The sequence below is a fragment of the Myotis myotis genome, unplaced genomic scaffold, assembly GCF_014108235.1.
Source record: "Myotis myotis isolate mMyoMyo1 unplaced genomic scaffold, mMyoMyo1.p scaffold_m19_p_22, whole genome shotgun sequence".
In the NCBI taxonomy this organism is placed as follows: Eukaryota; Metazoa; Chordata; class Mammalia; order Chiroptera; family Vespertilionidae; genus Myotis; species Myotis myotis.
The window spans coordinates 6924002-6995524 of NW_023416327.1; the positions used below are offsets into that span (position 1 = coordinate 6924002).

The following is a 71523-nucleotide window of genomic DNA, read 5'->3' on the forward strand; positions in this document are numbered from 1 at the left end:
ATCATTTTTCTCAGGAAGTCTGTTTTGGGAAGTATAGTTATTTTTCATAAAATGTCTGATATTTATGATCTTAGGCATACATAATGCATTTTTTGTTATTTAAAATGGATAAAATAAATGTTCAAACTCTATTTAATTTCTAACACAGCAAGTGGTGACAGACAACACGCACAGACACAAAAGCGCTGGGACCTCAGTGACTGGAACCTTGTGGGGGTTTGCAAACCGCGGCCACACCGCCTGGGAGCGCGGCTGGCACAGTCCTCCTTGCCCCCCGCCTGTGGCGCTTCTGCCTGGGGCCCAGCCCCCAGAGCCCCGGGCGGCCTGGCCCCGAACCGCCTCTCTCTCTCTCTAATCCTCGCCGGAGAATATGTTTTTATTGATTCCTTCCTTTTTTAAAGAGAGAGAGGAAGAAGCATGGATGTGAGAGAGAACCACTGATCGGTCGCCTCCCGAGCGCGCACAGGGGCTGGGCGGGATGGAGCCACAGCCTCGGCGAGTGCCTGCCCGGGGGGAGCCGCGAGCTTTGCGGTGCATGGGACGCGCGGCAGCCGCCCCAGCCCTGGCGCAGGGAGATCCTGAATGATGGTCGCATTTTAGATTTCCTTCCGTCGCAGTGGCCAAGGCAGCAGCCCCCGGGCAGCCCCCGCTCCCCTTTGGGACCCGAGCAGCCCGTGCTCCGGGGCTGGGCGTCACCCCGGGCGGCCGGCTTCCTGGTTACCGAGCGCGGCGCGTCCGTGCTGGTCCCGACTCCCCAGGAGCCGCCCGGACGGCTCCCCCTGGGGGCGCTCAGTGCCGCCCGAGGAGGCCCGGCCGCACCGAACGCGTAGCGCGCACAGGACGGGGCGGGCCGAACGGCGGCGGGGACCCCGGGCCAGGCGCCCAGGCGGCCTCGGACCCGCCCCTGCACGAGGCCGCACCTCCCCGCGCGCTGAGGTGCCCGCCCCGCCCGCAGCGCTGTTGGCGGGGAGCAGCCGGGCCTGGAGGTGCCCGCCGTCCCGCCCGGAGCCAGCCCCGCGCTCCCCAGCCCCAGGCTCCGGTCCGCCCCCGGGGCGCCCAGGTAGGTGTGCGGGAACCAGGTGGCCGGACCTTTGGGACCTGAGGCCAGAGGTCGGACCCCGGCGGCTTCCCACCGGCTGGGCGACCCGAATCTGCCGGCCTCCCGCCGGCCCCTCCCAGATGACCCTCACTGGCCTCCCAGATGGTCCTCCAGGTGGATCTCACCGGCCCCTCCCAGTGGATCTCACCTGCTCCCAGGTGGCCCTCCCAGGTGGATCTCATAGGCCCCTCCCAGGTGGCCCTCCCAGGTGGATCTCACCTGCTCCCAGGTGGCCCTCCCAGGTGGATCTCATAGGCCCCTCCCAGGTGGCCCTCCCAGGTGGCCCTCCCAGGTGGATCTCACCTGCTCCCAGGTGGGCCGGGCTGGGATGTGGGCTCAGGCCTTGCGGACCCGAGGCCCCAGACGCAGGGGAGGCCACGTGCCACGCACAGGGGACCCGGACCCTCAGGGCTGAGGCGGCTGGGGGGGAGCCTCCCAGGGAGCCTCCCAGAGATCCCACCTCACTGCCCAGGGAAGGGGGAATCGCCTCCTCCCCAGGAAGCGATGGCGCTCCCTGGAGGGGGGACCCGCTCCGCCCCCACCGCGCCCCGCCTCCCCTCTGCGACCGCCCGCGGCTCTTCCACCCAATCCTGAAGGTCGGCCCAAGGATAGGAAAGGGCAGGGAAGGTACACGCGGGGCCAGGTGGAGGGCACCCCAGGAGGAAGGGAAGGCCAGCGGCTGACCTGGGATCTCCGAGGTCGCAGAGCCGGCCCTGCCCCACCCCTTCTCTTCCCGCAGCCTGCTATGGGGGCGGCGTCCCTGCTGCTGTGCGTGTCCGTGGCCCTCCCGCTGCTTCTGGGCGCAGGTATGTTGGCGTTGCCTGGCCCTCAGCCACCTCACCCTGTGTCCCTGCGGCCAGCCCGCCTGGTGTGTGGACCTGGGGGAGGCGGGGGGCTCTGAGCCTGCAGCTCACCTTCCCCGGGGCCCAGGCAGGGGTCTGCGGAGTGGGAGCTTCCCTTCCAAAGCCTGGTGCTCGGCCCCAAAAGGGCATGAGCTTTGAGGTGACTTAGGAGAGGAGGAGGGTAGGCAAAGTGCGAGTCAAGGCTTGCATTCAAGGGCAAATGGATGGAGTGCTGTCTGGGTCCTATGACAGCTCTGTTCTATGGCCCAAGGTAAAAGCAAACCAGGCAATTTGGTAAAAAGGAACTTTAAAGCGAGCGGATTTTTAAACAAAATAGCTGGTGACAGAAAACAGGACAAGGAGGGCCGAGAGCAGGAAGGTTTCCTCTGAGGGGAGGGGAAAGAATGAAGGCCTTCCGATGGAAGGGAGAGAGGGGCTCATTCCAGAGGCTGACAACCGGGAGGAAGCAGGAGATTCAGTCCTATGGACACACTGGGAGGGCTCTGAATTCTGCTTTCACATCAACACACTATTTTTGGGAAATTCCCACACTGAGAAAGCTCTCAGTGAAATTGGCTAGGAATTGACACATTCGTTAAACTATTAGTAAAGAGTTCCCTTTCATGATTACGTTTCCCTTCCTCTCCCTAGATGAATGCCACGTCATCCGTGTGCTAACCGAGGCATCTTCAGCAAAGCAGCCCTTTGCCTTTAGTTGCACATCCCCTCTGCTCACTTCCGGGAAAGCACGTGTAGCCTGGTACAGACACCCTCGCAAAGGCCCAGTCCCCACCGACTCGCAGGCGAGGATCCACCAGGAGCAGAGCTGGCTCGTGTTCCTGCCCGTGGCCTGGCGGGACTCGGGGACCTACCAGTGTGTGATAAAGTAAGTTCCCCCCTTGAAGAGCACCAGCACACTCTCCCCATCTCTCTCACTGACATGTTACAATCATATGTCTATAATTCTTTTAGGAAAATTCTTAATAAATTCGTAAGAACTTAAAAACTCAATGAGAAGAATAAAATATGGTTTTATAGTTGTTATAAAACAATTTCCAATGAAAACGTTTTAAAGCAGAGAAGATTTGTAAATCAGTTGTTAGAATATGAAATACAGCTTTTCCCATGGAAGTGATGCCACATCCAGACCAACTTCCAAAACTGGTGTCTCCCACTATTGTCGCTGCCCTCATTCTCCGCATGCCCAGCATTCCTGTGATGGGCTGCATGTCCGGAGGGGAGCCAGCCTCCTTTGCCCACCACCTTTTTGTAAGGCATCTGCTATGGAAATGTACCAGTGACAAAGCACCACGTATGCTCAGGCCCAGTGTACCCTGTGCTAGAAAGTAACACTGTGTAGTTGAATGACAGCTCTGTGTAGATGGGGACAGCTGAGCTGGTGGGGACTGCGTTCAGCTGGAGCGTGCCTCACCAAAGGCGACAATCTATTCAGCTCAAGTCCATTTTCCATTTTTTCAAGGAAACCTGAAAATTAGTGTGTGTGTGTGTGTGTGTGTGTGTGTGTGTGTAACTTTTCAATAGCTTTGTGTGTGTTGCCTAAATAAAACACACCTTTGGACCACATTTTGCCCAAGGGCCCCGTTTTGTGACCTTCCTTTACTGACACACATGTGCATGACCTAACGCAGTGGTCGGCAAACTGCAGCTCACAAGCCACATGCGGCTCTTTGGCCCCTTGAGTGTAGCTCTTCCACAAAATACTGACTTCTGCGCATGGGCCACGAGGTTTCAATCACACTGTACATGTGCTCCCGCATGTGGTATTTTGTGGAAGAGTCACACTCAAGGGGCCAAAGAGCCACATGTGGCTCGCGAGCTGCAGTTTGCCAACCACTGACCTAACGAATGCTTTGGCCTCCCCGAGGCATGGTTCTCTTGTCTGCAGAATGGGAAGCATGGCAGCCTGCTAGGGCCGAAGTGAAATGAGCTGAGATCATGGGACGTAGGCGCCTCCAAAGGGAAGCTGCATTCCCTCTCATTCTGTTTCTGTGGTATTTGCTGGTCCCTTTCTGTGCCCGGCTCTGATTCATGCCAGATTCCTCATTTTCATATGTCAGATCGACCTACAGGACAAAATCACTCAGTGGTACAGAAACAGGAGTGGCCGGTGCCCGTGTACATGGCCTTTTTCCAGTTTCACTCACCAGGCCCATCATGCTGGGGCGGGTGCTCTCCCATGACATACGAACTAGAGGTGGAGATTGTATGTCACACAAATTCACTGTGAAATCCAGACTGGATTTAAAATATTTGAACCTGGGAGCTGGGAAATGCAGAAAATCATCTTTCACAGAAAGGAAACAGATACTGTCTGTAATAGAAGAAAATAAACAAGAATTTTCATAAAATTTTAACATATACATAGACATGATACATACTCAGTAAACTGTATATTTGAAATGCTTTCAAATTCACATAAAATTTGCAAGACTAGTATAAAGAACTCTCATCTATCCTTTAACTAGATTCCCCTTATTTAACACTTTGCCACATTTACCTTATTATTCTCTCTCCATATATTTGTACATCACACATGATAAGTTTTCTAAATCATTTTTCCTAAATCATGTGAGTTGTAGGCATTATGACCCCTGACCCTTTACTATTTCAATGTGTATTCCCTATCGACAAAAATATGCTCTTACTAATCACATACAGATCACACCTTTAGGAAATTGTACTGTTGTACGATGTTCTACTCAGTCCATGTTCTCCTTTTACCCATCCTCTCAGTGGCGAGCAGTTCAAGTCTTTTCTTCCCAGTAGGGGCCAGGCAAGATCATGCCCTGCCGCTGGCTGCCGTGTGCTTTTGCTCTTTCCCCTGGACAGGTCCTTGGGCTGTTCTTCACGACACTGACATTTTGAAGGAGCACAGGAAATTTTATATTAAATCCCTAATTTGGGTTATTTCTCCCCGAGCCCCCCAGATCGGAACGCTATGACAGGGTCTGTCCTCCTAGGCCACGCTCAGCGGCACCCGGTGTCTGTCGGCCCCCGGCCATGTCCCTGTTGGTCCCTGGGTAGGGTGCGTCCAGTGTTTCCATGTGTCAGCACTTTCCCTGGGTGCTGCGAGCCTGTGAGCTGTGCTTGTCTTGCTGGAGGCAGCGTGTTCGCACTGTGCCTCACAGAGGATTTGCACGTATTTGAAGATGACTGGCATCGTTTGGTCCTGTGATTGTTTCATGAGGGTCACTCTGTTGTTTTCTTACAGTGATACAGACATGTGTCGCCAAGTACATGTAAACCTAACTGTGTTTGAAAACTATGGGTGCGGCATGTCCAGAAACAGTCAAATGAATTTCCCAGATGGGCACGAACAAATACTGCATGTTGGGAAAGACGACAGCCTGACATGTCACCTGAATTTCCCGAAGAGTTGTGTCTTGGATTCAGTAAAATGGTATAAGGTAAAAAAAAAGGATTTTCCCATTAATACTGTCTCTTCTTTTCTTTAAAACCCACTTGTTTTTTCAATTTAAGTTGTATTTTTAAGGCAAAATTAGAAAAGAGATTGTGTATCTCAGACAGATTTGATAGCTGATTGCTATTGACAATCTTATCTGCTAATTATTTATGTTTAAATTTATGGTTATTACTAGAGGCCCGGTGCACGAAATTCATGCACTCCAGGTGGTCCCTCAGCCTGGCCTGCACCCTCTCACAGTCTGGGGAGTGGGCCTAAGCTAGTAGTCGGACATCCTTAGCGCTGCCACAGGGCTTCCGGCTGAGCAGCACTCCCCCTGTAGGAGCACACTGACCACGAGGGGGTCAGTTCCTGTGTTGAGCTTCTGCCCCCTGGTGGTCAGTGCACATCATAATGACAAGTTGTTCTGCCATTCAGTTGATTTGCATATTAGCTTCTTATTATATAGGATAGCTTTTTAATATTTTATTCTTTGTATCTTCCACCTCCTCCCTACCATCCTTACTTTTCAGACCATCCTTGGCTATTTCTCTTTTCAAACAGATTAATTAATTCGTATGTTTGAATGGGCCCTCACGTGCACATGAGGCAATAATCACACAGCATAACCCCCGGAAGTCTCCTTCCCACTCCTGACCCATGTGTATCCTGGGCCCATGGCCCCTCCCCCAACAAGCAGCTACTCTTATTAGTCCTGTTAAGTGTCATGTTTATTTTGGGGTTAAGTTCTAGTTTGCTTGAAGTCATATTATGAATGGATGTTAAATTTTATCTGCCTTTCCTAATTATTAGATATTTTTTTCTTTTTACTCTGTTACTGTACTGAATAACAGGAATTGATTTGTGAATGTTATACCCATGTTGCTTTACTGGAATAATCTAAATTGATGTGTAACCCTTTTTATATGTTGCCAGATTTGGCTTGCCTGATTTGTCAAAAAAAATTTTCATCTAAATCATAAAGAGGTCGGTTTGTAATTTTTGTTGCCTGCTTTGTCCCTGTCAAATTTTGGTATAAAGGATATGCTGACCTTAGAAAATAAGTTGGGAAGTAATCTTTACTTTCTTCTGGAATGTTTAAGATTGATTTTATTTCTTCTGCTATGTGCTTTTAGTGTTTATAGTAAAGTTATGTAAGACTGGGACTTCCTTTGAAGGAAAGTTTTTAAATCATAGAATTCAGAGTCCTTAATTATAGGGCCACTCAGATGCCCTACTGCTTCTTTATAGCAAACCTAGCACATTGTGCTTGCTTAGAAATTTTCATTTTACCTTTACAATTTTTAAGTTATTGAGCTAAAATTGTTCAAAATATACTGTTATTACCTTTTTAATGTTTGTAGGATTTGAGGTGATGTCTCTTTTTCATATCTGGTGTCATATTTCTCTCTCTCTCTCTCTCTTGTTTTGTTGACTCCTGCCAGGGATTTATCAACTTGAATAATTTTTTCAAAGCGCTAACTTTGTTAACTCTGTTTCATTAATTTATGCTCTCATTTACACTCCCCCCTCCCCCCGTTTTCTTGGGTTTTTTTAACTTGCTGTTATGTTAATAACTTTATGAGATGGATTTTTGGGTCATCCTATATAATAAAGAGCTAATATGCTAATTAGAACGAACAGCAAAACGACCATCCATTAAGTAAGCTTAATCGCACTGTGGCAGAGAATCTACTCCATATGTTGTAAGTAGTTTGAAATTTGGTGAGACTGCCTTCAAGTTCCACGTTTGCCAATGCCTCAGGCTTAGTCCACAGAATGAGAGAGCTGCAGTCTGGGTCTGTTAGTTCTGTGATTCACGTCCACAATGCGCTTCCCCCTCTTCTTTCAGTTGCTTAGAAAGAGATGCAGAAGTAGCCCTCGGTGGGTGTGGGTTTTGGAGTGTGGCTCACCCACTTCTGAAGCCCAGTCCGCCTTCTCAGGAACCAGTGTCCACTTCCCCTCGTGGCTCCCCAGGTGCTGCTCCTCAGGCCTTGGCCTCCACCGCAGCCTCACAGCCCCTCCTGGCACCAGTGGGACCCGTCGGGGCTTCCCAGGAGGACTCTGGCCTGACCTGCCCCTGCTGAGCTCATGGCCGTGGAGGCAGTGACATTTGCAGAGGCATCACTCTGCCGCGCCCCCAGTGCCAAGATGCAGGTGCATTGCACCTCATTTTCTCCCTTAGGAAGTGAGTTTGGACCACATGATTTCAGAAGGCTTTCCAATCCCATGGCCACTCGCCTGAGAGCACAGCCTGTTCCCTTCCATCCCAGCGTGATCGGATTAGAGGAATGGGCAGTTGTTAGCAATTTAAGCAGCGTTATAATACTTATCACTATTAAAATGCATGCCAATCTCTGTAAGACCCTGAGACGAACCCAGAGCCCCATGATTGGTCCTACGGATCTTTTTAACAAGCAGGTGCTTGGCCTCTTTCTCTGCTGCGAAGCAGGTTATGCATGAGGGAGACTCAGGCAAGTTTCATTTTGAAATAACCACTCAGCCCGAGAAGACGGGAGGGAGCTAGGAGGCAGGTAGTATAAGGAGGGGCCATTCTCCAGTGTCAACCTGTGCAGACCCAGTACCTCAGTCATGGCTCTGTTTTTGCCACTAACTGACTCACCCCTTGGGCCTCAGTGTTTTCATCTGTAGAATGAGAGGGTTGGAATAAATTATGAAAATATTTAGAGCTTATCATCTGCCTGGTGCCATGCCAGGCACTGGGGATGTAATGATGAGAGAACCCTCGCTTCCAATAGCCATAATTTACCAGAAGGGCAGACAAGCAAGCGAAACAGTTTTCCTTAGAGCACAAGGTGAACTCAAAGGAGGCAACATAAGATCAGCCACAGGCCTTTCTGAGGGAGGTGACTGCTGAGCTGTGTTTACAGAATGATTGACAGCTAACCTGGGGGGAAGGGAAGGGAGGATGGGAATTCAAGGGAACAGTATGTGAAAAGGTACCAGTGAGAATGGTTTGGGGCATTGATTAGAGTTTAGGGTATATGTTAGTGTGGTATTAGGAGTAGGAGACCTTGCATGCTAGCTGACACACAGCCCTTCCCACTCACAGTACTTTAACAGCTAACCACACCACCAGGATAGTGACATGATCAACTTTGTATGTGAGTGAAGTTTTTGTGTGGGCACTATAGTGAATAAATTGGAAGGACTTAATGATGGTGGTGTGTTGATTATTTAGGCTATTTTAGAATTTAATAAAAAATGGGGATCATTTTAAAAAGTGCATGAAGTGGAACTGGTAGAATGGAGGAAAGGAGGGGTAAGCAGAGGTCACTCATTTGTGAAGGCCTCTGTTCTCTCTGTTACCTGGGAGATGCCATGTGGGAGATTTGAACAGGCAGCATGGTGAGTAGGTGAGTGTGGTAGTGAAGACCATGCATTTGGAGTGGTGCCAAGACCCATGCTTACCTCCCACAGTGCTCAGCTGGCGCGGGCGGGGACCACAGGGCTGACCTGGTGCGGGTTTGCAGGGTGGATACGCTGGCAGGCAAAGGGCTACAGAGTTCAGTGGCTGAAAGGGGTGATTAAAGTCGTAGCCACAGGAGTCCAGGTTGGTTTAGATTTAGAAAGAAAACAATGCCCTAAGGAAACTAGAAATTAGGAGTAAATAAAGGGTTAAGAGGACTGATTCAAATTAAGATAAGAAATTGGATTAGGTGCATAGAAAGTTCAGGCAGGAAATATGGCAGACATGGTGGCAAACACTCACCATCCACAGTGAGCCTCCTGCCACAGAGACCAGGAAGCTGGAAGGAAGGCAGGGCAACCAGCACACCTGCGCTGCCAGGGTGCCTGCAGCTCCAGTCCTGGACGGACTCAGCGTGTCCCCTGCTTCCGGGAGGCTGGTGTGAGGGCAGCACAGCAGGGCGGGAGCCTCGTGCATGTGTCTCTGGAGTTACTTGTTGGGCTGGCTCTACCCGATGTGACAGGATTTCACAAGGACAGCGGCGGAGTAGCCACTCCTGGCCTCTGACTTGCAGGTGGTTTAGTTCCAAATCCGGGCCCCACCGTCATGACTGTGGTGGAGGTAGCAGCTGTTGTATGAGCTGGTCCCACAGTGCGGCGCTGGACCAGACCTCACTCCCTGAGCACTTCTTAACATTTTGTAAGCACCTAATACCCTGTGTTGAATCCTTTTCTGCCCAAAATAGCCAGAATGCTTTTGTTTCTTGCAACTAAATCAAGACTGAGAGCTAGGACCTCATAGAGTTTTAAAGATTAAATGAAATAATCTCTCCACTAAGCATTTAGTTCACTGTGGGCACATAGCGATTACTGTACCAAACATTATTAGATATTATTACTTAGTGAAAATAAAGGGATGAAGAGGTGGCATAGTAAAAAATTATAATCAGAATGATATATATGTTTTTAAGAGTTTAGAGACATAGTAGTTATGGACAAAGTTTAAGTTGTGGCTGGGAGAATTGAGGCCTGGGAGGGATAAAGATTGTCCTTGAATTCGAAGGGGTTGAGGGGAGAAAGTTTGGACACTAAACGCCCATTCTTATAGATAGATAGAGAAGTGCCTACACGTGAAAAAGCTGTATGTCTCCATGTTTTTCGGTTCCAAATTACTCCTCAATACAACAAGGTCCTCCTCACCATCGTGCGGAATCTGTACTGTGAGGTTACTCCTGGCTTTCCCGCTGCCAAACCTAACATTCATTTTCAGCCCTAAGCTTGATTTCCTAGTAGCATTCATAACTACTGGACATTCTTTCCAGCTAAGAACTCTCTCTTCTATTCTACCTGAGACTCACTTCTTTTATCTCTGCTCCCCCAAACCCCCCATTCTTTCCTTAGCAACCATCACTGGGTTCTCATCCTCTATATTGGGGCCTTAGATTTTGGGGTTTCAATTTCAGCCACGGTCATCTTCTATTCTTGCCTTGATTACATTCAGATGGGGATGGCTCATGGAACCATTCATGCACAGAGGGCTCCCAACTCTCTCTCCCACTTTGATCTTTCTCTCAACCTCCAGATACTTTGTCCAATGGCCTAACATGTATTCCTCTTAGACATTTCCATCCATAACTCAACCATTGCCACCATATCTAGAGCCACTTTGGTCTCACCCCCAAATCTGATCATTCTTTTGTATTTTCTTTACATTCTCTCTCCTATCTAACAACACCTTTGCATAACCAAAATGGGGTCATGAAAATCCTGTTCTCTCTCCATATTCCAAATTTGTCACTGAATTCTGTGGATTGGAATTGTTTAACATCATTGTTTTTGTGTTCTCTTCTTGCTGTTCTTACTGTACTGCCTTAGTTCATGCTCTGTTTAGCCTTAGTTTATGGAAATAACTTTCTAAAATTTCCCCAGTTTCTTGATCATTCATCTTTAATCCTTTCCCACACAGCCAGATAGATTACTCTCAAACACAAGTGTAATAACCCTATTCCCTTGCTTAGGCGGCTTCCAAAGCACATCCCTTTCCATGGTTTCCGATGACATCCCTTGCCTGTCCCTCTGGTTTCATCTTCACATTCTCCCACAGCCACAACCTCTCAGTCAGAGCTCTGGGCTATTTTATGCCTCAGAACCATTGTACACGCTGGGCCAGGAGTGTTCTTTTTGGTGCTTGAAACATGAAACACATTAAAATATTGGCCATTATGAATTTTTAAATTTTAAATCTTATTAGTGAGCTATCACCCAAGAATCTCTATATATAAAAGCCTAAGCAACCGAACAACCCAATGACCAGTTGCTATGACAGGCACTGACCACCAGGGGACAGGTGCTAAACACAGGAGCTGCCTCCTGGGGGTCAGTGCGCTCCCACAGCGGGAGCACCGCTCAACTAACCCCCCTGTCCTGGCCACCCACCAGCCCAGCAGCAGCCACTCACTCCCTCAGTAGTAGTGCAGGTCTAATCTGCAGAGAATGGGCCAGGCACCAACAGACCAGTGTTGCCGGCACAATCCCATCAGCACTGCCTCCTGGAAGTTGACCTCAGGCACTGCGGTCACTTCCCCTCCCTAGACACTCTGCAAGGAAGAAACAATATAAAAGTGGCCACCAGGTGGCTTCCGATAACTGGCGCGAATGTCAGCAGGATGGATCCAGATCCTGGGCCAGAAACGCAGTCCCACTGCCCACCTGGAAGGCAGATCGCGTCCCGCCCCCCTCCCACCTGCCTTGGGACAAGTGTCAGACTCAGGGCTTACTACTGGCAAGCGCAGCTATGGTGACGTGAGCCTCTCCTGATCAGGACTGACTGGGCGAGAGCCGGCGGCAGGCGCAGCAAGGCCGGGATGAGCGGGAGTGGCAGGCAGCATTAGACTTCCGGTTTCGGCCCAATTCCTGCAGGCCATGCGGAGGGACCCTACCTGTGCACAAATTTGTGCACCGGGCCTCTAGTTGTTAAATAAAAATCAAAGCCTTATGAGAATTTAGACTCTAAAATAATGCTTCAGTGGATTATATTAGAGGCCATCCTAGTTACCGTAAAAGGATAGAATGGCTCGTAAGCTAGCAAGGCTGAACTTTCATATGGTTAAATATTTGTACCTGAAAGAAAGAATGAGTCCATTGCCAAGGGGACTTCTCAGCAATGGAAACATGGAAAGTGAAGCCCAGAGACTGTGCCTACCTAAGCCCATGTAGGGAAGAGGTTTCCACAGTCCAGAGATTCAAGCTTTTTTTGGCTTCTTCTCCAAAGAAGGTGACATCACACTATCAGAGTCTGATGCTTTCCCCTATCTGACTCTTACTCACTCCCGTCCCATGGGTAAGCCATTGTCCAGTTACAGCTTAGTTCCCCATGGAGATGTTTATAGAGCAATTATGGAGACTTCTAGGAAGCTGTAGTTTACATAGTAAGTAAGCGAATGCTTGTCCCGGCATTATTGCATTTTACCTTCTGAGACAGATTCGTTAACACTGCTCCGAAGGCAGAGAATGAGGTCTAAAACGTGGGCAATACGATCTTTATCTATAAGTTGAGGGTTTGAATGTCTGTCTTCTCTGTTATCACGAGTGTGCGCTCTCTGAGGCAGGGACTGCATCTTCCTCCTGCCTGGCCTCTCAGTGCGAGCAAGGAGCAGGAACTTAAATGCTGAATGACTAAAATGGGCTCCATTGTCCAAGATGTCACTTTGTAGAGTGAAGCTTCCTGAAGAAAGGGGAAAGATATGAGTGTTCAGAAGTGGGTCTGAGAGATGGGAGAAGTAGCAATTAGCATACAATGTGAGCTTCTGGGAGGACAGATGGGTGTGAGACTTGGCCGCTGGGTGGCTGCTGAGGATGATAGGTAGAAAGGTGTCCTGAGACTAACCAGCCTCCAGTGGGTTTGGGCTGAGGCTGTTTTGTGGATGCCGTGGAAGCAGGGGGGTGAGGGGTGTGAGAAGTGGCATGGCGTCTGCTGTTCATAAACCTCGTCAGCACACATTGACTATGGTCCAGATAGAATGCTGGGAATGAGTTATTTTTGACCTCTGAAAAGGCCAACCCTTGAGAAGTGCAGGAACAATAGGGCCTGTGACACAGTGAAGCAGGCCTTGGCCAAGGGGCGTGGTGGCCCATGGGGAGAGAAGGCCCTGCGGTGGAGGACTCTGCCTGTTCATCCTCCCACTGAACACATTTATGGCCCGGCCTGTCTTCCTCCACGGAGTCTTCCTCCAGCTGCATAGTCTCTGTCCATCGACTCCCATTAGACTGAATGTTCGTAACACTCATTTCAGCCTGTTAAACGTTCTCTGCCAACTCTTCCTGGAGAGCATTATACAGACTTCAGTTAGGTTATACACTACCTAATGTCTAGGGTTTATACACTACCTAATGTCTGTCTAGGGTTATACACTACCTAATGTCTGTCTAGGGTTTATACACTACCTAATGTCTAGGGGCCACAGAGTTTCTTGTATCTCCTCACGGTTTATGGAATGCTGCCAACTGGGAATGTAACTGATCCCAAAATGCTCTTTGAGTTGAATTTTCTTTTCTTTTTTATCTTTAGAACTGTAAAGAGATTAAAGGAGAGCGGTTCACTTATTGGGGAATAAAGCTGTTAGTGAACAATGTTTCGGAGGAAGACAGAGGAAGCTATGCCTGCGAAGCCAGCCTGACACATGCAGGGAGGCAGTTCACTGTGTCCCGGAGAATTGCCGTGAATGTCAGTAAGTATGCTCACGGTCACTGCCTGAGCCTGCAGCTCTGTGGGAGATGGCGCTCTGACTTTGAGACGAGTGACTGATACTCCTGAAGGTGTTGTATCGTAAATCAGCGAACTAGATACAAGACGCCTTAACAAGTCAATTAATTAGGAGTTTTTTTATTGCATGCGGGTTCAGAGCAGAATATCTCTGTCAAATTCTGAACAAACGAAGGAGTATTCCCTTTTTATGTCCTTCTAGGTTTTTGTGTAAGTTATTATTGCCAACGGCCTGTAACCTTGAGTATATATCATATCTAACAAACACCTGTCATATCTATACAGACAACTTGTAACCTTGAGGACATATCATATCTAACAAACACCTGGCATGAGAATATTATCAGTATCAGCATATCAGCCCCTTACGTTAGATGGCTAGCTTGCAAGGTCAGACAGTTAAGTTTATCTTTTCTATTATTCAAGCTAAAAAACAAAGCTATATTTTATAGAATAAGAGACTGTCTAAAAATAACATAGCTGACTTAAAGAGCAAGGGACTATCTAAAAATAGCAGAGACTTTCAAACAGCAGTTTCAAACAGCAGTTTTTCCAAACGAGGGATTATTATGCCTCAAAGGTTAGCAGGTTCTCACATGTCACTATTAGAATCAGAGGGTAGAAAGAATGAGGCATGAGCAATTTAATTTCCTCATCTGAGAAAACAGAATACTCAAAACCCTTGGTCCACTGTAATTGAAACACACACACATCCTATATGTAAGTAGCTATTGGGATGCCTGGCCAAGAATAGAGATTTAGTAAGTGGTGGATATTGTGAAAATTACTCTGTTTCCCTGAGCCCTCACTGGTGTGACTCTTTCGGTGGCCATGCCAGCTTTGGTCTCTGAAATTGGTTCCAGGATGCCTCATGCCCATGGGGTCTTAGTTCTCAGCCCAGAGAGCTGGATTTCTTAAGCATATGCCCTGAAAATTTTAAAGCTGAATCTTAGGGGTAGAAGAAACCTGAATTAGCAATGTCGCTTGAGCCATTAAGTTTGCAAAGGTTTGGGAGGAGAAGGCCTCCTGCCCTTGCAAAGTGGTTCGTGGAGGCCACAGGCCGAACCCAGGCCGCAGGGCTGGGCAGCGGGTTCTCTCTGACACACTCAGCAGGTGCTTCTGCTCGCTGCCGTGGCTTCTTTCCCAGTAGAGAGTTGTTTTCTATATTTACGCCTCTAAATGGGAAGAACTGAAGGCTAAATACATCTTTATTTTAACATTAAATTTATTGGGTAACATTGATTAATAACATTATGTAAACTGTAGGCGAACAATTCCATATAGCACATGTCTGTATGCATGTCTTTGCCTTGCCCCTTCATGTCTGTCACTGATTTCTGTCAGCCTTCATGTCCTGGGAATGCTTAGAGATTTCTTGATGGTGTGGCTGTCTGAGGAGGTGTGTCCAACTTGAGTGGCTTCCTGCTTCCCACCTGGAGCCCCTGAACTGTGAAAATTAATTGCATTAGTTGTTACGATTTTTATGCTTTGGGTTTTATGCTAAGTGATAGAATCTGAAAGTAGGCACTTTGTGTTGGTCACAGTTGAATCGCTAACAGTGAACCCAGTGCCTGGCCTCGTTAGGCACGGAGCTATGTGTGGACTGAATGACTGACTACTCCTGTACTTTCGTTTTACCTGTAGCAGAGGGAACTCTTTGAAAGGCAAAATTTCAAAGGCATCTGAAGAATAAGTCAGAGGTCACTGAGTCCAAGGGTCTAATTTTATGCATTTGAAGTAAACATTTATTTTGATCTATTGTATACCCCAAATTGTTAAAATTTGATAAACAAAAATTTTTAAAAACACTACACTTTGTTTTTTCCTGTTGAGAAGCTCTCAGCCTAGTGGTAGTGGAGCTAGAGAGCATTTCACATTATGTGGTGAGGACAGTTATAGACAGTGTCTGAGGGAGCAGGAAAAGATTCAGAAGTTTCCCCATGGTGGCAAGTAAATGGCCTAAAGGCTTCAGAAAGGAAATGTCATCTGAACTGAATTGTGAAAGATGAGTAGGGTTTATGGAAATAAAGAAGAGCAAGGAGGGGCAGAGAGAGTATAAGGCAAAGCATAGAAGTGTCTTCCATTGTCGATTATGTTGGATGTAATATGTAAGTACAAGGTGAGGAAGCCATAGAGTCACATGGGCAAGGTCAAGGGGACCGGTCACATGCAGGTGTATCATGTTGCTTCTGAAGAGCCCTGGGTTGGGTGCAAGTACAGAGCGACAAGGCTGTGTTTGTGATGGTGAAAGTTTTGAGATGGGTTGGGCAGGAGTTGAAGAGGGTCTGAGGCCTGGACCATTTAGAATGTTTCTTCAATGTCCAGAAGAGTGTTGATTATCTAAACTTGGATGGAAGCGGTAGAGCTTCTTCTCAGGCAGTCATTCAGCGACTCTTCACTCAGTGCCTAACAAGGCCAGGTCCTGTGCTAAGCAGAGAGAACATGATGGTGAGGAAAGCAGCCAGGTCCACTGCTCTGCCAGGGCTTTGAAGCCTGAGCAGGGAGGGAGGGAGAAATTTACCAGATAGTGTACTAATGATAATAACTAAGGAGATTAATGCAATGAAGGAAATGAAGATAGAGCAAACAGACAAGGGCCGATTGAAAAGTCAGGGAAAGCTTCCTGATACTGGTGATGCGATGGGCAGGAGTATTCACTGAGTAGTGGAATGGGTGAGCTCTGTTGAGACTGAGGGCACAGCCCAAGTGAGGGCCCTATAACAAGACAGACAATGGCGTTTCTGAAGGGTGGAAAGCAGACAGGTTGGCTGGAGCTATGGTGAGTGATGGAAATCATGGTGGGTTATAAAGTTGGAGAAATAGTCATGAGCCAAGATTCGGTGGGAATATGCAATCTAAAGCGGGAAGTATGGATCTATCCTACGAAAATGGCAGAGAGGTTGAGAGCAGGCTAGCTGATGTGACTTACATTGCTGAAAGCTCACTGTGGCTGCTGTGCACCGGATGATCCCTACGGAAACAGGAGTGGCGGTTAGTAGGCCTGTGAAGAAATGCAAGTGAGATGTCAAGTATGTACAGGCAACATGATGGCCCTGAAGATGGAGGGATGTGATGTGATGGATTAGAGGCATTTTAGGAGGTAAAATCCACAGGTCTTAGTGTAGGATTGAATGTGAAGTGAGGGATGTGGCATGATCAAGGAAGCTAGGCTTTGGGCATACACAAGTGATTGGATGATGATATTATTCAATAAAATAAGGTAACGTTAGAGGAAAACTGGGGTTAGGAATGTGATCATGAGTTTGGTCATGGATAAAGTGAGTACATGGGCAAAGTGAGTACACGGAGAATGTGAGTACATGGTGGTTTTGAGTTGCTCAGGTGGAGACACTGAGGAGGCTGTAGCCTATGTGGGTCTGGATCTTAGAGAAAGAACTCGAGATAGTACAGCTCCTTACAAGGTCATTGGCCTTGAGGTGGTAATTGAAGAGCTGGATATAAACTAGAGTGCCTAGGGAAAGAGTAGAGAGTAGAAAATAGAGGGTTTAGGAGTAAGTAATCACAGACTGAGAAATGTTAAGAGGTAAAATTAGTTTGACTTGGTGATTGGTCATTTGAAGAAGGTGAAGCAAAAGCTGTTGCCTAGAATGACTTTTAGATTTTAGATGTGCATGGTCATGTGGAAGGCGGCAATTATCTAGCTGGTGATGATTTCTGTTTGGGATGTACTGAATCTGAATAGTTTGTAGAAGGTGCCAATATTATTGCCATCATAAAGGATGTATGTTTTTGAATTTTCCTAGTTTCCTTTTTTATAACTTCCACATCCCACCAAATGGATAGGAAGAATATGGGACTAAGAGAGTGACTGTTAAATTTTGGTGGACAAATGAGGAAGAGAAGAAGTACAGAAAGATGAAAGGGTGAGGGGGTCCATGTCATATGAGGTAGGCAATTATAAAGTGGTATGTAGGGATGAAAGAGCTAAAGAAAAACAGGAGGGAAAGGACAGGAAAGACATGAAAAAGCAGGGTTGGGGGATGGAGGAATGGGACTAAAGACAAGACATTAGGGTCATTGTTTCTATCTAGGACCTAGGCCAGAGCTTTAATAATAGCCAATGCTTTAGAAGTATATTTAGATTATCAGAGACTTTTATTACATAACTAGGGGCCCAGTGCATGAATTCGTGAACCTTGAAAGGAACTGTGGGCTGTGAGGCTGCGGTGGGCACAGGAGTGGGTCTCAGCCCATCCTCTGTGCCCCTGCCTGGCCTCTCCCACCGTGGCCTCTGGTCCCATCTGCTGGCAGCCCTGCTCCCAGTGCTGCTGCCACTCCCATGCACTGATGGCACGGGCCCTGCCCAGCAGCGGGTGCGAGCGGGGCTGGCACCGTCAGGAAGAGAAGAAGTACAGAAAGATGAAAGATGGGTGTGAGTGGTGGCTGCTGCTCAGATCACCCCTCAGGAGCAGGGGGAGGCGGAGAAACCCTCAGGGACAATTGAGGCCAGCAGCTGCCGCTCGTACCTGCTGACGGTGCCAAGCAACCGGGACCAGTGGGTGTGACTGGGACCAGTGCTGGCAGCAGGTGCGAGCGCCAGGCAGGACCAGGGCATGCGGGAATAAAGAATTGTCAGTAACCACCAGAGGGGCTCGCCCGGATGACAGCGACTGGTGCCCTGCCTTGGTCTGGTGCTCCTGCTCACCTGCTCCGCCATCCTGCCAAGGCCGACACCCGCCATATACCGTGCATGCGCTCTGGTGGTTAGTGCACGACCTATTGATCAGTTGTTTGGTTGTTTGGTTGTTCTGCTGTTCAGTCTATTTGCATATTAGGGTTTTATAGAGAGAGAGCTCATCAGTTTATATTTATACCAAATATGTAAATACTAGAGGCCCAGTGCATGAATTTGTGCATGTGTGGGGTCTGGCCAGCCCACCCTGATCAGGGCCAATCAGGCTGGGCTGACTTGGGGGAGGGGACGTGGGATGTTGGCCAGCCGGCCCCGCCCCCTGATCGAACTCCTGGTAGAGGAGACAATTTGCATATTAGCCTTTTATTATATAGGATATAATGGAAAAGCAAATTTTCTTAATAGGCCAGCTTTTAGGTTTTTTCCTTAACAATTCAATTATTTTTGGTTTAAAAATATGCATTTATAGAGTGACACTGTCATGGCATGAATTATGATTTTTCTTGACAAATGTTTTTTGAGGGTCTGCAAGTTTTTAATGCTATTATCACATTAAAGTAATTGGGAATGTATTGTATGTGATTCTAATGCAATTTCATGTGTGATTTCTTAGCAGAAAATGTTGGACGTGAAGGAAGAATCCCTGAAATAACGTATCCAATAAACAATACAATTGAAGCACAACTTGGTGAGTAAAGTTCTGAAAACCATTGAAATCATTAAGGGTAGAAATCAACAGCCTAGGGAATTTCTTGAATTTCAGGGATGAAGAACATGCCACACACGTCCCGTTTTCCCGCTCGGAGGCGCCTGGGCTCCTCGGGAGCGGCACCGAAACAGCAAACCCAGGGAGCCGAGGCCTGGCAGCGAGCACGCTGGTCTCTGGCCTAAGACAGTGAACTCCACCCCCGGCCTCAGGCATTTTCCAGCCTGCACTACCTGATGTGTAGTCAGAGGCTCTGACCTCTTCCCTTAGATTGTCAAATTAAAAACTGACAACAACAGCCATCCAGGGTGAACGAATCAAAATTATACCTATTTTTTTGTCAGATAGGCAAAACATATATTTTTCGGTATGCTACAAATTTTAGTAATTAGTTTATGTGTGCCATGAATTGAAAATGATTGGAAATCATTGGTCTAAATGATTAATGTAAATCTGTTTATGCAAAGGCAATGAAAACGTAAAAATAATTCCTGAAAGAGATGATAAAACTACTAATATAATGTTGGTCAAGCATTCTGAATGATATAATCTCGCAATGGAAATTATTTTAAAGGAGTAGAGAGAATTATCATGTTATTTTCCTTATTTTACTTAGGAAGGGACCAGTGAACATTGCCTCAGTTTATGATCTAAGTGAAGAAAAAGGAGCTCAAATTATTTTTTAAAATGTAAAGGTAATTGCTAATAAAATACTGGTTGAATACTTTCTGAAGAAAAAAGTAAATTAAACAAATTATTATTAAAAGATAAATGCTGAGGTTGAATCAAATATTAAAATCCGGTTACATGCTATTTTTAAAAGACATAGTTCTAAAATACATGACCTAAAGATTAAATATAAATTCATATGCCTTGTATAACTTGGCAATATGAATCTTTCAATCTGATAAATGTCTTTTAATGCAAAAAATTAAATGACAAATTGAATCATTTGATACTAATAAAAATTATAATTACCCCTCTCCCCTCAAAAAAAGTTATGTGCCAAATAACAGTGCATCAAAATATTTGAAGCTAAAACTCTCGGATATACAAAAGCAATATGATAAGACAATGCAATTATTTCAATTATAGTGGGAGATTTTAACATACTCTGGATTTGACTAATTTGTTAGTCAAATAAGGATCTGAAAAATTATAATAACATGATAAGAATAATGTATTAAATAAACCACACTAATACAAATTATGAAAAACTCAAGAGTCCCAGAAGAGGAAATCAACAACTCTATCTTCTATTTATTTGCTTTGCTGGTTAGATTTAACTCACAGCCATAGTTGCAGATTACTTAGAAAATAATGGCAGTGAAAACATGTCAAGCTTCATGGAATGTGACCAACGCTGAATCTAAACAAGATACAAATATCATCATTATCAATAGTAAGTGCAGACATAATAAAAATGCATAAATTAATCATTAAACTTTATAAATGGGGGCAACAAAATAACCCATGGCAAAAAATAACAAAGATAAAAGTAAACAGATCATGACTTTAATAAATAGTAAGTTCCAGGGTTGAATCTGGGATAGAAGGGCTCGTGGTGGGGTGGGGTGGGGCAGGGTGGGGCGGAGCGGGGTGGGGTGGGTGGGGTGGGGAGATGAAAAGAAAAGATAGAGAACCTCCAGTAAATGTAATCCCCCAAAGGTAGAGAAACTTAAATATGAAAGAAATGAGAAAGCTTATCAAGCAATAAGTGGAAAGGAGATAAAATCTTTTTAAAGGCGTTGGTCCTACAGACGTATTTTAATAAAGGTCTTGTAAACTTTCAAGAAAATAACAAAGCTCATAACAGGATATTTGTCTACATATCACCATGTGACTTCGCCAGTGGATTTCACAAACACCCAGAAAAGATGAGTATATCTGTTTTGACTCTCTTAATTAACTCCCCCCGCTCTTGTCTTTGAAAATTCTAGCCCATGTGTTTAGAGTTTAGACACTAAAGAGAAAAGAGATGTAAACTGCTGTGAAGAGGAAGGGGTAAACATATAATTATTTTAAATGGCTTATGGCTATCTACTTGGAAATTATAAGAAAATTCTCTAAAAAAACTATGATAACTAGCAATTCTCCTGTAAGGAATTCCAATATAAAATAAACTTTCAAAGCTAATAGCATTTTTATATGCCTGAAATAATCATATATTATGTAATTAGAGAAATGGCATTCAAAATTGCAACAAAATAGCAAAATATTAATAAATAAAAAGAACAGGAAATTTGAAAGACCTGCCTACATTAAAAAAAAAAAAATTGCAACATTTTAAGGAAGGACATTAAAAAAGACACGTCTTTGTGATTCCTTAGCATGTTTCCAAATGGGACACTCAGTCTCAGAAGGAGGTTATTTCTCTCAGATTAAGGTACATGTTTAATATCTCACCAATGAAATGCCACTGAATGTCCTGAAACTTGACAGGGCTTTTCTAAAGTCGTGTCAAAAAATGCTGGCAAGAGTCAGCAAAGAAATAATCGAATAGAAGAAATTTACTATATATTAAAGTATGTTATAAAGTTATAATAAATGCATATTGATATTTGCATACAAATAGGTTAAAGTAACATAAAACAATAAGCAGATGCTGAAATATATAGGAATTTAGTAAGCAGATTTGGGGCATTTAAAAATGTGCGGGGAAAGAGAACTATAGTATGTGTGTGAAGTTGACATGACTTGTTAAATTTGAAGACTATGTAGTTTATTCTTTATCTTATAACAGACACAAAAATACACTTTTGATGAATTAAAGAAATATCTATATATATAAAAGGCTAAGTAACTGACCATCCATCCGACCGACTGACCGGCTGGTACATAAGACATACACTGGCAATCTACAATAATAGAAGTGTAATATGCTAATTAGACCGGACAGCTGGACGTCCTTCCTGACAACCTTCCAGACAAAGCCAGGGCTGCAAGGGCCGAGGCAAGCCTCCGTGACTGCAAGGGCCAAGCCCCTTGCATGAATTTCGGGCATCGGGCCTCTAGTTTAAAAATAAATGTTGACTTGCGCCTACGTCATATTTGTCCCTGTCTGATACTGGCCTCCCATTTAAATCAATTCGAAGACAGTTTTCCATGATGCTAGCATATGTGATGACTATTAATAAATCACAGGAGAAACTCTAGACAGAGTAGAAATATTCCTACCTGAACCTATTTTCAGACATGGTCAGTTATATGTTGCTTTCTCTTGAATTCGAAGAGCATGTGATAAAGTTAAAGTTGTAAATACTTCATGACAAGGAAATCTGAAAGTGTTTTTACTCTTAATGTGGTATACAGGGAGATATTAGAATAAGTTTAATCAATTTATCAGTCATTGTTTTATATCATGTTTTTGTTGTTTTTATATCATGTTTTGTTGTTTTTATATCATGTCTTTGTTGTTGTTATATCATATTGTTATTGTTTATTTATTAATAAATTTATGTATCATTTTCATATAGATTTTACAAATTTTCTTTAATCTCTGACACTTCTATTATAGAAAAAAGGAGAGTAGCAATATTAAAATATTTCTTCTAATTAATTTCTTTTCAATGTGCATGAATCTGTGCACCAGGCCACTAGTTTATAAATAAAACCACAGAAGTGACATTAAAAAATAAAGACAATTTTTTTTAATCTAATGCCAAAATGATGTACTTTCGAAAATAAAATTTGTGATTTCTTTTGGAAGAAATCACAAAAGATCAAAAATTAGACTAGCATAAAAAATATAGATGGCACTATAGATGAAAAACAGTGAAGACACAAGCTCCCGGGGCCCCTGTGACCTCTGCCCAGTAAAGCAGATCAGCACTGACCACAGGAGTGTGTTTTTGGTGATGAGAAGGTAGTCAAGGCTCAGAAACAGGGCGTATTTGTTAAGCAGGTCACTTAGGGTAGAATTTTTATGGAGTGTTTGTGACTGCGGTTTCAGGCTCCACCCTTACTGTGAACTGCACCATCACAGACTCCAGGGACAACACCAACCTGCGCAGCTGGAGGGTCGGCAGCACTTGGGTGGACGTGTACTACCAAGAGTCCAAGCGGGTCCAAGAAGGAAACGAGTAGGTGTTTTGTTGTCCTGGCTTCTCTGCGAGCCAGCGGCACTTTCTCCAGTTCAGTGATTGGGTTAGTTCTGCTGCCTGAGAAGGTTCCTGCCTTCTCGTCGCTCCTTTTGCTTTGTCTCTCGAGGATCTCAGTGCTATGTGTGGGCGAGCAACTGTTCAGAGATTGTCACTCTCCTGCGTCCTCGTTCCAGATGAGGTGAACGGGAGGCGTGGCCTGCTGGAATGAGATCAATTTCTGTCAGCTGCTACTGAAAACCAGCCTCATTCCCAGGCACGTGATGGACCAGAGGCCTTCAGCCTTAAGCAGGAAACACGTGGCAATACAGGGACACTTGGGGAGCAGTGCATGGTCATTAGCTGACTGAGGGCATGAGCCCCATTCATGATGGTATGAATTGCATGATGTGGAACAAGACTCATGAGGTCAGAGGGCAGGGAACGTGTGTTGGGCCTTGCAGTGTAGATAAGTTAGGGTACGTGGAGAGGGAGAGGGGAGTCCTTTAGGGTGGAGGATGGGAGTTTACAGTGAACAGAACCACACTTCCCCAAGAGAATGCCATTTTAGAACTACACCGTGCACACACCTCACTGAACTACTCGGGGAGTATTTGTAGGTGCACGGCGGCTGGAGTGTCTCAGGAAAGAACCTGGTTCTCCAGACGAGGGGTCATGAAACACGTCGGGGAAGATATGACTCATGTACTAATGATCGACTCCTCTTTCACAGAACCCACGTTGCTTTTAAGGAACATGCTGTTTACACAGTTGGCATAACCTTTTTAGAAGTGAAAACGGAAGATTATGGCCATCCCTTCACATGCCATGCTGGTGCGTCTGCGGCATACTTCATGCTAACGCCCCCAGGTAATGTTCCCGTGGGCCAGGTACTGCTGAGAGGCTCCGATGGTGGCAAGGACACACACGGAAGACAGGTGGCATGTATGCAGGCATGTGGCAGCAGGGTGGTGGGACACAGACAAACCCAGCATGAGGTACTGGGTGAGTCTGAGAAGGCTCTCCAGGCGCTGCAACTCCAGCATGGGGTGTGTGGGGAGTGCCATGTTATCAGACGTGGAATGCATGGGGAGTGCCATGTTAACATATGTGGCATATGTGGGGAGTGCCATGTTATCAGATGTGGAATGTGTGGGGAGTGCCATGTTATCAGACGTGGAATGTGTGGGGAGTGCCATGTTAACATATGTGGAATGTGTGGGGAGTGCCATTTTAACATATGTGGAATGTGTGGGGAGTGCCATGTTATCAGACGTGGAATGTGTGGGGAGTGCCATGTTAACATGTGTGGAATGTGTGGGGAGTGCCATGTTATCAGACATGGAATGCATGGGGAGTGCCATGTTAACATGTGTGGAATGTGTGGGGAGTGCCATGTTATCAGACATGGAATGCATGGGGAGTGCCATGTTAACATGTGTGGAATGTGTGGGGAGTGCCATGTTATCAGACATGGAATGCATGGGGAATGCCATGTTATCAGATGTGGAATATGTGAGGAGTGCCATGTTAACAAATGTGGAATGCTTGGGGAGTGCCATGTTAACATATGTGGAATGTGTAGGAGTGCCATGTTAACAGACGTGGAATGTGTGGGGAGTGCCATGGAATACATGGGGAGTGCCATGTTATCAGACGTGGAATGCATGGGGAGTGCCATGTTAACAGACGTGGAATGTGTGGGGAGTGCCATGTTAACATATGTGGAATGCGTGGGGAGTGCCATGTTATCAGACATGGAATGCATGGGGAGTGCCATGTTAACATATGTGGAATGTGTAGGAGTGCCATGTTAACAGACGTGGAATGTGTGGGGAGTGCCATGGAATGCATGGGGAGTGCCATGTTATCAGACGTGGAATGCGTGGGGAGTGCCATGTTATCAGACGTGGAATGCGTGGAGAGTGCCATGTTATCAGATGTGGAATGTGTGGGGAGTGCCATGTTATCAGACGTGGAATGCGTGGGGAGTGCCATGTTATCAGACGTGGAATGCGTGGAGAGTGCCATGTTATCAGATGTGGAATGCGTGGGGAGTGCCATGTTATCAGACGTGGAATGCATGGGGAGTGCCATGTTAACAGTGACATGTTCTCCACCAAAGTTCTGGTAAACAGGTGTTCCTGTACCAAACCTGATTGCTCAATGTTTATAGTCATGTGCTTGTGATTTTCAGCCTTTAGGTGGTTTTTTATAAATAATTTGATATGAAAATAAAACGTTTATGTATATTTTTATCAGGTAACTTTTAAAATTATCTGCAGAGGCTGAATTCTGACACTGAGCAGAGGCCTTCAGACTTATGTACAGACATTGCTCTCCTGATGCCGTGCAGAGCTTACCGTTGCCCACGGCAGGGGACACAGCCGGGAAGACCAAGATGCTGTAATCATAACCTGGGGCACAGCTTAAACTGCCAGCGGGCGAGGGGAGGTGCTTGAAGACCCGTGTAAAATGCTGCTGTGCACCTTAGCAAGACCGTTTTTCCTTGATTCTATTAATACCAACTTGTTTCCTTGGCTAGCTGCACGCAAGAGAGAGAGGGCTTGACTTGGTGATCGGTTTAACTGTGCTTGCGTGTGTCTAGCTCAAGTCCTACTCGAGAGGTTTTTCTAGAATTTAACATCAACATTAGCTCAGTGAGTGCTGTATGGAGCTATAGGATGTGCCTTGGCCCCTGGCCTCCCGAGTGTCCATCGCCTCCCTTCCAATAACAAGGAGTAGGGATGTGTCCACAACAGCTGCAGTCCTGACACACAAGCACGTGCATGGCCTGGAGGCCATAGTCACTCTGCCCGAGCTGCTTCAGCCGTGAGTGAGCACGCAGCACCTCCCCTCCTCACCTGGGCCCATGAGGACTCTCTGGGTTGCAACAGGTGGAAGAAGCCTTGGGCTTATCAGCCACCATTATCCATTTTTACTCTTCTCGAGGACTTTCTCTTGTCATAGAAAGTAAATTTTTAAGTTTTTTTTTTATTGATTTCAGAGAGGAAGGGAGAGGGAGAGAGAGATAGAAACATCAGTGATGAGAGAGAATCATTGATCAGCTGCCTCCTGCAAACCCCACACTGGGGACTAAGCCGCAACCCAGGCATGTGCCCTGACCCGGGAATCAAACCATGATCTCCTGGTTCATAGGTCGATGCTCAACCACTGAGTCATGCTGGCTGGGAAGTAATTTTTGATGGTTTCCCCCAATCAGTCTTGTGCATCTGTCTCTCTTGGTGGCCCACCTGAGTGATTCTTGAGGCTCTGTCACCAGTGCGGTCCTTTCTTATCCTCATCCCTGATAACCTTCCCACTCTCAGGGCTTCAGTGTCATCTCTGAGCAGGTGCAGCCCACATGTCCAGACGCATCCTCCCTCCCACCTCTCAGGTGGCGGCCTGCATTGCCAGCTGCTTGCTGGCCTGGTTCTGAACTTTCTGGAAGAGAAGGGTGTCATGATTTTTCAATGTTGCTGCTCAGGCCTATGGGGCTCATTGCTGCATCAGTGATGTAGCAGGAAGCCGTAGTTCATTCTTATTGCTGAGTCCTATTTAACTGAAGAACTAAATCACAGTTGATTTTTCTGCTATAAATATGTCACCATTGTGTTGTTCCCACTTTGGAGCTATTCATAGATCATGCTGCTTGGACATTTCAGGCTGTGAGTTGTTAGGTGGAGAGGCAGCCCTCCATGCATATCCTCGAGTAGGATTAGCACAGAGGACTCAGGAGCCACCCAGAGAGAATAGGGGAGGAGACTGCACAAGACTTGAAGGAATTATCATTGAAATCGGCCTCAACCTAGAAGTGTGAGTTCTTTGTTTAGTGACCTTGACTAAAAATGACCAATATAGATTTTCTTTTTTGTCTTTTTCTTTTGTTTTTAATGTTGACACTATTACAGATGCCCCCCAGTTCCCCCTCCCTTTGCCGGAAGCTCACCCCCCCCCCACTCCGACATACACCACACTGTTGTCTGTGTCGATGGGGGCTGTGCGTATATGCTCTTTGGCCACTCTCTTCACCTTCTTTCATCCAGTCACCCACACCTCCAGCCCCCTCTAAGATCTGTCAGTCTGTTCCATGTGTCCATGCCTCTGGTTTTGTTTGGTTTATTTTGTTCATTAGATTCCACATATTAGTGAGATCATATGGTGTTTGTCTTTCTCTGACTGGCTTATTTCACTTAGCATGATCCTCTCCAGGTCCCTCCATGCTGTCTCAAAGGGTAAGAGCTCCTTTTTTACTGCTGCATAGTATTTCATGGTGTAAATGTACCACAGCTTTTTTATCCACTCGTCTACTGATGGGCACTTGGGCTGTTTCCAGATCTTGGTTATCTATACTAATAAAAGGGTAATATGCTAATTAGACCGGATAGACTGGACGTCTTCCAGACGTCCTTCTGGACAAAGCCACGGTGGCAGGGCCGAGGCAGAGACAGTTAGGGGCAATCAGACAGGCAGGCAGAGCAGTTAGGGGTGATCAGGAAGGCAGATGACTGGTTAGGGGCGATCAGGCAGGTATGCAGAGTGGTTAGGGGTGATCAGTCATGTCATTAGTATTTTAATCAGAATTGCATTGAATCTATAGATTTCTTTGGGTAGTATGGACATTTTAATGATGTTAATTTTTCCAATCCAAGATTTCAACATTCTTGAATTTGTTAAGACTCCTTTTGTGTCATAACATGTGGTCTATCTTTGAGAATGTTCATTGTGCACTAGAGATATATACTTCCCCTTGTTTGTATCTTCCTCTATGTCCTTTTTCAATGTCCTATAGTTTTCTGAGTATTGGTCTTTTACCTCCTTGGTTAAGTTTATTTTTAGGTACCTTATTTTTTGTTGCAGTAGTAAGTGGTATTGTTTTCTTAGTACCTCTTTTTTTAAATATATTTTTATTGATTTCAGAGAGAAAGGAAGAGGGAAAGAGAGATAGAAACATCAATGATGAGAGTGAAACCTCCTGAATGCCCCCTAGGGGAATCGAGCCTGCAACTTGGGCATGTGCCCTTGACCGAAATCGAACCCCAAACCCCTCAGTCCACAGGCAGGTGCTCTATTCACTGAACCAAACTGGCTAGGGCATTTTCTCTTTCTGATAGTTCATTATCCCATATAATAAAAGAGAATCATGTAAAATTGACCGTCCCCCCGCTACGCTCACCAGCCAATCAGGAGCGAGTATGCAAATCAACCCACCAATGATGGTGGGTTGATTTGCATACACAGGCGCCAGGTGGAGAGCAGAATGGGAGAGCCAGCAGAGAGTGGAGTGGCTTGGGGAACTTGGCTCCCCAAGCTGCCAGACGGAGAGCAGAGAGGGAGAGCTGGCAGCTTGGAGGACTTGGCAGAGTGGGAGGCCATGGACGGAGACAGAGCAGGAAGGGAAAACCAAGAGCATGGGGAGCACCCGGAATGCTGGGAATCGTAGTTCTGATGGCAGGCGGATCTCCTAGACACTAGAGTAGCAGTTCTCAACCTGTGGGTTGTGACCCCTTTGGTGGTTGAACGACCCTTTCACAGGGGTCGCCTAAGACCATCCTGCATATCAGATATTTACATTACCATTCATAACAGTATCAACATTACAGTTATGAAGCAGCAACGAAAATAATTTTATGGTTGGGACACAACATGAAGAACTGTGTTTAAAGGGACAGAAGGTTGAGAACCACTGCACTAGAGCAAAGTGAGCCTGGGGCAAGTTACTGTTGTGGTGGGGGATGGAGGGAAAGCAAAGGTGAGAGACATACGTAAAATCAGAGTGTCTAGGAAAAATTAAAGGGAAGATATCTTAAAACTTCCAGGAAATCTCCACCAATGAAGCAAAGAAAAAAAAAAAGCCTCTATTATTCTGTGAGCAACAAACCAAACTGAGTTGGGATCTCAGACAATTCGCTCATATGATTGCAAAGACAGACAGAAACTCCCGGATTGGAGAGGGCTCCCCTGAGGGCTCCCAGATTGCAGAGGGTGCAGGTTGGGCTGAGGGACCTCCACACCCCCCAGTGCACAAATGTCATGTACCGGGCCTCTAGTAAGTGTACAAAAATGCCACTGATCTGGATGTTAATTTTGTATCCTGCTACTTAGCCGAATTCATATATTATATATAGCAGTTTTTTGGTGGACTCTTCATGGTTTTCTATGCACAATATCATGTTATTGGTGAATAATGACAGTTTTGTTTCCTCCTTTCCAATATGGATACCTTTTATTTCTGTGGCCAAGACTTCCAGTACTATGTTGAATAGGTGCTGAAAGCAGACATCCCTGTCTTGTTCCTGATCTTAAAGGAAACACTTTGTTTTTGCCCATTGAGTGTGATGTTGGCTGTGGGGTTTGTCATATGTACCCTTTATTACACTGAGATATGTTCCCTCTATTCCCACTTTGTTGAGAGTTTTTATCATAAATGGGTGCTGGATTTTATCAAATGTTCTTTGTGTATCTATTGATATGATCATGTGGTTTTAACCTTTCATTTGTTTTTTTTTGTGTGTGTGATATGTCATATTTATTGAATTGTGAATATTTGACCAACCTTGCATCCCTGGAATAAATTGATCATGGTGTATGATCTTTTCAATCTATTGCTGGATCCAATTTGCTAATATTTTTTGAGGATTTTAGCATCTATGTTTATCAGGATATTGGCCTATGATTTTCTTTCTTTGTAGTATCTTCATCTGATTTTGGAATTAGGGTAATGCTGGCTTTGTAAAAAGAGCTTGAAAGTCTTTCCTCCTCTTGAATTTTTTGGAATAGTTTGAAGAGGATAGGTGTTAGTTTTCCTTTGTATGCTTGATAAAAGTCCCCTGTGAGGCCATCGGTCCAGGAATTTTGTTTACTGGGAGTTTTTATTTTTATTACTGCTTCAACTTCATTAGTTGTTGTTGACCTATTGAGGCTTTTTGATTTTTCCTGAATGAGTTTTGAAGATTGTATGTTTCTAGGAATTTGTCCCTTTTGCCCAGATTGTCCATTTTTTTTACAATTATTTGTATTTCTGTGGTGTCAGTTGCTACTTTCCCTCTTTCATTTGTGATTTTATTTATTTGGGTGCTTTCTCTTTGTTTCTTGGTGAGTCTGGCTAAGGGTTTATCAACCTTATTTGTTTTTCCAAGGAACCATCTCTTGGTTTCATTTATCTTTTACTTTTTTTTTTTTTTTTTAGTCTCTATGTCATTTATTTCCACTCTCCTCTTTATTATTTCCTTTCTTCTACTTCTTCTGGGCTTTGTTTGTTGTTCTTTTTGTAGTTGGTTTAGGCATAGGGCTCAGTTATTTATTTTAGATTTTTATTGCTACTTGAGCGAGGCCTGCAATGCTGTGAACTTCCCTTTCAGGACTGTTTTCATTGTGTCCATAGCTTTGGGTTGTTGTGTGTTCATTTTCACTTGTTTCCAGGTAATTTTTTATGTCTTTCTTGATCTCATTGGTAACCCACTCATTGTTTAATAACACTATTTAGCCTCCATTTTTTTGAAAATTTTTGAGGGTTTTAAAAATTGTAGTTGATTTCTAGTTTCATGCCACTGTGATCCAAGAAGATGTTTAACAAGATTTCAACCTTATTGAATTTGTTAATATTTATTTTGTGTCAAACATTTGGCCTATCTTTGAGAATGCTCATTGTAAATTAGATGAGAATGTATTGCTTTGGGATGAAATGTTCTGTAAATTTCAATTAAATCCATCTGATCTACTGTCTAATTTAAGGCCTCTGTTTCCTTGTTGATTTTTTATCTGGAAGATCTATCCAGTGATGTCAGTGGGGTGTTAAAGTCTCCTTCTATGACTGTAATTCTGTTGCTCTCCCCTAAAGTCCACCAAGAGTTGTCTTAAAAAAATAATGTGTGTGTGTGTGTGTGTGCGCGCACGCGCGCACATGCGTGCCTATATATTTACCAGGGTTATATCCTCTTGTTGGGCTTATCCCTTAGTATTATATAGTGGCCTTCTTTGTCTTGTTTATGGCCTTTGTTTTGAAGTCTATTTTGTCAGATCTGAGTATTGCTACCTAACTTTTTAGTTTCCATTTGCATGGAATATTTTTGTTATTGTTAATCCTCAGCTGAGGATATATTTTCCATTGACTTTTAGAGAGAGTGCAAGGGGGGGGGGAAGAGAGAGAGAGAGAGAAACATCAATGTGAGAGAGATACATTGATTTGTTGCCTCCCACACACTCCCCGACTGGGATTGAACCTGCAACCCATGTACATGCCCTTGACTGGGAATCAAATTTGTGGCCTATTGCTGCATGGGCTGAGACTCTTAACCACTGGGTCACACTGACCAGAGCATGCATGGAATTTTTTTCTATCCCTTCACTTTCAGTCTGTGTGAGTCCCTTGTTCTGAGGTGGGTCTCTTATAGACAGTATATATATATATATATATATATATATAATGTTTTCTTATCCATTCAGCTACCCTATGTTTTTGATTAAAGCATTTAATCCATTTACTTTTAAGGTTATTATTTATTGGTATTTATTTATTGCAATTGTTTTTCTTTATGCTTGTGTTTCTCTCCCTTTCTCTCTCTCTCCCTCCTTACAGCATTCCCCTTAGGGTTTCTTGCAATCCTGGTTTGTTGGTAACGAACTTCTTTAACCTTTTGTTGTCGGTGTCTGGAAGCACTTTATTTCCCTTCAATTTTCAATGCAACCCGAGAGCCTATCCCTGGCCTCCTGGCTTCTGGACAGAAGCCTCCCCTGGAGGCAGAGTCTTTAAGTGCTCGCTCTGCATGTCTCCCTGCACCTCGGTGCTGTGGGACCAGGAAAGCAGGTGAAAGAAATCGTCCCTGAGCAGAACTTTGATTTCTCTGCGTGTCTCACCACAGAGCATTGGTGAGCACTTCCAGCTCTAGGTCCTGAGCAGCGGAACAAGCAGGACAGGCTAACTGAGTGTCAGCAGGTGGGGGAGTGGTGCTGCCCAGCACTCAGTGTGGGCAAGACCCATCCTCCTTCCCAGGCCACATGGTTTAGCCCCTGCCTGGCTCTCTGCCCACAGTCCTCCTGTTATGCCCAGATTTCAAGATCCCCAATAGACCAACAGGGAGCCAGCCGAGTCCGATGCAAAAGCAGAGAGTCTTTATTACAAACCCGGGTTTGGCTCCCAGCCTCTACCAACTCAGCGGCGAGACAAGAGTGCCAGCCCCGTAGGAAAAAGGGGTTTAATAGTAAGGGGAGGAGAGAGGACTGTGGGCCCTGCCGATTGGCCAGGTGCAAGTCGGTGCCTCGTTACACAGGATGTGGTCGTATCTATGGCGCACACTTCCCTTGATTATCATTGGTTAGTTTAAAGGAATCCTAGGTGTGGCTAGCAGAGGCTTGGGCTTCTTCCGGAAAGGAGCTCTTTGCTGAGCACATGGCTCTGCCCAAAAATGGAGGATTCGGGGCAAGATGGAGGGCGTAGCCCTCACCCTTTCACTCCCAGAGAACACAGCCCCTCAAGGTCACTGCTGAGTGCACTGGCAGACCCTCCACCAGGTGGCGTGGCCTGTGGACTCTCCACAGTCACAGACTGCAGCAAACTTCCCTGGCTGGTGGTGGAAGAGGAGCTCCCCTTCCCTGGCTGGTGTTGCCGAGTCTCCCAGGTGGACAGAATATCCACTAATTGCCACGCCCCAGGCCACAGAGGCCCCTTCCTGTCTCTGTTGCTGTGGGTTGGGGATCCTTGCACGGGGCTGAGACCCATGCTCCCTGGAGGAGGGAGCTCCACAGCCAGGATCCCTCCCCCGCCCCCACTTCCTGGCCACCAGCTGTATTAGGTTACCTGCCCTCTCCATGTCTTAACACCCCTAAGGGTCCTCCTGACTTCCTTCATGCTCCTTGGTTATAATATTTCAGATCAGCTGCACCTCAACTGCTTTTTCAAGCTGATTGCTCTCTAATTTAGCTGCAAGTGTGGCCAGGGGCTGGGAGGAAATGGATGGAGCGCCAGCTGCTCTGCAGCCATCTTGGCATCTCCTCCAGTGCAGACTTTCATGCCAGCGCTGACTTACACACGACCACCGACCACCGGGAGGCAAAGGCCTGGCTCAGAGGAATAAGGCCGCTACAGCAAACAGCGGCCGGTCATGCAGGAGGGAAGAGGGTAATTTGTCATCTTTGCTGTAGGCCAGCTGAGAAGTCTGGGCTTACCACATGCATCTTTGTTCCTGTCCACACTTACTTCACATCTCACGTGCAATGTCTTTTTGGACACGTGCGTTTCATTTTGTTTTCCCTGAGTTTTTAGAAACATTATCTCTTAAATCCAAGCCTCTGTGGGTTTGCTTGGGGCCAGAGGTAAGGCTGCAGCTTCTCCACTTGACTTCCTTATTTTTGTAGAAGACACATCCCAATTGAATCTGAGCCTGAAGCAGGGTCACTAGAAAGTTGTTTGGATTGGGTGCACCCTTCTGGGAATTTCCCTAATCACTTACTCTCAGCTACCATCTCAGCTTAAGGCTGGCGGTAGCCATGTGGGCCCAATGGCTAGCACCTCCTTGATGGGCTTCAACAGGCACCTGATGTCTCAACAGCGAGGTTCCCACTTCGTCCAGCTTCAAAGCTCATACTCCCTCTGCACTGCCATTTGTTTTCCGTTTCCAATCTCAGCGTCTTTTAGCTCATTTACAAAACAGGGTGTCACTGCTCCTGAATGCAGCGACTGGTCAGCTCAAGAACCTCCGGCCGTCGCTCCGGCCTACTTACCAAGGGCTTCCGAGTCCCATAAACTGTGAGCATGGTCTCCTTAGTGTGGCCATTACGATACCCAGACCCCTGGCTGCGCAGTCAGGGTTCCCAGAACAGAGCCGAAGGGAGAGGGGCCTCGGTGTCCGGAGAGCTGGGAAAGGGCCAAGACACGGAGGGTGGGAGGAAGGCAGCAGCATCTAAGATGAGGAAGGAGAGGCTCAAAGAAGTGGTCAGGGTCAGATGGCACCAGCACCCTGCAGGCAGGCCCCCGGGCCGTGCTGGGGCAGAGTTAGTGGTTGCCATTGTCCTGACGCAGAATGTTTCCAGACATCGCTTCCCTGGGCCACGCACTGAAGACCTGCAGTGCTGGCTGGGCATGTCCTTGGCCTCAGAGTGTGGCCTAGGCCGGTGGTGATGGCCCTTTTAAAGTGAAAGTGCTTTGGAAATCCAGAGAAGTGAGTCCCTCCCTTCCTTCCACCCTTCTTTGGGGACTGGAGGATCAAGAAGGGTCCATGGAAAAAGTGGTGTGTGGGGTAGGTCCCCAGAATGGGGAGGATTTCTCTCCCCGTCCTTCCCTCTCTCTTATTCTGTCCTGGGAGCCGCCTCCTTTGGCAGCACTGGTGTGGCTTGTGGTGAGGAAGAAAGCGGCTGTTCCTCTTATCAGACACGTAGGAAGGAGCGTGTTTCTGTGGACACAGCGTTCAGGGAACTGGTCTGCTCCTCGGTCAGGTGCTGCCCACAACTTTTTCCATAATCGCTCTGCAGGGACCTAACAGCGCAGGACGTCCGCCCTCCGGGGAGCTGGTCCCGGAGGCTGGGGCGGGTTGGGGTGGGCGCTGCCCCCGGAGTCTGTCTGGGGCGGGTTGGGTGGGCGCTGCCCCCAGAGGCTGGGGCGGGCTGGGGTAGGCACTGCCCCCGGAGTCTGTCTGGGGCGGGTTGGGTGGGTGCTGCCCCCGGAGGCTGGGGCGGGTTGGGTGGGCGCTGGCGCCTAGAGGCTGGGGCCATCCCTGGCTCCGGGCCAGTCTTGTGGAGCCAAAAGAGATGGCTTCAGAGGCAACTGAGAGCTCTGTACTTATGGCACGAGTCCTGCTGCTCAATTTTGAGTAGCAATTATAGCAACATTATAATCAAGAATGTGTGGCAGTGCCTGCTGCGGGGCTTTCCAGCACGATGCTGGCTTCACATGTGGAGTGCGGACAGTGCCATGCGGGGCGGCGTCCTCACGGGGCATGTCCTCCTGGGGGAGGGTGTCCTCCTGGGGGCATCTTCATAGGGAGGTGGCACCCTCATGCAACGGGCCTCAGCACCACCCTCTCCAGGCTCAGAGCTCTGTTTCCTGAAGTTCAGGGTCAGACCAGAGCCCTCTATGCTCAGGCCTATGACTTAGCGAGGGAGGAGTAGTCACCATTCCCTCACTGACATCGAATGCATCCCTGGCCTTTGCAGGGGGCCTGTGAGGAAGCCAGGACTGACTGTGTTATTCTGCTCTCCTCGCAGCGCCAGACTGGCGAGCGTACCTGATCGGCGGGCTGCTGGCCATCACGGGCGCCGCTGCGCTTGTCCTGTGCGTGTCCAGCAGGTTTAGGATCGACATTGTGCTCTGGTATCGAAGTGCCTTCCACTCTGCCGGGACCATAGCAGGTAAGTGCAGGTGTTCGCTCACCGTGTGGCCATTTGAAAACACTTGGTCTTGCTTTCGAGCTGCCTCTTATGTCGCGGCACATGCAGAGGCCGGCCTCTCCCTGGACTTTCATGCTGCCAAGTGCCTTCCCGGGCACCTGCACTGTCGGCCACACCCCGCTGAGGCCTGAGCGACCCAGGGGGCAGATCCCTAGGTCCCACTGCAAAGACTTTCAAAGGGATCGCACATCCACTGGTGTGAGCAAAAGAAGGAACTTGCTCCTTAAGCAAAGTGCTCTTCATCCAGGAACTGCCCTTAGCACAGTGGGTGCATGTCAGGATGGGTGTGTGGTAGGATGGGTGTGTGGGCAGGATGGGTGTGTGGGCAGGATGGTGTGTGTGGGCAGGATGGGTGTGTGGTAGGATGGGTGTGTGGCAGGATGGCTGTATGGGCAGGATGGGTGTGTGGGCAGGATGGGTGTGTGGGCAGGATGGCTGTGTGGGCAGGATGGCTGTGTGGGCAGGATGGGTGCGTGGGCAGGATGGGTGCGTGGGCAGGATGGGTGCGTGGGAAGGATGGGTATGTGGCAGGATGGCTGTTTGGGCAGGATGGGTGTGTGGGCAGGATGGCTGTTTGGACAGGATGGGTGTGTGGGCAGGATGGCTGTTTGGACAGGATAGGTGTGTGGGCAGGATGGGTGTGTGGTCAGGATGGGTGTGTGGGCAGGATGGGTGTGTGGGCAGGATGGGTGTGTGGGTAGGATGGTTGTGTGGGCAGGATGGTTGTGTGGGTAGGATGGTTCTGTGGGCAGGATGGCTGTGTGGGTAGGATGGCTATGTGGGCAGGATGGGTGTGTGGGTAGGATGGTTGTGTGGGCAGGATGGCTGTGTGGGCAGGATGGGTGTGTGGGCAGGATGGGTGTGTGGGTAGGATGGCTGTGTGGGCAGGATGGGTGTGTGGGTAGGATGGTTGTGTGGGCAGGATGGCTGTGTGGGCAGGATGGGTGTGTGGGCAGGATGGGTGTGTGGGCAGGATGGGTGTGTGGGTAGGATGGCTGTGTGGGCAGGATGGGTGTGTGGGTAGGATGGTGGTGTGGGCAGGATGGCTGTGTGGGTAGGATGGCTATGTGGGCAGGATGGGTGTGTGGGTAGGATGGGTGTGTGGGCAGGATGGCTGTGTGGGCAGGATGGTTGTGTGGGTAGGATGGGTGTGTGGGTAGGATGGTTGTGTGGGCAGGATGGCTGTGTGGGCAAGATGGTTGTGTGGGCAGGATGGGTGTGTGGGTAGGATGGTTGTGTGGGCAGGATGGGTGTGTGGGTAGGATGGTTGTGTGGGTAGGATGGATGTGTGGGTAGGATGGTTGTGTGGGCAGGATGGGTGTGTGGGTAGGATGGTTGTGTGGGTAGGATGGGTGTGTGGGTAGGATGGCTATGTGGGCAGGATGGGTGTGTGGGTAGGATGGTTGTGTGGGCAGGATGGGTGTGTGGGTAGGATGGTTGTGTGGGCAGGATGGGTGTGTGGGTAGGATGGTTGTGTGGGCAGGATGGGTGTGTGGGTAGGATGGTTGTGTGGGCAGGATGGGTGTGTGGGTAGGATGGCTATGTGGGCAGGATGGGTGTGTGGGTAGGATGGTTGTGTGGGCAGGATGGGAGTGTGGGTAGGATGGTTGTGTGGGCAGGATGGGTGTGTGGGTAGGATGGTTGTGTGGGCAGGATGGGTGTGTGGGTAGGATGGTTGTGTGGGCAGGATGGGTGTGTGGGTAGGATGGTTGTGTGGGCAGGATGGGTGTGTGGGTAGGATGGGTGTGTGGGCAGGATGGGTGTGTGGGTAGGATGGGTGTGTGGGCAGGATGGGTGTGTGGGCAGGATGGGTGTGTGGGCAGGATGGGTGTGTGGGTAGGATGGGTGTGTGGGCAGGATGGGTGTGTGGGCAGGATGGGTGTGTGGGTAGGATGGGTGTGTGGGCAGGATGGGTGTGTGGGCAGGATGGGTGTGTGGGTAGGATGGGTGTGTGGGCAGGATGGGTGTGTGGGTAGGATGGTTGTGTGGGCAGGATGGGTGTGTGGATAGGATGGTTGTGTGGGTAGGATGGTTGTGTGGGCAGGATGGCTGTGTGGGCAGGATGGGTGTGTGGGCAGGATGGCTGTGTGGGCAGGATGGCTGTGTGGGCAGGATGGGTGTGTGGGCAGGATGGGTGTGTGGGCAGGATGGGTGTGTGGGTAGGATGGTTGTGTGGGCAGGATGGGTGTGTGGGCAGGATGGTTGTGTGGGCAGGATGGGTGTGTGGGTAGGATGGTTGTGTGGGCAGGATGGGTGTGTGGGCAGGATGGCTGTGTGGGCAGGATGGGTGTGTGGGTAGGATGGTTGTGTGGGCAGGATGGGTGTGTGGGCAGGATGGCTGTGTGGGCAGGATGGGTGTGTGGGCAGGATGGATGTGTGGGCAGGATGGCTGTGTGGGCAGGATGGTTGTGTGGGCAGGATGGGTGTGTGGGCAGGATGGCTGTGTGGGCAGGATGGCTGTGTGGGTAGGATGGTTGTGTGGGCAGGATGGCTGTGTGGGCAGGATGGTTGTGTGGGCAGGATGGGTGTGTCGGTAGGATGGCTGTGTGGGCAGGATGGTTGTGTGGGTAGGATGGTTGTGTGGGCAGGATGGGTGTGTGGGTAGGATGGCTGTGTGGGCAGGATGGCTGTGTGGGCAGGATGGTTGTGTGGGCAGGATGGGTGTGTCGGTAGGATGGCTGTGTGGGCAGGATGAGTGTGTGGGTAGGATGGTTGTGTGGGCAGGATGGCTGTGTGGGCAGGATGGTTGTGTGGGCAGGATGGGTGTGTGGGTAGGATGGTTGTGTGGGCAGGATGGGTGTGTGGGTAGGATGGTTGTGTGTGCAGGATGGGTGCTGGGAGACACCCTGCTGCCTGTGGTGCAGTATTTGATGTTCTCTCCTTTTAGTTAGGGAATGAGAAAAAGGAAGGAAGGAGGGAGGGAGGCAGGAGGAAGCAGAGCAGCCCTGTCTCACAGGGTGCTGCAGGAGCAGCTGAATGGAAGTCCAGAGAGGCCCTGGGCAGGACTTGGGCACAGCTGGGCTCCCCGTGCCTGAGGTCAAGGCTAGCTGCCGGCCGGTCTGCCTGGAGGTTGCAGTGGGTGCTGGGTCTGGGCCCTGCCTCTGCTTTCAGCTCGGAAGCCCTGGGTGAGACCCTAACACGAAGGAGCCAGCGTTCCCCCCAACCCCCACCCCACCCCCACCCCACCCCGTGTGGTTTTAACTGCGATATACTGGGGGCGGCAAAGGAGGCTTACAGCTGTGAGTACACAAAACACAGCGTATTCTTGTATTAATATTTATTAATTATTGTATTATTTTCCTTACAAATAACTGTAAACCCACTTTGCCTCACCCTGCATACTCGGCTCAGAATGGACGTGACCTATTCCGGCCTTGAGTAAAGTAATAAACTGCGGCAGGTCCCCTGACTGGGTGGAAAGATGACTAGAAGGCACAAGGCCATGTGCGGCTCACGGGCATGAAGAGACAGGGGAGTAAGTCTTCCGGTCCACACCTCGCGGTGCTCACAAGAGCAGGGGCGCAGGAACGCAGGGGCGGGGAGAGCGGGCTGGAGCGAGTCTTAGTCTTCCCAGTCCCTGTTCAGAGGCGGCATTGTTTACTCCAAGTGTCTGCTTTGCATGGAGAATAACTGGACAGAGCTGCCCACGTGTTTGATAAAACGAACGTGTCCTAACCTGGACTTTATTCTGCGTGAAATTTTAGAATTCAAACGTGGCAGCCCCTGAGCAACCAAAAAGACCCCGCTGTTTTTATGATGACAAATGACACTGCAGAATCCTGGCTGTGGCTCCAGGCTGGCAGGGGAGCGCCAGCTGTGCACGGCTCACTGCTGTCGTCCTGGACGGGCAGCTCAGCCCAGTTCCCCGAACTGTCACCCCCTGACTCCGTGGCTCCAGGAGCTGAGGAAGGAGGGTGGTGAGTCCCGGTTAGTGAGGCCAGCTCAGCAGGAGAAGGGGGGAGGCTGACTCGCCCTGCCCCCCTGACCTGAGGGAGGAGAGGCTCAGAGCCCCGCCCTGGGGCTGAGGATTGGGAGATGGGAACCCACAGTCAGCCAGTGATCCTCTTCCTCTTTTGGTTTTTTTTAATCCATAAAAGTCTATGGCACTTTGTGATTAAGTTCTCCACAGCTCAGCTCTGCGTGCTATCGGGAAAGCCCCCGGGCAGTGCTGGCCTGGACAGCCAGCCGGTGCTGGGCGCGGAGTCCCTGCTGCCTGCAGCCTCCTTCCAGGAGGACAGCCTGGTTGTCTGGGCGCCTGTGAAGCAATGGATGGCAAACACAATGAGGAGGGAGAAGCTGCCCTTCTGTGACGGAGCATTTATCCCAGGGATTAGTCAGGCTTTCTGCGTGACTAATCGTTACTTGTGTAGAAGTCAGTTTATAAGTGGGTTCCCATCGTAGGCCTGGCTAAAGTCCACGGGTCCTGTCTATTCTCCATTCAGTCATAGGAGGCGCTTTACAAACCCTCCTGCCAGGGGTGCATGTGTACAAAGCACGCAGACCGACGTACACACCTTAAGGGCTGTGTATTTGTGAGAAAGTTCCCATAAACAGAACAAGTCCAACCAAAACCCAAGTAGGTACAGTGAACACATGGAAACAAAGGAAAAATGGCAAAATCAAGCCAGGGGACAGTTATGACAAATCTTGGGCAGGTTTTAAAGTGAGCTGTGTTAGAAGGAAACGCGATTCTGTCCTTCCTCGTGTGCTATTCATGGGAACCTTTCAGTCGCTCCTGAGAGCACATGGCCTTTTTGGGGACAATTTTGCAAGAGTCATATTTTTTTTTCCTGTTTTCTTTTTACTTTATTTTAAATCTTTATTGTTGAGAGTATTACAGACGTCCCTCTCCCACCCCTCTCCCCCCTCCACCTGGTTCCTGCCCCATCCCAGGCCTCACCATCCTATTGTCAGTGTCCATAGGTAATGCAAAGATGCATATAAGATCTTTGGCTAATCTCTTCCCACCACCCCTCCCCTCTTCCCTCTAAGATTCGTCAGTCTGTTCCATGTTTCCATGATGTTGGTTCTATTTTTTAGATTTAATTATTGATAGATATGTATTTATGCCATTTTATTGTTAATAATTTCTTCTTCTTCTTCTTCTTCTTCTTCTTCTTCTTCTTCTTCTTCTTCTTCTTCTTCTTCTTCTTCTTCTTCTTCTTCTTCTTCTTCTTCTTCTTCTTCTTCCACTCCCTCCTCCTCCTCCTCCTCCTCTTCTTCTCCCCTCAGCCCTACCTGGTTTGGCTCAGTGGATAGAGCATAAGCCCGCGAACTGAAAGGTCCTAGGTTCGATTCCAGTCAAGGGCACATGACTGGATTACAGGCTTGACCCCCAGTAGGGGGTTTGCAGGAGGCAGCTGATCAGTGATTCTCTCTCATCATTGATGTTTCTACCTCTCTCTCCCTCTTCCTTCCTCTCTGAAATCAATAAACAAATCTCTATATATAAAAATCCAGTGACTAGAACGCAGTGGGCCAACCACCCCACAACCCCTCCCCAAGGCCAGCCTCGCCCCTGATCACCCCCACCCTAATAGGGGGTGGAACCAGCCCCTCCCCATGGCTGGTCCTGCCCCCAATGGGCCCCCACCACGCTGATTGGCCTGCAGCCCCTCCCCATGGCCGGCCCACCCCTGATCCCCCCACCCAATAGGGGGTGGGGTCAGTTTGGGGGAGGGGCTGCAAGAATGTTGGCCCCCACCACCCCAATCGGCCTGCAGCCCCTCCCCCTGCCCAGCCCCACCCCTGATCACCCCCACTACCTCAATAGGGGGTGGGGCCAGTTGGGGGGAGGGACTGCAAGAATGTTGGCCCCCACCACCCCAATCGCCAGCAGTCGCTCCCCCGACCCAGCACCACCCCAGATTGGCCTCTCCATCCCAATCAGGGGCAGGGCCAGCTGGCCAACTGCCTGCTGACCCTCCCTCTGGCTGGCACCAGCCACGATGGACCCCAACCACCCTGATTGGCCTGCTGCCCCTCCACCCCTGATTGGTCCCCCCACTCTGATCACGGGAAGGGCTGGCCAGCCAACCACCCACAGCCCCTCCCACGGCCAGCCCCATCCCCGATCAGACCCCACCACCCTGATCAGCCTGCAGCCCCTTCCCCAGTCAGCTCCGCCCCTGACCAACCCCCCACCACACCAGTCGGGGGTGGAGCTGGCTGGCGAACCTCCCCTGGCCCATCCCACAGCTGCTGACCCCTGATCGGCCCCCCACCCCATTTGAGGGTGGATTTGGCCATCCCACTGCCCACAACCACTCACCACAGTGGCCCTACCCCAATCAGCCCCTCCACCCCAATTGGAGGCAGGACCCGCCAACCAATCACCCACAGCCCATCCTACCAGCCGGCCTGGCCCTGATCAGGGCAGGCCAGCCAGCCAACCTCCCACCTTCTCCTCCTCCTGACAGGCCCAGCCCCGATCCGCCCCAGTTGTGGCTGGGCCAGCTGGACCCCACCTGTGCATGAATTCATGCACTGGGCCTCTAGTGTGTGTGTGTGTGTGTGTGTGTGTGTGTGTGTGTGTATGTGTGTGTGTGTGTGTATGTGTGTGTGTGTGTGTGTGTGTATTACCCCTCAATATTTCATGTAATACTGGTTTGGTGGTGGTGAACTCCTTTAGCTTTTTTTGTCTGTGAGGGTCTTTATCTGACCTTCAATTCTAAATGATAGTTTTTCTGGATAGAGTAATCTTGATTGTAGGTCCTTGCTATTCATCACTTTGAATATTTCTTGCCACTCCCTTCTGGCCTGCAGTTTCTGTTGAGAAATCAGTTGATAGTCATATGGGCACTCCCTTGTAGGTAACTAACTGCTTTTCTCTTGCTGCTTTTAAGATTCTCTCTTTGTCTTTAGCCCTTAGCATTTTAATTATGATGTGTCCTAATTAATGTGGTCCTTTTTGGGTTCCTCTTATTTGGGACTCTGTGCTTCCTGGACTTGTAAGTCTATTTCTTTCACCAGTAGAGGGAGTTTTCCACCATTATTACTTCAAATAGGTTTTCAATATCTTGCTCTCTCTCTTCTCCTTCTGGCACTCCCATAATCAAATGTTAGTAAGCTTTAAGTTGTCCCAGAAGCTCTTTACACTCTCTTCATATTTTTGGATTCTTTTTTCTTTTTGCTGTTCTGTTTGGGTGTGTTTTGTTTTCTTCTTCCTCATATTCCAAATCACTGATTTGATTCTCATAATCCTGTACTCTACTGTTGACTCCCTGTAAATTATTCTTTATTTTAGTTAGTGTATGATTAATTTCTGACTGGTTCTTTTTCATGTCTGAAATTCTCACTAAGATTCTTTAAAGTCTCACTAAGTCCCTTGAAGCTTTCATGAATGTCCTTGAGTAACCTTATAACCATGTTTTTGATCTCTTTATCTAGTAATTTGCTTGCTTTTACTTCATTTACTTCTTTTTCTGGAGATTTCTTCTGTTCTTTCATTAGTGATATGTTCCTTTGTCTCCACATTTTGGCTGCTTCCCTGTATTTGTTTCTATGTATTAGGTAGAACTGCTATGTCTCCTGGAATTGGTAGAGTGGCCTTGTGTAGTAGGTGTCCTGTAGGGCCCAGTGACTCAGCCTCCCCAGTCACCTGAGTTGGGCACTCTAGGTGCACCCCTGTGTGGGCTGTGAGCACAGTCTTGTAGTTGAGCCTTGATTGCTGTTGGCGTCACTGGGAGGAGTTGACTTCTAGGCCAATTGGCTGTGAGGAACAGCTGTCACTATAGTGGAAAAGCTGCTGTGCAGGAGATACCCTTATGAAGTAGGACGTGCTTCAGTGGGTTTGGTGCTCACTGAGTCTTCTCCTTGAGTGTGTTGCTTGTGGATGTGTACAGTTGTAATCTGGTGTGGTCTGAAGCTGCCCACTGGGTGCATTGGCTCTAGGGCCTCCTGGGAAGTACAAATTCAGCCACTGCTTGGGCCATCCCTCAAGAGCTACAGAGAGATCTGCAATGACTGCTACTTGTGTTGGGCTTGGAAGTGCCCAGGTGAGGCCAAGCTGTGAAGCAGGGCAGGCTGGTGCTAGTGCCAGGTCTTAGGCCTTCTGCTTGTTTGAGAAATTTTAGCAAAGTCTGAAGCCTGAGCCAGGACAGGCCATTCATATGGAAAAGCCTCTGCAAACAGCTTGAGTGGGGCTGCAATTTGGATGGGACAGGGTCTCAGGGAAACACCAGGGTGGGGCAAAAAGTGTGGGCCATGCTGATGGAAACTCAGATATGGCTGCCAGTCAGCTCTGGGATGGGGGACAATGGCACCTATGAGCACCCCTGTCTGCGAGAAAGCCACCCCTGAGTTCCTGCCCTGATGCCAGTTAATCCAGTTGCTACCCATATGTCCCTGGATCCCCCAAAGCTGCTACCCAGAGCTGGTGCTCAGGAGAAGAGGAACTGTGTAACTTTGTGTACCTGGCCCTTTAAGAGAACTGCTGGGTCTCTTCTGTTCACTCAGCCATTTGCTAACTTACAGTGCTGCATGCTATTTCTACATTCATGAGTGGCCTTCTGATTGTATATCTGGGTCTTGTTCATCTGTACACTGTGAGCACAGTGGCTGTGGCCTGTGGCTGGTCAGTATACACTGGCTCACTCTGACATGATGATGTGCTATGGTGCTTGAGTTCTTAGCATGACACAGCCAATTCCTAGAGTCTGCTGCTTGGTTTCCTTGTAGAGTAGTGTGCAGTTTCAATGATGGGATTCACCGGTGGGGCTACATTGTGAGAATTTGGCCCACTTCACCTGGTGCCGTTAGAACAGCACTCTGTTGCACAGGATCCATCGACAGTGACATTGATGGAGACTCTTGCTTCCAATTCTTTTCAGCTGCACCACAGGGGGTAGTATAACAAAAGTGAAGGCTGCCTGATGGGCTTGTTAGATAGGCCATGGCCCAGCAAAGTGTCTCTGAGCTTGAGGATAACTAAGTAGAAACCCCCCAAACTGAAAAGTGAAGAGAACAAAGACTGTAAAACAAAACAAAACTAAACTAAACATAAAATGACTGTGGCACAACCACAGAAGGGGTAAAGTCTAAAGAGAGTCCCAGAAGGAGGAGAAAGAGAGAAAGGAAGAGATATGTTTGAAACAGTAATGACTGAGAATTTTCCCCAATTAATGTTAGACACTAAACCACAAATCCAGGAAGCTCAGAGAACACCAAGTGTGGTAAATATTTTTAAAAACCCACAAAAAAACTCACATACACCTAGGCACATTATTTTCAAACTACAGACAATCAAAGATAAGAAAAAATATCCCCAAAGAAGCCAGAGGCAAAAAGTCACCTTAACCATAGAGAAGCAAAGATAGAAATTATGCTCAACTTCTCAGACACCATGCAAGCAAGAAGCCAGTGGAGTGAATTATTTAAGTGTTAAAGGAATGTGATGCTGAGAGCAGCAATGCTTGGCACCGAGTCAGCCAGCTGAGCACTCTGAAGCCATCAGACCTGAGCGAAGAGGACAGCTTGGTAGCAACTCCAATTTCCACCTTGTTCATGTAGGAAGGACTTGGTAGGATTCGTTCCATGAGCTCGCCACGTTTCTCTTTCAGACGGGAAGCTGTATGATGCGTACGTCTTGTACCCCAAGCCTCCCCGCGACTGCCGGAGCTCTGATGTGGACACGCTGGTTCTGAGGGCTCTGCCCGAGGTGCTGGAGAGGCAGTGTGGATATAAGCTATTTATATTGGGCAGGGATGAGTTTCCTGGACAAGGTATGTGTTGACTGAGGTAGAAAAACAAAAATGAATAAAAAAATTAACGGAAACTTCCCTTCCTTCACTTTACAAATGGTAGGGACTCTGCTTGCCTTCCCCACTGAACCATAGGAAGTCTTCCACCGCCCAGCTCTCCACCTGAGCTGGGAGCTTAGATCCCACTCCCCTCTCCCATTCAGCTCATTCCTACAACAGGATAACAGAGACCCTGACTGAAACACCGTGACTCTCTGAGCAAGGATATGACTAAACCACCCATGTGCACAGGTAGTGGGTGGCATAGGCACTTAGACCCTTCCATGTGCACAGGTGGTGGGTGGCATAGGCTTAGACCCTTCCATGTGCACAGGTGGTGAGTGGCATAGGCTTGGACCCTTCCACGTGCACAGGTGGTGAGTGGCATAGGCTTGGACCCTTCCATGTGCACAGGTGGTGGGTGGCATAGGCCTCTTAAACCCTTCCACGTGCACAGGTGGCACAGAGACTGAAAGTGGTCGCTTGCCCTGATGTCCTTGAGACTAACTGCTGAGTATTTTTTCAGTTGGAGCATGTAAATAAGCTCATGTTTAAAGTGGATTTTCCAACCCTCAACCCCTACCCCTCCCCTACTAAATAGAAGAGGTATTTACTTCTCTCATTTAATAGCAGTATAGCTTTGGGCTGTGTAGCTGACATCTCTGAACCTCAGGTGGCTCATCTGTCATATGGGGATAAGAATGCTTCCCTGACTTGGTTGAGAGAATTAAACGAGTATAACCTTAAGCAGTACTGATTAGACCAGCGGTTCTCAACATTTGGGTCGCGACCCCTTTGGGGGTCGAACGACCCTTTCACAGGGGTCGCCTAAGACCATCGGAAAACACATATATAATTACATATTGTTTTTGTGATTAATTGCTATGCTTTAATTATGTTCAATTTGTAACAATGAAATTGGGGGTCACCACAACATGAGGAACTGTATTAAAGGGTTGCGGCATTAGGAAGGTTGAGAACCACTGGATTAGACACTCAGAGGACAAAGATTTCCCCTTTGATGGCTATACAGTCAATGGCTGAAATTTGAAATAAGTCTCATTTTCTCGTCACCAGGAACCAAGATTACTACTTTATTGCAGTTGGAAGTGGCTTATTCTGGGCCGCTTTTAAAGCTTTCTAACTACTTTGGATTTACAGGCTACTTACACCCACAGAGACCACAGCTATATCTCCGCCCAGACCCTCCCATGTTCTGAGATCACCCTCTATGAGGAAACGAAACTTCAGTCCAGTGCTTATGATAAACATGTGGAAGAGCTCTCCTTTCATAAGTGGGTCCATCTTCATTCACTCACTTATCCAACAAATATTTATTGAGCAACTGCTATGTGCCAGGTAGTGTCCTAGGCTCTAGAAATGTTAAAAGTAACCAAACAGCCAAAACCGGTTTGGCTCAGTGGATAGAGCGTCAGCCTGCAGACTGAAAGGTCCCAGGTTCGATTCCGGTCAAGGGCATGTACCTGGGTTGCGGGCACATCCCCAGTGGGGGGTGTGCAGGAGGCGGCCAATCGATGTTTCTCTCTCATCGATGTTTCTGACTCTCTACCTCTCTCCCTTCCTCTCTGTAAAAAATCAATAAAATATATTTAAAAAAAAAAAGTAACCGAACATAAAAAGTCTGCTTTTGGGGAGGCTGTTATCTATTCATATATTCTAAGACTAAGGAGGATATAAAACTTGGTCTTTATTCTGAAAAAGACCAACTTATTTCAGCCACCAGAAACCATCAGGGTATATAAATCCTGGTCATTTAAATAGCTATAAAGCATAAGAGGAAAACACGAATAAAGATTAAAATGACATTTGAGCTAACTTCTTATTCTTTTAAAATGCATTTATTTTAAAAAAATATGTTCATCATCTTATACCAGACCTCCAGCTAAGTATGGCAAAACTAGGCCTGATCAGACCCTGTTCTGAGCAGTTCACGCCTGTGTGAGCTGAGGAAAGTGACATACCAACAACTAACTATCAAAACATGTGATTCATGAATATAAAGGACCAATGCTTCAGGGACAGTAGGACGTTTTCACAGAGAGGGTGACGATGTCAAAAAACAACTTGTTAGTCCATTGCTAAGTCATGTCTATTTTAATGTTCATTCTTAGGGTCCATTTCTACTGTCCTCAAGAGCATTAAGATCCAGGCTGCTTTACTCATGAGATCTGCTTCTCTCTCTCTCTGTGCAGCTGTGGCCACTGTCATCGATGAGAACATTAAGCTGTGCAGGCGACTGATCATCATCTTAGTTCCTGAACCGCTGGGCTTTGACCTCTTAAAGAACATGTCAGAAGAACAGATTGCAATCTACAACACTCTCATCCAGGATGGGATGAAGGCCATTCTGATTGAGGTGGAGAAAGTCGAGAGCTATGCATCCATGCCAGAGTCGATCCAATATCTCAGACAGAAGCACGGGTCCGTCCAGTGGAGCAGGGACTTCACAGCGCAGTCACCTTGTGCAAAGGCCAGGTTCTGGAAAAAAGTGAGATACCTCATGCCACCCAAAAGGTTTCCGCCACCTTCTCCGGCCAGCTGCTGAAGCTCATGCCCTGTGACCTCACAGCTGGCAACAGCTGGCAAGCGGGAGGCCACCTGGGAGGCCTCTACCCCATGATGGAGAGTTTGCCCTCGGAAGTGGCTCCCAGTTGGACAAGGTGCACTGCATTCAGGCCGCCTGCTTGGAGTCTGTCATTGGTACTTGTGAGAGAGAGGCTGCGTTTATTTTTGTGTTTTGTTTTTGTTTTAAGAATCTGTTTTTATTGACTTCAGAGAGGAAGGGAGGAAGAGAGAGAGAGAATCACTGATTCTCTCTCAATGGTGAGAGAGAATCACTGATCGACTGCCCCCTGCATGTCCACACTGGGGATCTAGCCTGCAACCTGGGCACATGTTCTGACGAGGAATCGATCTGTCATTTCCTGGTTCATAGGTTGATGCTCAACAACTGAGGCACACCAGTGGGGCGAGAGGGACTGTGTTTGTTTGCTTATTTTGGTCAGAGATGCTTCTTTAAGGAATCACCTCTCTAGAAGGCCCTCATTAACTTATTGGCTCTGAACCCCTGTGAACATTTGCTGAACATGGAGTGGATTTGAGCCCCTGAGAAATGGGGCACAGGGCGCTCTGGGATTGTAATTCAGATGTCAGGAAGTTGGCACATGGTGTGGCACCTGAGAGACCAGAGCTGGGAGCTGGTAGTCAGGGGAGGGCAGGAAGGTGGGATGTGGGCTTGGAGAGGGCTGGCAAGGATAATGGCAGTTGTTATGTTGTGTCCACAGGGCCCTGTGCTTAGGGATATCTGCTGTCTGTGCAAATATATAGCCATGATCAGTCTTAGCAGGTGATATTGGAAGTGACTTAGTGGTCACCAGATCAGTGGGGTTAACAGTGGCAACACTGTAATTGCCCATTAATCACCCTCTGGTGAGCTCCATGCTTTGAAAGACTTGAACTGTCAAGCCAAAATAAGTCAGACCTCCCTTGTTTTTCCAGCTGGCTCGTGTCAGCCAGAATGCTGAGCAACATGTGAGAGGCATGGTTATCACCCCGAGATGATGTCATTATGGTCCAATTAAAACAAAGTAATTTTTCAGTTAGCCCCTCATCGCAGGTCAGTTCATGATGAAACAAGTCACAAAGAGTCTTGATACTAAAAATTAGCTGTCACTCTCATCACAACTTTTAAGGGCCCTAACTTGAGGAGCCCATTCTGTGGTAAATGACACTGAGCCTTACTTAAAAAGTGGCCTGCTAGGATGCACAATTAATATTCAGAAGCTGGTGGCATTTTACACACCAATAACGAACTATGAGAAAGAGAAACTAAGAGAACACTCTCATTTTACAATTGTAACAAGAAAAATAGGATAACTAGGAATAAATTTAACCAAGGAGATAAAACACTTGTACTCAGAAAATTATAAGACACTGAAGAAAGAAATTGATGAAGATACACATAAGTGGAAGCATATACTGTTCATAGATAGGAAGAATTAACATCATCAAAATGTCCATACTACACAAAGCAATCTACAGATTCAATGCAATTCCTATCAAAATACCACTGGTGTATTTCACAGAACTGGAACAAATATTCCAAAAATTGATGTGAAACAACAAAAGACCCTGAATAGCCAAAGTAATCTTGCGAAAGAAGAACAAAGTTGAAGATACCTCATATCAAATTATACTGCAAGGCTGTAGAAATCAAAACAGCATGGTATTGGCATAAAACCAGACACACAGACTAATGAAACAGAACAGAGAGCCCAGAGATCAACCATGGCTTATTGCCAATTAATATCTAACAAAGGAGGTGAAAACATACAATGGGATAAAGACAATCTCTTCAAGAAGTGGTATTGGGAAAATTGGATAGGTACATGCAAATAAAATAAAATAAAACCAGACCACCTCCTTACACCACACACAAGAATAAATTCAAAATGGATTAAAGACTTAAATGTTAGACTCAAAACCATAAAAAAACCAGAAGAAAATGTTAGACTCAAAACCATAAAAAACCCAGATTTTACAGGCAGTAAAATCTTGGCTATTTCTCGTAGCAATATTTTTTTTCTGATATAACTCCTCGGGCAAGGGAAACAAAACAAACATAAACAACTGGGACTACATCAAACTAAAAGGTTTTGCAAAGCAAAGGAAACTGTCAACAAAATGGAAAGACAACCCACTGAATGGGAAAGCATATTCACCAATAATGCATCTGATATGGGGTTAACCCTTTGAGTGCCAACCAATACCTAAGAACTATGCTGAAATTGCCAAGGCATTTTTGCTGATTTTACAGCAGTTTAGGAAAAAAAAATTATGAATCACAAGTAAATGAAGTTACATATTCATAAACTTAAGGAAACCTTTATTACATTGACATATTTAGCAATATCATCATCACTAATAAAAGCAGACTTAGGCCAAAACCGGTTTGGCTCAGTGGATAGAGTGTCGGCCTGCGGACTGAAAAGTCCCAGGTTCGATTCCGGTCAAGGGCATGTACCTGGGTTTCGGGCATATCCCCAGTAGGAGATGTGCAGGAGGCAGCTGATCCATGTTTCTCTCTCATCGATGTTTCTAACTCTCTATCTCTCTCCCTTCCTATCTGTAAAAAATCAATAAAATATATTTTAAAAAAAAGAAAGAAAAAGCAGACTTAGAACTGGACGCCATTTCGAAGCTTTGATAGCGCTCCCGGCACTTTAGGCAAAAGACAGGAGGAGCACGATCGCGTTCCCCGGCACTCTAGGGGTTAATATCCAAAATTTATAAAGTGCTCATACAACGCAACACCCAAAAAACAAACAATTCAATTAAAAAATTGGCAAAGAACCTGAATAAATACTTCACCAAAGAGGACATGGAAAGATGCTCAATGTTACTAATGATCAGAACAATGCAAATGAAAGCAAAATGTGATATCACCTCACGCCTGTCAGAATGGCTATCATCAATAAATCAACAAACACCAAATGCTGGTGGGGATGCAGAGAAAATGGAACCCTGGTGGGAATGCAGACTGGTGCAGCCACTGTGGAAAACAGTATAGAGTTTCCTCAAGAAATTAAAATGGAACTACTTTATGACCATCCATCCCACTTCTGAGAATATCTCCAAAGAAACCCCAAAACACTGATTTCAAATATATGAAACCCTATGTGCATTATTTATAACTAGGGGCTTGGTGCATGAAATTTGTGCACTGGGGCGGGGGGAGCTGTCCCTCAGCCCAGTCTGCACCCTTTCCAATCTGGGACATCCCTCTCACAATCCAGGACTGCTGGTTCTCAACCGCTTGCCTGCCTGGATGCCTGATTGCCCCTAACCGCTTCTGCCTGCCAGCCTGATCACCCCCTAACCACTCTGCTGCCAGCCTGATTGACGCCTAATGGCTCCCCTGCTGGCCCGATTGCCCCCAACTGCCCTCCCCTGCTGGCCTGGTCTCCCTCAATTGCCCTCCCCTGCTGGCCCGGTTGCTCCCAACTGCCCTCCCCTGCAGGCCTGATCACCCCCAACTGCCCTCCCATGCCAGCCATCTTGTGCCCACATGGGAGCGGCCATCTTTGTGTGAGGGTATGATGGTCAATTTGCATATTACCTCTTTATTATATAGAATAGCCAAGATATGGAAACAGCCCAAGTGCCCATCAGGAGATGAAGGGATAAAATAGCTGTGGTACATCTACACCATGGAATCACATGGCTGTAAAAAAGAAGGAAATCTTGCCATTTGTGACAGCATGGAGAGACCTGGAGGGTATCACGCTGAGTGAAATAAGCCAGTCAGAGAAAGATAAGTGTCACATGATCTCACTTATATGTGGAATCTAATGAACAACATAAACTAACAAAATAGGAACCAACTACAGATGCAGAGAACAGACTGACAGCTGTGTAGGGCTGGGTGAAATAGGGAGGGATTAAGTAAAAGAACAGAAACTGGCTGCTCTGGCCAGATTATGTGGGTCCCAGCAAATTCTCCTGTTGGAATCCAAGCACCCAATCTCCTGGTATTAGTCGGTGGGGCCTTTGGCAGGCGATCAGCTCATGAAGGAGGAACCCTGTTAGTGCTCTGACAAAAGGGGCCCAAGGGAACTTTCTTGTGGGTTCTGCACGTGAGGGCACCATGAGAAATTGGCACCAGGAAGGCCCCCCCCCCCCCCCGCCACTGTGCTGGCACCCTGATCCCACCGCCCAGAACTGTGAGGAAGGACTGTCAGGTGTGGGCCAGGGCCCAGTTGGTGGTGTTTTGCCCTAACAGTCACGGGGGCTGGAAGCGCATCCGCAGGGCGGGCAGGAGGGTGAGTTGGGAGAGCAGTGGCCCTGGAGGGAGGCAGAGCAGGACGTATTAGGGGGAGCAGGTCAGGCAGGTCTGCGCCTTGCTTCCCAGGGGTGGGTGGTGTGGAGTGTCCGGGGGGATCTTAAGGGATAAGAACACATTCTGGACTTTTAGGGTTTATATTCCAAGGTGACCTAGTGTTGCATATTCCCCCATCATTCTCAGGTCCTGACTCAACATCTAGCTGCTCTTTATTTTATTTATTGTTTGCTCTCTAAAGAATTTAAATAGTGACAATATACATAACACAGAAGTTATCATCCCAGCCGCTTGTAGGTACAGTTCAATGTCATGAAGCACATCCCATGAGCAGCCCGCAGCACGTGGTCCCCGCGCTCCGCGCCTCCCAAAGGGAAACGCCAAGCCGGGGCCCCTCCCTCGCTCCTGGGCTCGGCGTCCTGCATGCGTGAGCTCAGTGCTTGGGCGTCCTGGTGCGACCCTGCGCGGCCTGTCCTGCGCTGGCAGAACTTCCAAGGGCCACCCGCACTGTTGGTGCTTCGTCTCATTGTTCTGATCTAGTCCCTCCCCTCTTCCGTCCTCTCCTCCCCGCTCGAATGGAGGGTGAGGAGCCAACAGAGCGCTCTGTTCTATTCCGAGGCAGGAGCCAGCCCAGCGGCGAGGCCTCCGTGGGGCTCTGCCAATGGCTCTTTGTAATTTCTTTGCACCTGGGCCCATCTCCAACGTGTCGTCGCGGCGCCTGGTGGGGGACGAGCCCGTTTAGTGAGATGAGCTGCTACTCCTGGTGGACAAAGTGCTGGCCGCCCCTCCGCCTCCCAGCTCCACCGTGGAGCCTGGCCCCAGGTGTCCGGGCGGCTGGGGCTCCTTTATGAGAGGAGAAGGGAAAACACACACACACACACACACACACACACACACAAAACGGCACCCCCAGGAGGCACCCCAGGTGGTCTGGACCGGACGGGGCTCCGTCTTCATCTGAGGCTGCTAGCACCCTCCACACCTGCGGAGCGGATCCCGGGGAGCACACCCGCGGAGGAGGGGGTTGGGGGAGCACACCCGCGGAGGAGGGGGTTGGGGGAGCACACCCGCGGAGGAGGGGTCCCGGGGAGCACACCCACAGAGGAGGGGTCCCGGGCAGCGCCCCCACACTGGGAAACACGCTGGGAAGCGGGTTCCGGAGCACTTTCCTGGGTCTCTCCTGCTGCCACGGGCTCCGCTGCAGGGCGCGGGTGCGAGGGCGGCGCCCTTGGGCTCAGCCAGGGAGGAGGCGGCCCCTGGAAGCCGGTGGCGTGGGGCGCGCGCTGCCCTCTGTGCGCCGGGGAATGGATGTCGGCGGCCCGCAGCTTTCACTCTGCAGTGAGTACCACAGGTACAGCTGTTTGGCGCTCATGCAAAAATGACCCTTCTTTCCTCAACCGAGAAAATAAAACCTGTTTCTGGTACAACGAAGCAGCAGGTGTCGCTGTTCTAATAACCACACTTAGTTCCACTAACCTGCGGGAGAGGGGGGGGGGGCGGGGGCGGAAACGCGGCAAAGCTGCCTGTGGTTACAGTGGCACGCGATGTGAGGGCGATGGACAAGGACTCGTGTTCTGCTCACTCAGTGGACGTGTCCTTTGGGAATCCGAGTCCCTGGCATCTACTGTGTGATTTGATTTACTGACGTGGTCCCTCAACCTACCTGGAGGCCCCTGGACAAGGAGGTTTACATTAGGGGTGACGCCTCCCAGACCTGAGCCTCATCTGTCCTTACTTCCCTCCCTTTCTTGTGATCAGCAGCATTTGCCCCCCCCCCCCCCCCCCCACACACACACACACTTTCTACCTCCGCTCCATTCAGCATCTTTCAGGAAAGAAACTCACCTAAGGCGGGTGTCGGCAGGGACCAGGTTGCAGGCCAGTGTTTTCCCGCGTGCAGGATGCAGGCCAGGGTTTCAGCTCAAGTGCTGGCATCCGCTGCCAACGGCTTGCGTGTTTTTTTCAACTAAAGCAACAGGATTAAATGCATTTTACACCGCAACTCAGGACACGTATGCACACAGGAAGAAAATGCGTCCTGTGTTGTTTTTCCTGCTTTATTCTAGACTTCTCCAACTCTTCGGTGTTGGTCCCGGAGGGCCCACCTTGCGTCATGACAATGCATGCGTTCCTAAACCGACGTGAACGCCCGCTCCCGCTCTGAGCCTGCTGGCCTGTGGATGCTAACAAAGAAGGTGTGCTACCATTCCCCCCCCCCCCCCCCCATCTCCAGAACTGTCACCGTCCCCAGGGAAACTCTGTGCCCAGCCAAATGCTTGGATAATAAAGTGCTTCATGCGTGTAGAACAGTGCAGAGGGCGATGCAGGGACACACATGGCCTGCCACGCAGCTTCCCCCGACACACATCTCCTCCTCTTCTCTTTTTCCTTTTTTAAGAAGCGAGACACCGAAAGTGACCACCTAGCAGATTACTGTTAAGGGAGCTTCTACCGGGCGGGAGAGGGGCTCGGCACTGGGGATCCAACTCGTTTCGCCCACACTGACTCTCCTGGAACTTGGGGCCAGTTCCCTCCGCTGTTCCAAGGGAGCCCCGGACCGCAGTGCAAGTGGACCTAATGGCCGCCTGTGCCAAAGGAGGACACCACAGGGAAGAGGGCAGCCCGCGGGTGGCGACCCAGGGGAGGAGAAAAGCGTCTCCTCTCAGGAGACCCAGGAGAAACTGGCCCCCAGTCCCCCTGGCAAAAGCTGGGGCCCCGCGGCGCTGCTGCGCCCTCTGCTGGCCCTCGCGGCCGCCTCCCCCTCTGCTCCTACCGCCTCTCCACCGCCAGGTCCTGCGGCTGGGCCCACTGACGCACAGAATGCGTCTTCGCCTCCATCTGCCCAAGTGTAATCTGTGAATCTGCACCATGACTGCGCAGCTACGTGAGGAGACGCGCCTGGTTTTATTTCCATCTGTAACCCGAGGCTGCAGGCGCCCGGATGGCGGCGGGTTGCTGCAGGGCCTGGTCTCCCTTTGGGACTTGGCCCAGGGCAGCTCTGAGAGGGCAGCCCAGCGCTGGGCTGCGGCCGGCCTGTGGGGTCTGCCCCTCCCAAAGGTGTGTCTGGTGACAGGATACAACAGGTGTGCTTTGCCTGAGTTCCTGGAAGCCCCCCCTCCCCTCTTCCTCCCCCGCCCCCCCACACACCTGCTCCAGCCTTCACCTCCCAAACCCTAAGTGATCGTCCTGGGCGTGGCCGCCCGGAGGCCACGAGGGAACACTGTGACACTCACCCCAGGCTGGCTTCTGTGGGTTTGCTGTCATCTCCCTCCACACAAACTCAGGGACAGACGAAGGGCAGCAGACAGGGGAGAGGAGACACGGGCAGAGAGCGGCCAGGGAAAAGGGACGAGAACATGACCGGATTGGAGTCACCTGTCTGCATGTCATTTCCACCCCTGTCTGCGTCCTCGCTCTGTGTGTCGTGCAGCCATAGCCATGGAAGGTGCGGCTGCCCTGAGCGGGGCCTTGCTGAGGGATAGCTGTGTCTGACCCAGGTCCCCTGGCTGGTGGTCTGGCTCCCCAGGGCTACCAGGCCTAAGCAGGGCACAGAGCAGTGGTCAGAGCTGCCTGGCATCTCGGAACAGAGCTGTGCTTCCTGCCAAGTGGCTGGTTAAATTAAGTCCAAGGCTCTGCCAGGCATGTTATTATGGAAGTCGTTGGTGGAGCGGGTGGAAGACATCATTCCCCGCTTCCCTCAGGGCACAGGGAAATCGCCACCCCGCAACATTAGCCTAAATCAGGGGTCCTCAAACTATGGCCCGCGGGCCACATGCGCCGCCCAAAAACATTTATCCGCCCGCCAGGTGTTTTTGCCGCCGCTGCCTGTTGCTTAGCAGCCGACTCGTCCTGGGCCGCAGTGCGCATGTGTGGAATGTGCCGCACTCTCCAACTCCCCTCCTCCTCTCAGTCTTGGGTGTGATCGGACAAGTCACGAGCTTGCCTGTGAAGAGCCTGCTGCTGCCTGAGGACCGAGGTAAGAACAAGTTAGGATTTTTTTTTTTTGAAGTTAGGAGGTCTATTTTTTTTTTATTTTGCAGTTAGTAGGGCCTTTTTTTTTGAAGTTAGGAGAGCCTTTTTTTTGAAGTTTTTTTTTTTTTTACTGCAAAATAAGACATGTGCAGTGTGCATTGGAATTTGTTCATAGTTTTTTTTTTAAACTATAGTCCGGCCCTCCAACAGTCTGAGGGACAGTGAACTGGCCCCCTGTTTAAAAAGTTTGAGGACCCCTGGCCTAAATGAATAGGAGAGCGGGTGTGGGGGCCCGTGGGAGGGGTGGCGGCCTGGGAACGGGTCGGTTCTGCTTTCCCGATGGCTCAGTGGCCTGGCGACAGTGGCTTGTCCTCAGGACTGCCGTGGCCTCCCGAGGAGCCCCAGGGCCCCCAGAGCCCACCCACTGCCACCTGCTCTCTGGAGCCCTGCCTGCCCTCCCGGAGGCACCCACTGTCCAACCTCATGACAGAGGAGACTTTACCCCTGCAAACCCTGAAACCCAGGGAGGGGAGGCCATGCAGCAGCACCAGCAATGCCTGGAAATGTCCGGCAGGGGGCGGCCTAGCTTTTCCCCTGCTAGTTCAAAAGTTTCTAAAAATTGATTTCACAGGAAACAATAAAAATCTGCGATGAATAACGCAGGGCGGAGAGCATGGCAGCTCCGGGCACGCCAACCCTACAGTCTTCCTTCTTGTCTCAGAAACAACACACATTTCCCTGCAGACACAGCACAGACGAGTGGCCCACAAAGTATTTTCTAGAGATTTCCACATGGGAAGGCAAAGTGCGAAAGGAAATCTCACTGCCCCCAGCTCCTTTGCAGCTTTAGGCGGCGCCGCTAGTGGGGCTCAGGGCGGGCGAAACGAGTTGGATCCCCAGTGCCGAGCCCCTCTCCCGCCCGGTAGAAGCTCCCTTAACAGTAATCTGCTAGGTGGTCACTTTCGGTGTCTCGCTTCTTAAAAAAGGAAAAAGAGAAGAGGAGGAGATGTGCGTCGGGGGAAGCTGCGTGGCAGGCCATGTGTGTCCCTGCATCGCCCTCTGAACTGTTCTACACGCATGAAGCACTTTATTATCCAAGCATTTGGCTGGGCACAGAGTTTCCCTGGGGACGGTGACAGTTCTGGAGATGGAGGGAGGGTGGTTGCACAACAATGGAATGCACTTAGTCGCACAGAACTGCACCCTTAAAAACGGTGAATTTACATGTGTATTTTACCATAATAAAAAAGCTTGAAATTGGTCCGACTCTGTGCCCTTAAGTTTGTACACTATGCTGATGAGACAAACAAAGTGATTATCAGAATCCTTCCCAAGCCCCGCTCTGATGGGGCACCTTTTGACTGCCGCACGTCTTCCCGGCTCAAGCTTTTGAGACCAGTAGGTCGCTGAGCAGGAAACACCTTTGGTTCTACGTCCCCCAGAAGCTTGTTCTGACTTGAGCGTCCTTGACATCTGTCACTGGATCCTGCGTCTTCATTAGGTCTGGCTTCTGCACCGGCAGGTGGCTGCCTGGTCACCTGGGCAGGGCTCGGAGCACCGTGCGCTTCCCGGCCGCCACCAACGGTCTACTGCTCCAGCGTTTCCAAAACGGAACGAAAACCAGTGAGTGTGTGCACTCGGCCAGACAGCCCCTCACATGGACAGGCCCCCGCGCCACTCACACATGGCAGGGTGCGTGCAGGTGGTTGTGTTGCGACCTGATGGTTAGCGGAGGTGAGTGCAGATATGAAGTGGAGGTTTCGGTACAGGAAAGCAAGGGAAGACTGACCGCAGCATGGCTGCCCATGGGAGGCTGCTGGGAACCACCTGGGGACAGTGTATATTCTTGTAATCAGGAGGAAGCAGGACAAAGATGAAGGAATGTATGTGTCGATCAGCCAGAGGCAACTTTCCCTCTCACAGGCACAGACATTGTCAGAATCAAGAAAGAATCCCGCCCAAAATGGGGAGCCGCGGAGACAGCAGGATCAGAGCTGAGAGAGAGAGAGCTGGAAAGAGCGTGTGACCGAGGACCTAGCTGGAGACCCGGCTCCCACTGTACCTGAGCTTTCCTTGGAATTCTCAAGTTCAGGAGCTAAGCTTCCTCTTGTCAACTTCAGTTGGGTTTCTGGGTTTTTTGTTGTTTTGCAACTGAAAGAATTCTGGTTCATGGAAGCCTCCTCACTATTTCATCTTGCCCTTCAGACTTTCTTTCTTATTGATGGTCACCATAAGCTATGGGCACTTTTCTTCAGGGTAATGTTGAGGGTTTCTCCCCTTGGAAAAGAGATAAAAGAGCTGAATTGGGTTTGGGGCTCCTGTAATGAGTGTGTTTTGGTTTAAACTAGAAAATGGCTGAGAAGCAGTTTTTTATGTATCTATTTGGTGTAATCTAGCCAAACAAATGCTTTTGATAGCAGGTAAAATAAAATTAATGTTGAACCAGAATGGAGTGCTTCCCTCCCCCTCCCTCCCCACAAGTCCCCAATGCAGCCGCAGGAAGCAGGCTGGCATTACCAACTGGTTTTTCTGGGAGTCGGATGGGCTACAAGCGGAACACCCCCGGCCGGGAACGCACATGGGGTTGTGGAGACATCAACAATTCTGCTGAGAATATGCACTGTTTCTTCTGGCCAGAAAGCCCCGATTTGCTTACTGTCTTACCGCCATTACCAGGTGTGACTTCACATGTCAAAAGGCAAGTTTGTTTACTCCTAGTTGTTCCTCAACAAGATACTTGATTTTTTATTTTTATTTTTTTTTCCCCCTTTGGCTGAGACACCTTCATTAAAAAGGGGAAACAAGAAACACAACGGACAAGAGAATAGTGTACGAGGGAAAGAAGGACCAGAAGGTCCTCAGGGGGCGGGCAAAAGGAAACCGATGAGGTCAGACAGAGATGTGGGTCATCGATGCTGCAGATGGTAGAACAGCACAGGCCACAAAGTGTTTTGAACAATGAAACCAACAAAAAAATCCCGTGAAGGCCACTGTGGGAATCCGTGCTGCTTCACGGATCTCCGCAGGGGGCCTAATTAGAAAGACTTTAAACATCTGTTTTATGTTTTCATGCCTGTTTTCAGACAATTGAAAACTGACTGGAGAACAGAACCATAAACACCCTCAGTGACAGAACCAAGCTGTGTTTTAAAGGTATTTTGAGTTGAGACCAACACGCTGGTTCTGAGCCTGGGGTTAAAGGGGGGCAGAAGGGATCGCCCTGACTGTGTCTCCCCGGTGGGCGCAGGAGAGCTCGCTGCGGTGGAAGCACCCTGCAGGGGGGTTGCTTTGACGGAGACGTCTCCTCTGGGACGCCTCCCCCCATGTCAGGAAGAGAAGGAAGATGCTAAGGCGCAGACACTCTCAGCGGGGAAGGCGCCAGCGCCGTCTGCACCGCACCCTCACCCCTGGCTCTGCTTTCTCCCGGCCCTCCAGCAGCAGGCCCCCGCCAGCATCTTCCTTTCGCGTTCAGCTGCAGCTGGGATCTGGTGGTGCTCGGGCCGTTTTGGAGAGTTTTACTCCCTTGTCCTGGCCCTCTCCCAGGTAGACATGACACACGCATGTCATTAAACGTGCTTTTCTCTTGTTAGCCTGTCTTCCATTACACAGAGCGGGACCTCGGCTACGGAACCTAGAAGGGCAGAGGAAAAGTGATGTGTCTTCCCCTACAAGTTTAAAACACAAGTAAGATGCAGCTCTTGAAAATATCTAATGTTAAAAAATATAAGTTATTTCAGCATAAAATAAAATCCACCCCCCTCCTTCAGTGAGAGACCATCTTCAATCTGAGTTTCATAGATTTTTCTTAGACACAATGTTAAGGCGACCTAGCGAGAGTAGTGAGGACAGGGCACAAGAATTCATGGGGAACTTTCCAGAATGTGTGGCTCCTGGGCAAGCTGTGTCGGAGGAAGACAGTGCAGGTCCTGCTTGAAGGGAGCGGCAGTGTGAGGGGGAGGCACAGACCCGTGGGAGGGGCCGAGCAGCTCAGTGTGCCCTGCACCTGCGTGAGGGGCGGGAGGTCAGGGAGAGGGTCTGGGAGGCCTGAGCAGGGCGGATGACCGACTCGGGGTTTACGGCCACAGTATGTTCTTTTTTTTTTTTTTTAATTAAATCTTTATTGTTCAGATTATTACATTTGTTCCTCTTTCCCCCCCCCCCCCCATAACTCCCCTCCTCCCAGTTTCCGCCCCACCCTCCGCCCTCACTCCCCACCCACTGTCCTCATCCATAGGTGCACGATTTTTGTCCAGTCTCTTCCCGCATCTCCCACACCCCTCTCCCCCCCAAGAATAGTCAGTCCATTCCCTTTCTATGTCCCTGATTCTATTATAATCACCAGTTCATTCTGTTCATCAGATTATTTATTCACTTGATCCTTAGATTCACTTGTTGATAGATGTGTATTTGTTGTTCATAATTTGTATCTTTACCTTTTTCTTCCTCTTCCTCTTCTTAAAGGATACCTTTCAGCATTTCATATAATACTGGTTTGGTGGTGATGAACTCCTTTAGCTTTTCCTTATCTGTGAAGCTCTTTATCTGACCTTCAATTCTGAATGATAGCTTTGCTGGATAAAGTAATCTTGGTTGTAGGTTCTTGGTATTCATCACTTTGAATATTTCTTGCCACTCCCTTCTGGCCTGCAAAGTTTCTGTTGAGAAGTCAGCTGACAGTCGTATGGGTATTCCCTTGTAGGTAACTGAGTTTCTTTCTCTTGCTGTTTTTAAGATTCTCTCTTTATCTTTTGCTCTTGGCATTTTAATTATGATGTGTCTTGGTGTGGTCCTCTTTGGATTCCTTTAGTTTGGGGTTCTCCGCGCTTCTTAGACCTGTAAATCCATTTCTTTCACCAGGTGGGGGAAGTTTTCTGTCATTATTTCTTCAAATAGGTTTTCAATATCTTGCTCTCTCTCATCTTCTGGCACCCCTATAATTCAGATGTTGGTACGCTTGAAGCTGTCCCAGAGGCTCCTTACACTATCCTCGCATTTTTGGATTCTTTTTTCATTTTGCTTTTCCGGTTGGGTGTTTTTTGCTTCCTCGCATTTCAAATCATTGACTTGATTCTTGCGCTCCTCTGGTCTGCTGTCGGGAGTCTGTATAATATTCGTTATTTCAGTCCGTGTATGCTTAATTTCTAGTTGGTTCCCCAATATAACATCGAGTGTGTCATTAGTTTTCTTGTAGATCTCATTAAGTTTATCGGCGGCTTCTAAACAGTTCTTGAGAGACCTTAAAAGTGTGGTTCTGAACTCTATATCTTCCATTGACAATTTTGTCCTGTTTCTTTGTCTCTGCATTTTGTTATGCTTCCTTGGTGCACCCCCTAGTGGTCTTTGTTCACAGTCTTATAGTTAAACCTTGATTGTTGTAGCTAATACCAGGGAGGGTTTGACCTCCAGGCCAAGTGGCTATGAGAATCAGCTGTGTCTGCAGTGAGAGAACTTCTGTCCTCTAGGGAGGTGCTAATCTAGCCTTTGCCTGAGGCTATCCGGCAAATGCCTCTGTGCAGGGCTTGGGCGGGGCGGGTCGAACAGGATCAACAGGGTGTGCCGGAGAGAGCGGTTATGGCGGCTCTCAGTCCTGTCCCCAGGGGCTCTGACTCTTTGAGTCCCAGCACCCGCTGCAAAGCTCGGAGAGAAAGCTGCACTCGCTCTGACCGAAGCCAGACAGTCCCGCTTCTCCCGTTTGAGTCTGGGTCCCTAAAGACTCCCCTGTATCTGGAGCTCAGAGTCTGCGACTCCCTCCCGATTGAAAACGCCAACCGCGCCCTCCGCCGCCAGCCCGCTCCGTGCACTCCGCACCTCAGAATTTGACTTCAGCACTGTGCCTCCTCTGAGTGTCCGTATGCGTTTCTCTTTCCTCCTAGTTGTAGGACTTCCACTCAGCCAGCGTTCCTGTGGTTCTGGGTGATGTCCCTTCCGTTTTTTAGTTTCACTTTTGAAGTAGTTGTTCAAGGCAGCAAACTCTGGCGTTAACCTATGCCGCCATCTTGGTTCTCCCCACAGTATGTTCTAAAAGACTTTCTGCTTATAAATATGAGAATAAAATTTTGAAAATGTAAAAAGCACAGAAAAAAATGCCACAATTTTAGTGGATTCATTTAATTTTCGGCAGAGATGATCATAACTGAGAACAATGAGCTTGTTTTCCCCCGTTTTCATGGTCCTTCTTTCTTTATCGTGTCTGATGGTGAGATGTCGAGACTTTAGTTTAATAAATAGGAATGAGAGTAGGTGGGCTTCTATGGTTTTACCTTTAGCAATGATGTTGGCTGTTGTAGTAAACATTTAAAAATTATTTCAAACTCCATGGTCTTCCAGGCCTTGTTTACTGAAAGTTTGCACCAGAAAGTACACCCGAGTCTTTGGCACCTGCGTTAAAAAGGCAGCTCTTCTCGGGCCGGCCGCTCTGACGGCGCTGCACCTGCTGTGTTTGGTCCCAGGCCGGCCTGGCGCGGCTGCTGCTGTGGGAACAGAAGGCGCCTGAGGCCCTGGGGGCCAGCCTTGGGGTCTGGTGATCAGAGAAATGCCTAAGCCCTGGCTTCTGGTCTGCAAGATACAATCATGTTGTGGGCGTGTTCGGGGGTAAAAACAAGATCCCGGGCACTGGGGCGCACCCTGGCTGCTGCTGCTGCGGGTACCCCAGCCCCGGCTGCAGCCCGTCTGGCGCGCAGGCCCCACCGGCCCATGCTCCCCTCCGCATGTGTGCACGAGAATGTGTGCATGCATGTGCGTGTGTGCATGTGTGCATGCGTGTGCGGGCCTGTGGTGTGATCCTCCCCAGGGTCCATTTGGCAATGTCTGGAGGTATTTTTTGTTGTCACCACTGGGGGCTTTGAGCGGCTCCTGGCATTAGTGAGTAGAGGTCAGGGGGCTGCTGAAGGGCGCATCAGGACAGCGCCCCCAGCACAGCGTGGTCCACGGGACCCTCAGCACAGCATGGCCCGCGGGGCCCCCAGCACAGCATGGCCCGCGGGGCCCCGTCAGGGGCTGGCGAGGCCGGAGGTGCGCAGAGCCGCAGGGAGGCTCCTCTGGGTGGGCGGCCTCCTGCCTGATCTGCCAGGGAAGGAGGGGCAAACCGGAGGGTTAGCATCACTGCCCAGAGCAGGCAGCCCATGGCCTGCAGGAAGCTGCTGTCGGCTCCAAACTCGCACGACTGGCTGCTTTCTCCTTGGCCACAGTGCCCGGTGCAGAATGGCTTCGGGATGCTCTGCTCTCCATTGTGTCCTGCCTGCAGGCTGCGTGCAGGGAGCGGCCTGCCTGGAGGGAGGTGCTGGGGAGGGAGCAGGCAGTGCGCAGGCAGTGCGCAGGCAGAGTGGCTCCGGGACCTTCCCCGGGAGGAAACGCCTGCCCTCTCACCAGCGGGGGTGGCAGGCGCAGGACAGGCAGCTCTGACTTTCAAAACCACAGGCGGTGCCTCTCCCCAGAGCAGAGAACAGCGCGTGACAAAGCAAAGGGCCTGTCCTGCCCTTCCCTTCCGAGAGGCTTCCTTTCTCAGAAAAAGGTGCGACGGTGACTTTTTCTTGTAAAGGGGTAACTGGAAGCAACCGCTGCTTGTGACTGCGAGCTCAGCTGATCTCCAAGGGAAGATGCTAGGCCTTAGCTTCTCCACTCCCCCCCCACACACTCACTCACACTCACTCACTCACATACTCACACACTCATACACTCACACACACACTCACACACACTCACACACACACTCACACACACTCACACACACACACTCTCACTCACAGGCTCACACACACTCACACACACACACTCACACACACACACACACACATACACTCACACACACACTCACTCACACACACACTCACTCACACACACTCACACACTCACTCACACACATACACACACACACTCACTCACACTCACACACACACTCACTCACACACACACTCACACACACACTCACACACACACTCACTCACACACACACTCACACACACACTCACTCACACACACTCACACACTCACTCACACACATACACACACACACTCACTCACACTCACACACACACTCACTCACACACACACTCACACACACACTCACACACACACTCACACACACACACACTCACACACACACTCACACACATACACACACACTCACACACACTCACTCACACACACTCACACACTCACTCACACACATACACACACTCACTCACACTCACACACACTCACTCACACACACACTCACACACACACTCACACACACACACTCTCACACACACTCACTCACACACGCATACACACACATACACTCACACACACACACTCTCACACACACACACACACATATCTCTGCATGTTGACCTCATGAGCGTGACCTCCCACACTTTTTCTTACATTTGAGTTAAATAAAATATAAAATAATCACAAAACCCAATTGTGTTCTACTGCTAAACCCACAGTCATACTAGTAGTGTTTTGTTGCTCCGGGAAAATACTTTAACTTGCAAGGGCACATTTTCCACAAAGAAACAGTAACTTGACTTATATTATCAGGGTTGACTTTTGTTTAAAAATGCATTTTTAAAAATTTTTTGACTTGACACAAATTTACTTGTTGGAGCTTTTGTAAAAAATGAACTTTATTTATTTTGGAAATACAGATGAATGCATAGCTCATCTACATGAATTCACACTCATTCCCACCCTTCCTTTAAGGCAGACTTAAAAATATGTTTTAAAGTGAATATTTGCCTATGAACTCCTTTCTAACAATGGTTTCTCCATGGAATGGAAGATTAGCATTCCTTCTATCCTATTTTCTTAAATAGTCTGCAGGCTTAAATTGAGATTTCAAATATAAACACCGAGATTACCAGGTGTTTTATCAATTATTTAACTATAAATGATTACTACTTAATTGTCCACAGAAATGCATCATTTTATTTATTTTTTTTATCTTTTGGATACATTTCATTTCTCTCCCTCCCATGCGTCAACTTAGTGAGTTATTCACCTTCTCTGGCCCTTACTCACCTCAAGCCTGGCCAGACAGAGGAATCGCTGGGCCTTAAGGAAGCACATAACGCTCCCCCAAACTGATTCCAGTGACAGGCAGATCAGACCCTTGCTGTCGTTATCTTTGAGACTAGTTCCAGCTTTAAACTTTTGTGGTCTGACAACACCCATTTCGATGAGGGTGGTGAGATTGGCAAAGCATTGAGCTTGAATGGAATGGTTAGGTTGGTACAGAGCTTCTCAGGACCAGTTTAGTTGCAGAAATCAAAAGCCTTAAACCTACTCTTTGACCCAGCAGTTTTATTTCTAAGCATTTATTCTTAAACTATATGGTGTCCACCAACAATGCATACACTTTGAATAATTATAAAGGCAGTGTTTCTTAAAATGCATTTTATTTTCAAAATTGAGCTCTCAGCTGTTACAGTGCATACATTTCTGGGGGAACACCCTGTATGTGCTGAACCAAATATTTAGTTATGAGAGTGTTCACTTCAGCATTATATACGCGAGAGAAAAATGAAAATCAGCCTAAGTGGGGAAGTGTTTAAATATATTGTGGTATAACCACCCAGTAGAATACTATGCAGATATAAATATCATCATTCTATTAAAATATTTTATATCATTTGAAAATGCTCATGAGTTTCTAAATTAAAAAGTGAGTATTACAAGTGGGTATTAGAAAAATATAATTTTTTGTTTATATATAAGTGTATGTATCTACACTAATAAAAGAGAAACATGCAAATTGGAGAGAACCAAGATGGCGGCATAGGTTAACGCCGGAGTTTGCTGCTTTGAACAACTACTTCAAAAGTGAAACCAAAAAACGGAAGGGACATCACCCAGAACCACAGGAACGCTGGCTGAGTGGAAGTCCTACAACTAGGAGGAAAGAGAAACGCATATGGACACTCAGAGGAGGCGCAGTGCTGAAGTCAAATTCTGAGGTGCGGAGTGCGCGGAGCGGGCTGGCGGCGGAGGGCGCGGTTGGCGTTTTCAATCGGGAGGGAGTCGCAGACTCTGAGCTCCAGATCCGGGCGAGTCTTTAGGGACCCAGACTCAAACGGGAGAAGCGGGACTGTCTGGCTTCGGTCAGAGCGAGTGAAGCTTTCTCTCTGAGCTTTGCAGCGGGTGCTGGGACTCAGAGAGGCAGAGCCCCTGGGGACAGGACTGAGAGCCGCCATAACTGCTCTCTCCGGCCCACCCTGTTGATCCTGTGCGACCCGCCCCGACCAAGCCCTGCACACAGGCATTTGCCAGATAGCCTCAGGCAAACGCCAGATTAGCACCTCCCTAGAGGACAGAAGTTCTCTCACTGCAGACACAGCTGATTCTCATAGCCACCTGGCCTGGAGGTCAAACCCTCCCTGGAATTAGCTACAACAATCAAGGTTTAACTATAAGACTGCGAACAAAGACCACTAGGGGGTGCACCAAGGAAGCATAACAAAATGCGGAGACAAAGAAACAGGACAAAATTGTCAATGGAAGATATAGAGTTCAGAACCACACTTTTAAGGTCTCTCAAGAACTGTTTAGAAGCCGCCGATAAACTTAATGAGATCTACAAGAAAACTAATGAGACCCTCGATGTTATATTGGGGAACCAACTAGAAATTAAGCATACACGGACTGAAATAACGAATATTATACAGATTCCCGACAGCAGACCAGAGGAGCGCAAGAATCAAGTCAATGATTTGAAATGCGAGGAAGCAAAAAACACCCAACCGGAAAAGCAAAATGAAAAAAGAATCCAAAATGCGAGGATAGTGTAAGGAGCCTCTGGGACAGCTTCAAGCATACCAACATCAGAATTATAGGGGTGCCAGAAGATGAGAGAGAGCAAGATATTGAAAACCTATTTGAAGAAATAATGACAGAAAACTTCCCCCACCTGGTGAAAGAAATGGACTTACAGGTCCAAGAAGCGCAGAGAACCCCAAAAAAAAGGAATCCAAAGAGGACCACACCAAGACACATCATAATTAAAATGCCAAGAGCAAAAGATAAAGAGAGAATCTTAAAAACAGCAAGAGAAAGAAACTCAGTTACCTACAAGGGAATACCCATACGACTGTCAGCTGATTTCTCAACAGAAACTTTGCAGGCCAGAAGGGAGTGGCAAGAAATATTCAAAGTGATGAATACCAAGAACCTACAACCAAGATTACTTTATCCAGCAAAGCTATCATTCAGAATTGAAGGTCAGATAAAGAGCTTCACAGATAAGGAAAAGCTAAAGGAGTTCATCACCACCAAACCAAGATTATATGAAATGCTGAAAGGTATCCTTTAAGAAGAGGAAGAGGAAGAGGAAGAAAAAGGTAAAGATACAAATTATGAACAACAAATATGCATCTATCAACAAGTGAATCTAAGAATCAAGTGAATAAATAATCTGATGTACAGAATGAACTGTTGATTATAATAGAATCAGGGACATAGAAAGGGAATGGACTGACTATTCCTGGGGGGGAAAGGGGTGTGGGAGATGCGGGAAGATACTGGACAAAAATCGTGCACCTATGGATGAGGACAGTGGGTGGGGAGTGAGGGCGGAGGGTGGGGCGGGAACTGGGAGGAGGGGAGTTATGGGGGGAAAAAAGAGGAACAAATGTAATAATCTGAACAATAAAGATTTAATAAAAAAAAAAAAAGAGAAACATGCAAATTGGTGTCACTCCGTTATGCCCACCAGCCAATCAGGATGAGTACAAAGATGGTGGTTAATTTGCATATGTAGGCACAGAGTGAAGACTGAAGACTGAAGATGACTGAAGACTGAAGGTGACTGAAGACTGAAGAGGCTTGGCTTCTCTGCTGTGGTTGGAGCGAAGGCCTGGGTCCTGGGTGCCAGAGGAAAACCGATGCCAGCAGCCAGGGGAAGGAAGGCCTATTGCATGAATCTCTTCATGCAACGGGCCTCTAATATATATATATATATATATATATATATATATATATATATATATATATATATTCTCCTATATGCAAATTGACTGAATAGCAGAACAACCGGTAGCTATGACTCACACTGACTACCAGGGGCAGACACTCAATGCAGGAGCTGCCCCTGGTGGTCAGTGTGCTCCCACAGGGAAGTGCCGCTCAGCCAGAAGCCCTGAGCTGGGCCTCTAGTATAAAATAGCATTTATAAGGTTATAGAGCAAAATGATAACAATGATTATCTATGGGTGGAGGAATTAGGAGTAATTTTGGTTTCTCTTCTTTTTGTTTATCTGTATTTTTTAAATTTACCTATGACCATTGTGTATCATTGCTTTAATTTAAAAGGTTTTTCAAAAATCATTCTCTATTGATTCCTTCATGATATACATGTTTACTCCTTAAACTCTGTTCTAGCCTTTGTTTTCCAAATTGCAACCTGATAGAGCTTAGCTACAAATCCAGCTTTGCCAGGAATACTGAGCTCAGAGCAGCAGACATGAATGGGTCCCACTCTGCGTCTTGCCGTCAGATCATCCAAAAAGAAAAGGAGGAGATAGAGCCCCGATCAAAAGCACAATCCAAACCTGTGACATAAATGCTCAGTAACTGTGCAGCCAGCATGTGCGACTGCCTGGAGAGGGAGTCCGGGCTGGGCAGGCTGCACAGAGCCTTTGCAGCCTCAGGGGCGCTGAGAAGAAGTGTCCCCCAGGGGACCACGGGAGGACAAGCTGCTGCCGAGAGGACGAAGCATACAACTGGGTGCTCAAGTCTGTGGCATATTTGGGAGAAGTGCCATTTGGGATCTGAGTGACAAGTTGGGCAAGGACTATATATGTGTTGGAGTAGAAATCTGGAAGAGTCTGCGTCCTTCATAGCTGCACCTTTCGGCAGGTGAAGGAGAGGCGCTTCCTCCCCGACCAGACTGGGCCACAGCTCAGGCCGGGGGCTGGCGCGTGGCTGGCGCGTGGCTGGCGTGTGGCGGGGTGTCAGTTTTCACTTGTCCATCCGCTCGGTTCACTCGTGCAGCGCGCCACCTGAGCAGCGCTTCGGCGACAACACTGTGAGGGGAAGGACGCAGAGGCCGAAGGAAAGGAAAGAATTCTCCACAGCCACACGAGACACGTAGGGCAGGGGCATGCATCATTCTATGGGCTGAGTAAACCACCTCTGGTTTTTGAGGAGGAAACTGAAATGCATTCACGGATACCTGAGAGCACGGGAGAATAAGTAGGAAGCTGCTGCAATAGTCTCAGTGAGAAGGTAAAGTCTTGCTACCGGACAGCACTGGGCCCAGAGTGGGTCTGTCTCCGACTGGCTGGTAGTGTGTGGGCTCTTGACTTTGTAAGGAAAGATTTCACAACACAAGTCCCAGTGGTTTTGAGAGTTTGTATTTTAAGGCTTGGACAGTGAAACAAGGAAGGCGTAAGGTAGAAGAAGCAACAGGAGAGAACCTAGGTGGGGCTGCTTTGGTTTTTTAGAAATATTATAGAAAGAAGTGGGCCACACTGGGCTGTGTGAACTCACTGAGAAGTGAAGGTCACAGTGACACAAGTGAGCCAAGGCAGGGCTGCTGTCAGCTCACTGGAAAGTCAGAGAAAAAGGGGGCCTTGGACACAGGTTCGGGGGTGAGCCTGAGATGAGTTGCTGCTGCCTGCTGCTCCCCTAATTGCAAGTCTTGTAGTGACCACACCCTGGGTCCTTTGTCTTGAGGCTTTTTATCTTTCTTTATCTGGAGGGAATCCTAGGGGAGGTTTCAGGGGAGTATCTTAGCAGAATATTCACTAGCTTTCTAGATGTGTCCTTCAATATGGTGATTTATTAAAATGTGAATATAGGGGGGTTCTAGGTTAATTCCTGGTCAATTTAATTTTTAAATAGTGTCATCTAAGACAAATCAGGACCAAGGCTAGTTTGCTCCAGGATGGTCTGGAATGTGTGAACCATTTGCTCCTAATGTCTTTGGTCAGGGAAGATAAAACCTTGTGATTTATTAGCTGGCTATAAATTGCTCAAATTATTTGTCCTTGTTTAATTATTTTGTCTCAGATTCCCTTATCCCACTTGTCAAATACTTTCCCTAGCTTCTTACTATCCTGCCTCAGTCTGAATCAGGGCAATGTTTGTGAGTAACAAAAGAAGTGGATGGACACAATGCATATTGTGTAGGTAGCATGAGAAAATTTTCAAGTAGGGGGAAGTGAGGAGGGGTGGACCACCTTTATATTATTACCATAGAAGTCAGTCAGAGGGGCAGGTCACATGGCAAGTGTGCAGAGGACCCAGGCACACTGGGACCCAGGAGTGCCCTGAAGACTCTAATCAGCTCCCAGGGATGTGTGGGGGCTGTGTCCAGTGTTGAGAGGGAGGCTGAGGGCTGAAGTATCTCCAGGCATCCTGACAGCTGATCCTGCTACCCCCTTCCCACTGACTTTGATGTCATGGACAGTTGGGGATCTCTGGGGAGTCTCCCCCATTGGTCAAGTTGGCACTGGGGAAGGTTCTTACATGAGTGTGCCAAAGGCTGGAAAGATGAATGGATGGGGTCCCAGCACTCAAAAACCAGTGAAATAATTGGATAGGAAAAAAGTCCACCCCTTCCTATCCCTATAAGAATGATGAAGTTGAGCACAAAAGGGAAATGGTCTTTGAGACAGGAGTCCACCATTCTCCCAGTTCGTGGCACCTGAATAAACCTCTTTCCTTTTGCACCAGCACCTGTATCTCAAGTTTGGCTTTTGTTGTGGCAGTCAGTCAAACCCAGTTGTTTGGTTACAATATGGGTCTTGAAGCTGTAAGTACTTGCTGGTAGTTTAAATGGTGGGAATCAGAGTCCCTGGAGAGAGAAGTAAGGGCAGATATTTAGAGAATGACTATTTAAGCGGTTGAGCTGGACACAGAAATCAGCAGAGGAATTAAGAAAGAGCACTCAGAGTGATGGGCAAGAGGTCCGGAAGGGAGTGGGGGTGTCATGGACATCAAGGGTGGAGTTTCAAAGAGGAAGTGGTTGCATTGTTAAATGATCCCAGTGGAAAACAGATGAAAATTAAGAAGATTCCCTGAGCAGTGCAAGTAGTTCTGCAGAAATCAGGCCTGAGAGCCTGTGGATGGGTGTGTAACAGGGGTGGAGAATGGCCAGAGAAGAGCTCTTTTGGAGGAACATGGGCAGGGAAAGGAAGGAGTAAGGGAAGGCAGACATTTCATGGGACAGTGAATGTCAGGGAAGGCTTTGATTATGTGGGAGAGACTAGGACATCTTTAGAGAATCCTTTAAGAGATAAGACTAGACTCTGGGCTGGGGAATTGGGAGATAAAATTCAGTGCACAAGTAAAGGGGCTAACTGTGGAAAAAGAGGCATCTTTCTCAGGGATTAGGATTGGGGAGGAGGGAAAATGTGGGTGAAGATTCTGGAAAGATCTGTTTCCTAAGTTGAGGGTTGTCCATTTCTCCCAGTGGCCAGGGAATGAGACCATTGGCTCATCGATTCAATGATGCACTTTTCAAGCCGAACAGAAGCTCTGAAAGGAGGCTAAGGGAGTGGGAGGAAGTGAGCTTTGAATAGAAGGGCCAATCGGCAGCAGGGCTGGCCTCCTTCCTGCAGTTGGGTCGCACGAATTTGTTAGTTTGGTGAGAAA

The 71523-nt window shown here is 48.3% G+C and overlaps 1 protein-coding gene across 1 annotated transcript; it reads left to right on the plus strand.

Moving 5' to 3' along the window:
• Window positions 1–935: 935 nt before the first annotated feature.
• Window positions 936–47827, plus strand: IL1RL2 (interleukin 1 receptor like 2). Its single transcript, XM_036355413.1, has 11 exons — window positions 936–1060; window positions 1839–1905; window positions 2593–2827; window positions 5174–5369; window positions 13362–13521; window positions 18824–18898; window positions 22869–22998; window positions 23729–23865; window positions 35194–35337; window positions 44937–45098; window positions 47330–47827. The coding sequence occupies exons 2-11, from the start codon at window positions 1845–1847 to the stop codon at window positions 47680–47682; spliced, it is 1653 nt and encodes a 550-aa protein (XP_036211306.1). The 5' UTR covers window positions 936–1060; window positions 1839–1844; the 3' UTR covers window positions 47683–47827.
• The last annotated feature ends 23696 nt before the right edge of the window (window positions 47828–71523 follow it).

What these genes read in the sequence shown, in the direction of transcription:
- IL1RL2 (XM_036355413.1), top strand. Translation starts at nt 1,845, where the DNA reads ATGGGGGCGGCGTCCCTGCTGCTGTGCGTGTCCGTGGCCCTCCCGCTG. An exon ending in CCCGCTGCTTCTGGGCGCAG is followed by an intron (nt 1,906 to 2,592) that starts GTATGTTGGCGT and finishes TCCTCTCCCTAG; the next exon opens with ATGAATGCCACGTCATCCGT. An exon ending in GAGAATTGCCGTGAATGTCA is followed by an intron (nt 13,522 to 18,823) that starts GTAAGTATGCTC and finishes GTGATTTCTTAG; the next exon opens with CAGAAAATGTTGGACGTGAA.